This window comes from Sphaeramia orbicularis, chromosome 3, assembly GCF_902148855.1.
Source record: "Sphaeramia orbicularis chromosome 3, fSphaOr1.1, whole genome shotgun sequence".
NCBI classification, from domain to species: domain Eukaryota; kingdom Metazoa; phylum Chordata; class Actinopteri; order Kurtiformes; family Apogonidae; genus Sphaeramia; species Sphaeramia orbicularis.
This window is the reverse complement of record NC_043959.1, coordinates 26,324,359-26,396,447: the sequence shown is the minus strand read 5'-3', so window position 1 is coordinate 26,396,447 and position 72,089 is coordinate 26,324,359. Positions and strand designations below refer to the sequence as shown.

The 72,089-nt window shown below is 36.8% G+C and overlaps 3 protein-coding genes and 1 long non-coding RNA gene across 4 annotated transcripts; 1 reads left to right on the top strand and 3 right to left on the bottom strand.

Moving 5' to 3' along the window:
- Positions 1 to 588: 588 nt before the first annotated feature.
- On the bottom strand, positions 589 to 16,564 carry LOC115437074 (annexin A2-B-like). The gene is made up of 13 exons (XM_030160168.1): positions 16,350 to 16,564; positions 12,976 to 13,037; positions 9,747 to 9,840; positions 7,261 to 7,355; positions 6,049 to 6,162; positions 5,422 to 5,512; positions 5,080 to 5,159; positions 4,607 to 4,666; positions 4,339 to 4,432; positions 3,543 to 3,638; positions 3,401 to 3,459; positions 2,463 to 2,585; positions 589 to 829 (listed from the first exon to the last, which is right to left on the bottom strand). Exons 2-13 carry the CDS (start codon positions 13,024 to 13,026, stop codon positions 770 to 772), a joined length of 1,017 nt encoding a protein of 338 aa, XP_030016028.1. The 5' UTR covers positions 13,027 to 13,037; positions 16,350 to 16,564; the 3' UTR covers positions 589 to 769.
- A 5,628-nt stretch (positions 16,565 to 22,192) lies between these two features.
- On the bottom strand, positions 22,193 to 25,966 carry mthfs (5,10-methenyltetrahydrofolate synthetase (5-formyltetrahydrofolate cyclo-ligase)). The gene is made up of 3 exons (XM_030127511.1): positions 25,713 to 25,966; positions 23,752 to 24,016; positions 22,193 to 22,762 (listed from the first exon to the last, which is right to left on the bottom strand). The coding sequence occupies exons 1-3, from the start codon at positions 25,821 to 25,823 to the stop codon at positions 22,542 to 22,544; spliced, it is 597 nt and encodes a 198-aa protein (XP_029983371.1). The 5' UTR covers positions 25,824 to 25,966; the 3' UTR covers positions 22,193 to 22,541.
- A 4,203-nt stretch (positions 25,967 to 30,169) lies between these two features.
- fah (fumarylacetoacetate hydrolase (fumarylacetoacetase)) lies at positions 30,170 to 57,961 on the top strand. The gene is made up of 15 exons (XM_030127481.1): positions 30,170 to 30,229; positions 35,383 to 35,623; positions 36,869 to 36,979; positions 38,607 to 38,728; positions 39,590 to 39,639; positions 40,976 to 41,066; positions 43,828 to 43,925; positions 45,020 to 45,072; positions 45,157 to 45,256; positions 53,609 to 53,739; positions 53,856 to 53,931; positions 54,955 to 55,001; positions 55,709 to 55,810; positions 55,901 to 56,018; positions 57,484 to 57,961. The coding sequence occupies exons 2-15, from the start codon at positions 35,402 to 35,404 to the stop codon at positions 57,552 to 57,554; spliced, it is 1,392 nt and encodes a 463-aa protein (XP_029983341.1). The 5' UTR covers positions 30,170 to 30,229; positions 35,383 to 35,401; the 3' UTR covers positions 57,555 to 57,961.
- Positions 39,278 to 45,835, bottom strand: LOC115414249 (uncharacterized). The gene is made up of 3 exons (XR_003934590.1): positions 45,736 to 45,835; positions 43,312 to 43,317; positions 39,278 to 39,289 (listed from the first exon to the last, which is right to left on the bottom strand). It is a non-coding gene; the product is annotated as an uncharacterized LOC115414249 (long non-coding RNA).
- Positions 57,962 to 72,089: the final 14,128 nt, after the last annotated feature.

Below are 72,089 nucleotides of genomic sequence, written 5' to 3'. Positions count from 1 at the left end.
AGACTCATTGCCGTCCTGGTCCGCTGAACTCTGGTCCTTCTGATCGGAGTCTGCGCAGAAAGGTCTGTCACGGTGTTGGGGAGGGGGGGGGGGGTCCGGAGGTGGACGTGAACGGGCCGGGTTTCACCGGGGCGGAGTTGAACCGACCACAGTAAGAACCAGACCCACCTTGTTAGTGTCTGATCACAGCCGGACCCGGTTCTCCAGTCGTGTCCCGGTGGTTCTGTTGGTCCGGATCCAGCCCCCACCCCCCCCGTTTGCGGCTGTGAATGGACTCGTCCGCGGTCTGCCAGTTAACCCAATGTAATTTTAAAAACAACTAATAACTCTACAAATATTGGTCGTATCAATAAGCTGTTTTCACCAGTCTGATCCTTGACCCAAAATGCATGAGTATTCCAAGAGGCCAAAGCTAACTATCCAGTTATTCACTTATAAAGCAGACACACAGACTTGCACACACAGCGGCTTTTTACAGAGGTTTTTATAATATAGATTTATTTGTAATATCCTTTTCCCCTTTTCTAATTGTGAATAATAATAATATGGCGCCCTCTGGAGGTCACTCTAACAAACAGCATCACCAACATGTGGAAAGTGTTTTATTTGTTTGTTTTATTTATTTATTGCGCAGCTAACACAGAACAGGAAATGGTGCATTTGATTTAAAAAAAAAAAAAAAAAAAAATGAACAGACTTTAATACTGTAGAACTGAAGTGAGGTGAAGCTGATAGAGGAATGATGGGAAATGGAGTCCGGAGTGATGATTCAGTCATCTCCTCCACAGAGGCTGAGCAGAGCTTTCTGATAATCTCCTTTAGTGTGTTCCTGTAGAAGAGATGGGAAAGACTTAAGCCACTTTATTCACAGCAGGGTTGATGCATTCTGAGATATTTCACACATTTAGAACATCAAATGGTACTTGTGTTCATACATATTTATTTCTCAATCTCTTTTCTTCTCATTCAACGAGAAAATACAGAAAATATGTGCACAGCCTTAAAAGACGTAGGACAAATAATACATTATTTGTGATATTTACTTCCGCCAAGGAGGTTATGTTTTTGCCAGGGTTTGTTTGTTTGTTTGTCTGTCCGTTAGTGTGCAACATAACTCAAAAAGTTATGGACAGATTTGGATGAAATTTTCAGGGTTTGTTGGAAATGGGATAAGGAAGAAATGATTAAATTTTGGTGGTGATCGGGGGGGGGGGGGGGGGGGGCCCACGGGGGGGGGGGGGCACAGACCAGAAAATTTCATCAAAATCTGTCCATAACTTTTTGAGTTATGTTGCACACTAACGGACAGACAAACAAACAGACAGACAGACAGACAAACAAACCCTGGCAAAAACATAACCTCCTTGGCATGGGGGGGCCCACAGGGGGGACCACTGATCAGCCTTGGTGGAGGTCTGCGCTCTCCGAGTGCTTCTAGTTCAGTAATGTTTCTGTGAAATTTCTGTTATATTTCTGTGATACTTCCCTAATATTTCTGTGATATTTGTGTAATGTTTACAGAATATTTCCGTTATATTTGTGTAATATTTCTGGAAAAATTTTTATATTTATGTAATGTTTATGGAATATTTCTGTCATATTTCTGTGATACTTACCTAATATTTCTGTGATATTTGTGTAATGTTTGTGGAATATTTCTATCATATTTGTGTAATATTTCTGGAATATTTTTGTGATATTTATGTAATGTTTATGGAATATTTCTGTCATATTTCTGTGATACTTCCCTCATATTTCTGTGATATTTGTGTAATGTTTGTGGAATATTTCTATCATATTTGTGGAATATTTCTGGAATATTTTTGTGATATTTATGTAATGTTTATGGAATATTTCTGTCATATTTCTGTGATACTTCCTTCATATTTCTGTGATATTTGTGTAATATTTTTGGAATATTATTGTGATATTTCTGTAATATTTCTGCAATATCTTTGTGATATTTCATTAATATTTCTGTAATGCTTCCCTAAAATTTCTGTCATATTTGTGTAATGTTTATGGAATATCTCTGTAATATTTCTGTGAGACTTCCCTCATATTTCTGTGATATTTGTGTAATATTTCTGGAATATTATTGTGATATTTCTGTAATATTTCTGCAATATCTTTGTGACATTTCATTAATATTTCTGTAATACTTCCCTAAAATTTCTGTCATATTTGTGTAATGTTTATGGAATATCTCTGTAATATTTCTGTGATACTTCCCTAATATTTCTGTGATATCTGTGTAATATTTCTGGAATATTTCATTGATACTTCCATAATATTTCTAGAATATTTCTGTGATATTTCCCCAATATTTTTGTGATATCTGTGTAATGTTTATGGAATATTTGTGTAATATTTATGTCATGTTTTTTTTATATTTCCCTAATATTTCTGTGATATCTGTGTAATATTTCTGTAACATTTCTGTGATATTTCTGGTGACTTACAGCGATGGTCTGGTACAGTGACCTCTTGTGCTGCCTCTTGAATTCTGTTCTTATCCTCATTAGGTCGACTTCGCAGCGTGAAACCATGATCCGGGTCACAACCTTCTCCTTCGCACCTTTACTCTGAAAGGACACAGGAAGTGACATCACATGAAAAAAATTAACCAATTAACCCATGAATCTGAATCAGACTGGAAACATGATAGAAAACAGTTCATGTAAACAACAAACTGTCCTTATGTCACATCAGTCTGACTGAAAATACATAAGAAAAATGCGTTTGCAGATGAACTTTCTTATAGAATGAGTTAAAACAATGTCCAAATATATTTCACTTTAAACAGAAGAATAAAGATATGATTTTGTCAAGCTATGGGACCGAATCATTGGGGGTTTTTTTTCTGTTTATTTTTTGGATGAGAGGAAAAAATGTAATAATAGGAGTAATATTGTTGTGGTTATTTTATTTCATTCATTTATTTATAATTGTTTTGTTTTTTTTCTTCTTTGTTTCTCTTGATGATTAATCATGTTTGTATCATAAAATAATATCAGTAGGTTGAAATATAAAGGTGTTTGAGTCGCTCCTTTTCCATGTGTAAATAATATTCAAACTGTATTAAGTATTTCTTTTGTATAATGGGACGAATTTCCTTTCTTTTTTTGGTTATTTTCTGTTAATAATTTGCTTTTGTTGGTTTTATTGTGATTTTTTTATTGTCAGAAATAAAACATTAAGTCACTGATGTTAAATAAAACATGTTTCCTTTGACTTTCACGGTAAATCCATAAAACTCCTCCACCCTGAGTTTTAAGGACTCATTCCCATCCTCTACTGTTCCTGTGTATATTAACATTAAACTTCCATCGTCTGAACATTGAAGATGGTGTTGACGCTGCAGCTGCTTCTGGATGTGTTTTCTGATGGGTTTTTTTACCTTCATGGCTTCACTGAGTCTGTTGGCGAAGTACAGCTGCTTGTTCTCGAAGCATTCGACTGTAAAAACACAAACAGATGCTGAGTTGGTTCAGGTTTTGGTGAAAGCGTTTGTCGTCGTTTGGATCTGTCGGTGGACGTACCCAACGTCAGGAAGGACTTCTCCAGGTCGCCCTTCACCTCCTTCCTGATGCTCTCCTTCATGTCATAGGGGCTGTAGCTCTTATAGCGCTCGAACACTGCAGGTTAAAGACCCGACCAAAATACTTTAAAGACACATTAAACAAACGTTAAAGCAAAAACTGGAGAACAAACACCAAGAGATTTAAGGGAGCTGCTGATTGGATTCAATTCACATCACATCATCAGTCAGTCTGGTTGAGGTTGTGTTGTGTTGCAGGTGCATTGCGTTGTAGTTGTGTTGAGGTTGCGGTGCAGTTGCATTGTATTGTGGTTGTATTGTGCTGTGGTTGTGTTGTGTGGTGGTTGCAGTGCAGTTGTGTTGTGTTGCGGCTGTGTTGTGGTGTATTGTGGTTGTGTTGCATTGTCATTGAGGTTGTGTTAAGGTTGCAGTGTAGTTGCGTCGTGTTGCAGTTGTGTTGCAGTACAGTTATATTGTGTTGTGATTGTGCTGTGTTGCAGTTGCATTGTGGTTGCAGTGCAGTTGTGTTGTGTTGCCGTTGCATCTTGATGTGGTTTTGTTGAAGTTGGAGTGCAGTTGTGTTGTGTTTCATAGTAGTTGTGATTGCGTTGTGGTTGTGTTGGGGTTGCAGTTGTGGTGCAGTTGTGTTCTGTTGCGGTTGCATTGTGGTTGCAGTGCAGTTATTTTGTGGTTGTGTTGCTTTGTGTTATGGTTGTGTTGTAGTTGCATGGTGTTGTGGTTGTGTTGCAGTTGTGTTGCATCTGCATTGCGTTGCATTATGTTGCATTGCAGTTGACCTTTCTGCAGGTGTGGGACACTCCTCTGGGACATGATGCTGATCCATGTGGCCACGTCAGTTCCCTTCCTCTTCACTCCAGCTTCATACAAACACTGAAAAAAAAAAAACAAAAACACAAGACACACTGTAACAGAAGGAACAGGGGGAGGTGCATGGAGGACCTGGACCTGGACCTGGACCTGGACCTGGACCTGGACCTGGACCTGGACCTGGACCTGGACCTGGACCTGGACCTGGACTTGGTTCTGAGTTTTAGTTGAACTCACCCGAGCGTCTTCATCGATCTTCACATAGTCGATCACATTGGATGGTTCGTCTCTCCTCGTCTGTGAATCAGACAGACGAGAAGATATTAGACGCATGTTAATAAAAGTAGATGAAAATTTATTGACAGGAGGAACGTTTAACTGAAAAAAAGAAACAAAACAGCAGGAATAGAAAAGAAAAAAATATATAAGCAACTTAATGTCTCAAGGTAAAAGGAAATTTACCAATGGTGGGGGGGTGGAGGGGGTGGGACAGTGTCCACTGAAAGCTAAGCAGGGATGTGGACACTTGGACAGAACAGCCCACTGAGCTGGAAGATCAACCTCCTTTTAAAGACTAGAACTGACCAGTCACAGTCAGCCAGGTGAACCAGATAAAGATTAATGACCTGTAGACAAGATCCAACCAGGACGGAACACACCTGTAAGGATCTGGACCCAGAGCAGTCTAGACCCCCTGAACCTGGACTTACCTCCACTAGAGCCAGCAGCAGTTTGGCAAAGTTTCCAGACGTGTCTCCTGCAACGTCTTTTTCCAGCTCCTTTTTAAACACTAGAAGAAAAGACATGAGCATCAGAAAAGGATCCACCAGGGACCTGAAAGATCTACCATGGACTTGAAAGATCCACCATGAACCCAAAACATCCACTGAGGACCCAAAAAGTCCAACAGAGGACCCAAAGGATCCACCAGGCACCTGTAGGATCTACCAGGGCACTGAAGGATCCACCAGGGACCCAGAGGATTCACCAGGAACCTGAAGGATCCTCCAGCCTCAGACTAGTACTGGTTCTAGTCTTGGTCTGACACCTACTGTCTTTGTAGACCCTCTTGATCACCATCATCTCCTCATTGCTTCTGGAACAGACGATCTCGATGAGCGTCTCCTCGTCTGTTCCCAGACCCTGAACAAACACAAACACAGATGTACAGACCACAGTCTGAACTGAACCAGGGTCTGAAACCATGAATGAGTCAGTTTACATGCATGACCATATAAACCCAACAACTGTTAATAATTAGATGTGATGCGTTTCCATGCACTTCGGAAATACGATAATCCATAAACTTTGGTTTAGACGTTTCAGTCCATTATTAGATTTATTTCAGAGTTTGTTCGTACATAGTGATGGTAAAATCAAACTTCCTGTTACTGTCTTCAAAACACATTGTTTGGTTTTGTTAATTTTTTCATTATTTACTCAGTTTTTGTTTGGTTTTGTTTTGTTTGTCTTCAACGTCACTTCCATTTTCTACGATTTAAATAGTTTTTCCACATGTTCAGATGCAAATAAATAAATCAGATTAACAGGTATACATGCATGAAAACATCAGATTATTGGGGACAAATCCAAGTGTGTTAATCTGATTTCTCATATTCAGAATACTGTTGTCTGATAAAACAGATCAGATTCTACTGTTTCCATGGAAACCACCTGACCTTCATGGAGGCTTTGAGCTCAGAGGCGTCGTACTCAGCGGTGCTCTTCATCAGACCCAGCATCAGCGCCTCCAGAGAACCCGACAGCGCCCCCTTCAGGGCCACCACCAGGTCCTGGAAACAACATGTCAACATTTAGCACCAAAGCAGCGGACGAACACTTCACCAAGAGGTTCTACATGTTAAAGTTTCATCCAATCAGGTTGAAATCAGACAAACAATGATGTAAAATAAAAATACTGGATAATTCACCTCAGATGTATCAAAACTAAAGCCTGTAAGAACTAAAATGTATGTTGTATGTTCTCATATATGATCGAATCTCCTGTTTAAACCTTAAAGATCTAGAACCATCTTTGTGGTGACTTCTAAATTAATGTACACAATACATTTAACCTTTACTGAGCAACTGATCACAATTTATTATCATATTATCCTTTGTATTTTGCATTTTTCAGTTTAAATCCCTTATTTTTTATATTTAATTAACTGATTTTGTAAATGTTCATTAAAGCTCAGAGTAAATTAAAAGGTTATTATATCAAAAATAGAGAGAACTGAAGAAAAAGTGAGTTTTTCAGCTAAATACATCATTAATTAATTAATAAAACTGCCTTTTTATACTGATGATACTGTCATTTGTGTTACATTACATTAACACTTATTTGTGTCCATTACCTTTTGTATTACTCATATATTTAATGTATTCCTCATATTGTCTGACATTTTCCAAAAAGGTCTTAAGTTTTAATGGATTTCAGGTGAATTATCCATTATTTTCATTTAGCACAATTGTGTGTCTTCAAAACATCAAGACTGAATTAACCCTTAAAGACCTAAAACAATTTTGTGATGCCTTCAAAATGAATTTTTCTCCACATTTAATCTTTCCTCAATGATTTATCACCATTTACAATAATATTATCCTTTTGTATTTTGTGCTTCTCAGTGTGAACCATGTATTTTCCTATATTTAATTCACTGATTATGTAAATGTTCATTAAAGCTCAGAGTAAATTCTTTTACTGCTGAATAATTCACCTCAGATGTAATAAAACTAAAGCCTTTCATGAAAAGGTCATAAGAGGTCAAATATACAGATATTTGTCCTAAAATGGACAAATAAATCAGCACAAACTCTCAGGTAACATCCTTCTAATAAACCCGTAGCTTCATCCACTGATTGTCTGGCTGTATTTTCATTTTTCGTACCTTCTTGGCGTATCTCTCATACTCGAATGCGATCTCTTTGCGTTGTTCACAGCTGCGTCTCGTCAGGATGTCGATGATGGTTTGTTCATCGACTCCTAAAGGAAACACAAGGATTTCACATCTTTAACTCATCTTTACCTGCATCTGATGATCTCAGACGTTTTAACACTTTTCATTTGTCTCATTTCATATTTGGTACAGCAGTAAAATTATCATTTTCAATAAAGAAAGAGATGAAGTGATGAATTAACCCCTGAAGACTTTTTCTCTACATTTAACCTTTATTAAGTGATTTACCACCATTTATTATAATATTACCTTCTGTATTTTACATTTTTCAGTGTAAATCATGGACTTTCCAACATATAATTCACTGATCATGTAGATGTTCATTAACAAAACTGAAAAAAACAAAACAAAACATAACTTTTTCAGTAAAATATATCATTAAATGAACATAAACCAAGTGTCTATAACCTTATTTTGTTCATGGTATTTTGTAATTTTCTAAATTAATTTTGGCCATTTTTATTCATATTAATTTTATTTTATTTTATTTGTTTTAGTTCATTTTGTTGTTTATTTTGTTTTGTTTTTTGTACATTTTGCTGGTTTTTATTATTTTTTCTTCAATCTTGTTGAGTTTGTGGCTTCTTTTCTTAGTTTTTAATTATTTTGTTCATTTTTATTCATTTTACTTCATATCTCATTTGCCTTTGTTCATTTTATTAGTTTTCAACACTGTCTTTTTTTTTTTTTTTTTTTTTTACATTTTTGTTCATTTGTTTTGTTTTATTTATTGGTATATAATTCATTTTTGTTCATTTTATTGATCACTTTGGCTGGTTTTGTTTATTTTGTTGCTTATTTTATTTTGTTTTACTTCATTTAAGCAATTTTTTTTGCATAGTCTTTCATGGTATTTATTATTTAGTGAAATATTTTATTCGTGTTCCTTTTATTTATTATTTAACATGAACCAAGTGTGTCCATCCACTGTCATTTATCAAACTCAGTGGGCTTTGTTGAACGTCCAAATGGGTCATATCTGATGACCAAAAAAAGATTTTACACCAATTATTTACAAGTATTGACAGGATTAGTGGATCAACAGGTATTAAACAGTTTAATTCAGTTGATGTTCAGGTCTTAAAGGGTTAACTGAAGGACAAAAACTGTTCAAAGTCTCTCTAAATATTACAGGATACTGGATGTTTTTCATATAAACATCTACTGGTGAAGGTTGGTGCGTGAAAAAAACAGTAAATGTTCATATTATTGTCATGTTTTATTTTGTTGCACTAGTTTCAGAATGTTTGTGCTTCATCATTTGAGTCTGAAACCATCCTTTTCTGGTTTCAAGTTGTAAAATCCAGACTTTGTTTAACTGATGTTCACTCACAAGAAGTTGAGTCAGAGCTGGAAAATCCTGCAGCCTTGAACCCACCACAGACAGAGACGCCTTTGTTGTGGTTTTGGTCTACAGTAAATAACATCATGGGTAAATGATTGAGCTGGATTTTGGTTTGTTTTTCATCTTGTTGAATCTTTTACATCGTTTTCATCTTGTGTCTTTTCCTTAAACTAAAACCTACAGTTCTGTGTAAAAGTCCAACATTAGGTTTGATGGTTTATTAAAGTTCTAATGACCACACATATGCATTTAACAGTGTCTGTATTTAATCATTTTGTGTTATATTTAATCCAGTTTAACAAAATAAACAGCTTGTATAAATCACAGTGGTGGTATTTTAGTGTGACCTTTGACCTTAACATGACTTTAACCCTTTAATTCAGTCAATATGAGATTTATGGCATTAATTTACTGAGGTTTTATACCAGGAACAAATTAAACAAAAATAAGCAAAATGAAGCAAAAATTAACAAAATAAACAAAAAACACAAACAAAATAATCAATAAAAAACCCCAAAATGAACAAAAAGGATGAAAAAAATCAACTAAAATGATTACAATAATCAACAAAATGAATGAAATAATCAACAAAATTAACCCAAAAAAATACAAGATGAACAAAATTATCAACAAGATGAACAAAAAAATCTACCAAAATAATCCTGTTTAATTTAACTCATGTCAGATGTTTCTATGGTAATTGTTTGTGCTGCTTCTTGTCATGGGGTCAGAGGTCACACTAAATGACCTTAACCTTTACAACACATTTAGCTCAGTTTTATTTTTTGTCTTTTAAGGCTGTGCATATATTTCCTGTATTTTTTTTGTTTTATGTGAAGAAAAGAGAATGAGAAATAAATATGTATGATCACTTTAACTCTGGAAAACAACACAGATAAAGATGGAATCCGACTTTAACGCCGGACTGTATCTTATTAACTATCATAGAAAACAAATAAAAGCAGAAACCTTTAGATTTGAGGCATCGTATCAACACAGAACTCAGATTTAATGACTAATACTTGCTGATTTCTTCTTCTTTTCTGTCTGATTAGGAGGCGGAACCTCTGACCTTTGGTTTTGATGGCAGTGTCGATCCTGGCAGCGTCTCGGGCTGGGTCGAAGTCTCGCGCCGGCACCACAGTCGGGAATTTAGGCTCCGCCTCCTACAGACAACAGAGACACATCACATCATCAGTTAAATATTTAGTAGTCACACAGTAGAGCGCTAATCCTGGCTGACATGTTCCTGCATTTGTCGACTTTTGGCTGATTTTAAATTCAACGTACCACAAATGCACAGGGTGTCCATAAAATTTTGTCGACTACTGTATGTTCATGTTCTCATTCGCCTGCATTTGTTCCAGTTCATTCTTCTTCAATGTAATTTTAGAATCAGACTAATTCATCTTGTCGTCATCTTCTACATGGTTCTGTCTGACGTCAACATGTTAAATCACTTCATTTTTAATTTATTGGTTTTTAACAACATGCAATGTCAACTATAACTTTGCTTCTAATATCACTTTCTAAGAAATCCACAAACTAAAACCGTGTTTGTCTGACCTCTAGGGGGCAGAAGACAAAGCTTTAGATGCCACATTAACCCTTAGAGACCTGGACCATCTTCTGGGACTGACTTTTCAATCATTAGTTCCACTCATATCATAGTCAGGAAAAGTGGAGTTTTTCAGCTTTCTAGGTATACCGCAGGGGTCTGACTTGGGCCCACTGAGGTTCTATAGTGAACGTGTTTAAACATTAGCATTGACTCGTTACAGTGTCTTCATTAGAGGTGATGAATGGCTGTTGGACATGTAAAACATCTACACTGAACTTTATACATATAAAAAAACAAACTTTCTAACGGTTCGGTCTGAGTCACAGCAAAAACACGACTTTTTTCACAGCATTTTTTTAATCAGTTCTGATAAATTCACTAAATCTCAGACATAGAAAATGAAAATGCTAAATTACGTCTCCAAATGAACCAGAATAAGAAGCTGAAGATTATATTTCAGCTGTATTTCAAATCTGCTTACTTTTATTAAAAGCTGCAGCTACACTTTAAAAGACAGTGGCATTTCTTTACATCACTTTTTGTATCAAATCAGCTCGACAAGTCCTTCGTCAACATGGAACTAAAACTAACATCTGACATTAACTGATTTCATATGATAGAAACAGAAAAACAGTCGATGGAAAATCAGTTTCAGATGTTGGACTTTGTTTCCTCGAAGCAATATGAAATAATTAATCACAGTTAAATGAACCAGACGTTAATATTTTATCACTTTCAATACATTTCATCTGACTTGAATGAATGATTGATGTGTGACCGATGTTGAATGTCTTTGTTTTTCTGGGTGTGAACAAACCACACCTTCGCAGTATCGACTTTACAACCGGAGTAAAACATTATGAATCTGTGTTTCAGGTCATAAAACCACGTATATGTTCTTTTACGTCATGTGACACAGGGATGGGAGGGGCTGACGCTGTAAAAGAATGTAAATACACCTGGATTATCATAAGGTTTAACACTGGAAATCTGAAATACAGTTTTTAATTCACAATTTAATTCAGGTTTGGCTTCATGTCAACAGTGAAAGTCTATAAATAATATGATGAAGGAAATGAGAAGGAACTATATGTAAATAAATAAATAAATAAACGAGTAAAATGAAGATGGGGTGGGATTGAAAAGGTGTTTAATTAATCATGTTCATTTTGACGTGAACATTTTTTTGTCCCATGTTTTATTTTACTGTTTGTTTTCTTTTTGTTTTTAAGTGTTTGTATAAAATAAATCTATCAACCAGGGAAAAGCGTCTTTAGTCGACATTATCCTCCTTCACAGCTGTCAATTAAATCTAATTTCCTCCTATTCTGACCACAGGGGGCGGAGCCAGCATTGGTTAAACTGATCAAAATGATTGATCAGAGTCTGCATGTCAATCACAAACTGAAACAAACTCCAGAATGTGAAGATCCAGCCTGTCAGCATTCAGACCTGTTCACATTTTAATTATCAATCAAAATAATGACAAAATAAACAAAAACAAACAAAATAATCAACAAGATGAACAAAAATTTGGAAAAATAATCAACAAAATGAATAAATTAATCGGCAAAATGAAAAAAATTGTGCAAAAAGAAAAAATGACTTGAACAAGATAATCAACAAATGGGGCAAAATAACAAACAAATTGAATAAAGGTAAACAAAATAATTACCAAAATGAAGAAAAGTGAGGAAAATAATAAACAAAATGAATAAATTAATCAAAAAATGACCAAAAATTAGCAAAATAACAAAACTTGAACAAAATCATCAACAAAATCAACAAACATGATTAAAAAGATGAACAAAAATCAGGAAAATATCAACAAAATGAGTAAATTAACCATAAAATAAACAAAATTGAGCAAAAAAACAAACAACTTAAATGAAATAATCAACAAGTGGAACAAAATAATAAACAAATTGAATGAAAATGGACAAAATAATCAACAGGATAAATAAAACTGACAAAAATACTTACAAAATGAATAAATTAATCCCAAACTTAACAAAAATTAGCGAAATAACAAATGAACAAAATGACAAAAAAAATTAACAAAAAGGTGAACAAAACTGATGAAAATACTTAACAAAATGAATAAATTAATCCCAAAATGAACAAAAATTTGCAAAATAACAAACGCCTTGAGCAAAATGATCAACAGAAATGATCAAAAATATGAAAAAAAATGAGGAAACATCAACAAAAATAATAAATTAACTCTAAAATAAACAAAATTGAGCAAAATAACAAACGACGTAAACAAAATAATCAACAAATGGAACAAAATAACAAACAAATTGAGCAAAAATGAACAAAACAATCAACAGGATGAATAAAACTGATGAAAATACTTAACAAAATGAATAAATCAACAAAATCAACAAAAATATGCAAAATAACAAACGACGAACTAAATGATTTAAAAAATGAACAAAAATGAGGAAAATAATCAACAAAATAAAAATAAAAAAATCAACAAATTGAATAAATTAATCACAAATTCAGCAAAAACAATCCCGTTTCATTGAACTCAAGTCAGATGTTTTTGATCGTTTCTGCTGTTTGTGGTCATGGGGTCAGAGGTCAAACTAAACAGTGACCTTTAACCTTTATAACCCTTTTCCAGCTCTACCTGTCGTCTGTTCCTTCCTGTATTTCTGTGCAGATTTAAATGATCATCCTCCTTCATCTGGTCATTATTCATGTGTTCACGTCGGCGTTTTGTCAGACTCACCCCTCCATACGACAGCGTCAGCTGACCCAGGAACTCAGACACCAGCGCCATGATGAGCCCACCTGCACAGACAGAACACGTCCAGGGGTTAAAGGTCACCGGGTTCGTCCAGTTCAACAAAAACACAACGACAGACTGTAATAAAGGCAAAGTCCAAAAAAAAAAAAAAAAGACTAAGTCCAGACTCTGATGTTCTGTCTTATGTTGAATCAGAATCAGTGTTGAACATTCGGTTCATTTGATGGAATGTTTCAACACAAACTGATATAATTTCAGACTAGTTTTATTTTATTGCATCTTTTCTGTCCTTTTAATCTCATATCCTTAAAATGTTGTCTCATGCACACTTTTTTTTATCATGTTGTGTCATCCATGTTACATTTTTTCCATCTCATGCATATTTACATTATTTTCTTTCTATTTTCTGTATTTTCATGTGTTTTTTTTTTTTTAATTGTGTTGCTTCTTTTAAATTTTTCATGTTGTTGCATCTTAAATATATTTTTTTGTTTATTGTTTTTAACTTGGTATCTTTTACTTTTAATTTTTTTTTTTTTTTAATTACATTGTTTCTTTTATATTATTTCATGTTGTGGCACCTTTCCTCCTATTTTTCCATCTCACTTTTTTTTTGCATCATTTTCATTTTATTACTGTTTAATATTTAGTTTTTTTTTTCTTATTGTATCTTTTAGGTTTTAATATCTTCTTGCATCATTAACTTTTTTTTAATCTTTTCCTTTTCATGTTTTGCTTTTCAGTTTTTTTAATTTATCTTGTTCCATCGTTTTGTTGTTTTCCAATCTGTATCTTTTACGTTGTTTTTCATCTCATGCATGTTTTATATCATTTTCTTTCTAATTTCCATCATTTCATGTGTTTTTTAATTGCATTGCTTCTTTTTATGTTTTTCATGTTGTTGCCTCCTTCCTATTTTTTCCCCATCTCATTTTTTTTTACATAATTTTTATCTTGTTGCATCTTTGTTTTGTTTTTTTGTTTCGTTGCATCATTTAGGTTTCAGTATCTTGTATCTTTTATGGTTATTTTTTTGGTTTTTTGGGTTGTTTTTTTTTAACATCTTTTCATCTTCATTTTCATGTTTTTGCATGTTTTCAGTTTTCTTTCCTTATCTTAGTCTCTGGTTTCGACCGACTCAATATGTAAAGTGTCGTGAGATAACTTTTGTTATGATTTGGGGCTATATAAATAAAATTTGATTGATAAATTTGATTGACTGATCTTGTTACATTTTTTGTGTTGTTTTCATCCTGTATCTTTTACATTGTTTTTCATTTCATGCATATTTCACATTTTTTTCTTTCTGTTTTATCATGTACATCATTTCCATTTTGCTCTATTTGTTATATGTGACATTATGTTTGTGGTATCGTTTCATCCATCTGTGTTGAAATCATTCCTGATCTTGTGGAGACACAGATGCCAAACGGACTTTCACATCCGTCCTCTGAGTCCCGGATACAGACTGTTGTCGCCTTATCAGAGTTTGTTGTTGTACATGTGAATTAACTCTGTTCCATTGAGAGGAAAACCTGGGCTTCCTTAATGGACCTGTGAGAACCGGACGAGTGTTTCCACCATGGAGCTGTGGACGGTGGAGCTGTGGACAGTGGAGCTGTGGACGGTGGAGCTGTGGATGGTCCAGACATGGACACAGAGTTGGACGGACAGAGCAGGACGTGCCAGAGGGCGTGTCCACTGATAAGGACAATGGAGCCTGGTACGAACCACAGCCTCGCCTCTTGCTCAACATGAACAGGAAGTGGAGAGGGTCATCGATGTTTCATCACCATAGCAACAGGCAGTACAAACAGTCCTGCAGCTCAGAGACACTCGGGGTAGGGTCAGAGGACGACGCACTGTTTATCAGCCTTTACATATAGTCAAATTAGATATGAACATTCACCGTTAACCCTCCAATGTCCCGCCCAGAGACGTCCTTCATAACCAGTGAAAGTGTGTAATTTGCACTTAATGCACTCATGTCATAATATTTTTTAATACAGTTTTTTTTTGTTTTTTTTTTTTACTTTTTTTGTATTTTATCAACTCAATCCATAAACAAAAATATCAAATACTTAATAACTGTCTCATTTTTAACCCTTTAAATGCTATGTTTGTAATGTAAACAAACCATATTTTTTGATGCAAAAACACAAAAAATTTGTTTTTTTTTCTGTAGTCTACATAAAAATTAGATTACTTTGTTTTCTTTTTTTTGCAGCCTGTCATATGTCAATGATTAACAACAACATTGGTTAATATGCAGTATTATTTTTTTGTGCTAGGTCAAACGTTAAATGCTAAAATGTGTCAATGTGCATTTTTTACTAACTTTGGAGAAGGGTATTAGTGTAGTAATTTTCCTTTTTTTTTATACAAAATGCTGATTTTAGTGGCTGGGTCAGAATTTTAAAAATAATGCAAAAGTTAACAACCTTTGAATTCTGAACTAATACAAATTGTTAAAAATAATATAACCTTTTATAAGATGAAGTGCAAAGTTATTTGTTCTTATTAATTTTGTTACTTTTTTTAATTTTCTGAATTTTGTTGTTCTTTATTTTATTATTTTTTCTTACATTTTGCTCAGTTTGTGGCTTATTTTATTCATGTTACTTATTATTTTGTTGGTGTATTGTTCATTTTTGTTCATTTCATCAATCACTTTGGCTGTTTTTGCTCATTTTATTGCTTATGTTATTGGTTTTTACTTCATTTCAGTAATTTTTTTTTACATATTTTTTCACTGTATCATTTTGTAAATATCTTACTAGTTATTGTCTATTTTATTTATTATGTAATATATGTAAACCAAGTGTCTCCATCCACTGTCATTGATCCAATTCCATGGGTTTTACTAGTGAATCAATGTTGCAGAAGATGACAGGTTTTTTCTATATCCAGTACGTAGCCTCTGAACGTCCAAATAGGTCATATCTGATGACCATGAAAAAATGAAAAACTGCATTTTACACCAATTATTCACATGTACTGATAGGATTAGTGGATAAAAGCATTAAACAGCTCAGATCAGTGGATGGTTTTGGTCTTTGACAGTTAAAGAACATTATATCACAGTCAAAACCAGTTCATCTGTTTCTTTTATTTAGATTTAACTTCAGTTCTTTTTCAGATCAGATGCATTAGAGTAAACATCCTGCTAACGTGGACAAAGTTAACTCCTCTTGTTTTCATCTGGATCATATCTGAAACTAAAAGTAGCTCTGACTCAGACTCCAGAGTCCCGTTTCAGTCCAGATGTTTCCCTCTGTTCCAGTCATGTCCCTCTGTTCCCTTCATGTCAGATCTGCCCGTTAACGCAGCGTCAGTCGGTCGGTGGGTTTTCTTACCTTCAGAGAAGCAGCAGCAGCAGCTCAGTTGTGGACCGGACCAGGACAGGGTGTGGTGTTTATAGCCCAGCCGACTCACACCACCTCCATGACTCACTGCTCCACACTTTTACACATCACGCCAAAACTCATGGGCTCACATTCCTCACCCAGGTTCAGGGAGGCTCGCCTGCTGCGCTCTGATTGGCCGACACAAGACTACAGACTGTACTGCAGCAGAGTCTCCACTATCTGTGGGTTAAGAAATATCTGTACTCCCTGATCCTCACATTTCACATGCTTTAGTTTTGATGTGTTTCAGCTTCAGTTTTACTTTGCATCAGATCAAAACTCATTTTAATTCTTCTTCCATGTTCAGACCAATATGATCTAAAGTGGATCAGACCAGTAAAATAATAACAATATCAAATATTTCTCTTTGTTTAAGTGTAAAAAAAAAAAATTTAAATACATTACAAAAATATGAATAACCTGAACAACCAACCCCCCCCCCCCCCCCAAAAAAAGTGCAATTTCAGCAATATTATTTCTGAGCTTATTATTAACACAACTAAAAGATCACAGTGGATGTAAAAATATACAAAACACTTAATAACAGGCAGAATATCGGTGAAATTAAACTTACTTCTATTCAGACATTTCACGTTGTTCATATTTGTTCAAGTTATTCACATTCTTTGTGAAAAGGATGGATTTAAACGTCAACATTTTAGTGTAATTTTACTTTTTTCACATCAAACGAAAAGAAAATTTGTAGTTGTCAGTATTGTGTATTTTAAAAGGGAAGTGTAAGTGTGTGTGTGTGTGTGTGTGTGTGTGTGTGTGTGTGTGTGTGTGTGTGTGTGTCTCGGGCATCACACAAAATCCGGAAAGAGCTGACCGCTGCAGTTTGGCATACTTATGTGTTTTAGGTCAAGGAGGAAACTAGCAAAAACGGCAAGTTGATAGGACCAATATTTTGGGAGATATTACGAATTTGAACAATTTTTATGTCAGTACTTATAAATACTAGAGCACCCCCTGGTGTCAGAAGATGGTAGTGGATGGTCTGTGACAGGCCTTGTGTGATACAGGAGAAAGAGAACAGGAACAGAATAATGTTAAAATAAACTAACATCTTAGAAGGTTCTGGGTTTGAGTCCAACACCAGTCGATGGGGGTGGGACCTTTAAGTGTTGAGTTTGCATGTTCTCCCCCGTGTCTGCGTGGGTTCTCTCTGGGTACTCCGGCTTCCTCCCACCATCCAAACACATGCACTGATAGGCTAATGGGTTCATCTAAATTCCCCATAGGTGTGAATGTGAAAGTGATCGTTTGTCTCTATGTCAGCCCTGTGATGAACTGGTGACATGTCCAGGGTGTACCCCGCCTTTACCCATAGGTAGCTGGGATAGGCTCCAGTGACCCCCGTGACCCTAGTGAGGATAAAGCAGGTCCAGAAAATAATGAATGAATGAATGGGCTCACATTTTTTTCCCCAAAAGTCAGCTCTCCCCAGCATAAAAACTACCACATCTCAGGAGGTAGAGTGGGTCGTCCAATAACCAAAGGCTTGGTGGTTTGAATCCCGCTCTGTCCTAGTCATGTGCTGTTGTATCCTTGGGTAAGACACTTCACCCTCCTTGCCTCCAGTGCTGCCACTCACACTGGTGTATGAATGCAGATGAATGTTCAGTGGTGGTTGGAGGGGTTGTAGGTGCGAACTGGCAGCCACGCTTCCATCAGTCTGCCCCAGGACAGCTGTGGATACAAATGTAGTTTAACACCACCAGAGTGTGAATGTGAGAGTGAATGAATTATGGCTCCACTGTACTTGCTTTGAGTATGCATTCATAGAAAAATCATAGATCTGTTCCTACATCTATTATATTTCTGTTGAAAATATATTTTGGGTTTTATATTACACTAAATTGCCAAAAGTATTGGCTCACCCATCCAAATAATCAGAATCAGGTGTTCCAATCACTTCCATGGCCACAGGTGTATAAAATCAAGCACCTAGGCATGCAGACTGCTTTTACAAACATTTGTGAAAGAATGGGTCGCTCTCAGGAGCTCAGTGAATTCCAGCGTGGAACTGTGATAGGATGCCACCTGCACAACAAATCCAGTCGTGAAATTTCTTTGCTGCTAAATATTCCACAGTCAACTGTCAGCTGTATTATAAGAAAGTGGAAGTGTTTGGGAACGACAGCAACTCAGCCACAAAGTGGTAGGCCACGTAAACTGACGGAGCGGGGTCAGCGGATGCTGAGGCGCATAGTGCGAAGAGGTCGCCAACTTTCTGCAGAGTCGATGGCTACAGACCTCCAAACTTCATGTGGCCTTCAGATTAGCTCCAGAACAGTGTGCAGAGAGCTTCATGGAATGGGTTTCCATGGCCGAGCAGCTGCATCCAAGCCATACATCACCAAGTGCAATGCAAAGCGCCGGATGCAGTGGTGTAAAGCACGCCGCCACTGGACTCTAGAGCAGTGGAGGCGCCTTCTCTGGAGTGACCAATCGCGCTTCTCCATCTGGCAATCTGATGGACGGGTCTGGGTTTGGCGGTCGCCAGGAGAACGATACTTGTCGGACCACATTGTGCCAAGTGTAAAGTTTGGTGGAGGGGGGATTATGGTGTGGGGTTGTTTTTCAGGAGCTGGGCTCGGCCCCTTAGTTCCAGTGAAAGGAACTGGGAATGCTTCAGCATACCAAGACATTTTGGACAATTCCATGCTCCCAACTTTGTGGGAACAGTTTGGAGCTGGCCCCTTCCTCTTCCAACATGACTGTGCACCAGTGCACAAAGCAAGGTCCATAAAGACATGGATGACAGAGTCTGGTGTGGATGAACTGGACTGGCCTGCACAGAGTCCTGACCTCAACCCCATAGAACACCTTTGGGATGAATCAGAGCGGAGACAGAGCCAGGCCTTCTGTCCAACATCAGTGTGTGACCTCACAAATGCGCTTCTGGAAGAATGGTCAAAAATTCCCATGAACACACTCCTAAACCTTGTGGACAGCCTTCCCAGAAGAGTTGAAGCTGCTAGAGCTGCAAAGGGTGGACCCACGTCATATTGAACCCTATAGACTAGGAATGGGATGTCACTGAAATTCATATGTGAGTCAAGGCAGGTGAGCAAATACTTTTGGCAATATAGTGTATCTGACTACAACGGACGAAAGAAAGAAAGAAAGACAGAAAGAAAGAAAGAAAGAAAGAAAGAAAGAACTAATTTCACTACTTTTATATATTACGAGTTTTAATTATCTAAAAACACCCATTTCAGTAATTCTAATAACCTGAAAATACTCTTTTTATTTTACTAGTTTTAATTTGTAAAATACTCACTTAACTATTTTTTTTATTATTCTGGATTCCCATTTTATTAGTTTTAATAATCTTGAATTATTCACATCAGTAATTTTAATAGTCTTAAATTACTCATTTTACTAAGGGTTGGCAGTCCAAATCCCGCTCTGTCCTAGTCATGTGCTGTTGTATCCTTGAGCAAGACACTTCACCCTCCTTGCCTCCAGTGCTGCTACCCACACTGGTGTATGAATGCAGATGAATGTTCAGTGGTGGTTGGAGGGGTTGTAGGCACGAACTGGCAGCCACGCTTCCATCAGTCTGTCCCAGGACAGCTGTGGATACAAATGTAGTTTAACACCACCAGAGTGTGAATGTGAGAGTGAATGAATAATGGATCCACTGTACGCGCTTTGAGTATGCATTCACAGAAAAGCGCTATATAAATCTAATCCATTATTATTATTATTATTATTATTATTATTATTACTACTACTACTACATCTAGAACCCATACTTCCCCACGGATCAACGCGCTAGTTTATAGGTTATTATGATAGTAGTTTACTGGTCTGATCCACTTTAGTTCATATTGGTCTGAATACAGAACCTGAACTAAAAAGATTTTGTCACCATTGATTGTTAATATCTTCAGTATAATGTTTCCATTCCGTAGGCTGGATTGGACCCTCAGGTGCCCAGTTTTGGCCCACGAACCGTATGTTTGACACCTCTGCTATAAAAGTTTAGCCAGATGAACCAGACCAGTAGATGGAGACTGGATCTGCAGAGAAACAGCATCATAACATCTTGGTTTTGGTTTATTTGATCAGATTTGAGGTTTAAATGGTTTAATAATCTTCTGGTCAGATTAATGCAACACAAGGTTCAGTTATTTTCTACTTCTGACAACATTTCAGAGCTGGATTTGTCACTTCTTCTGCAGTTAAGTGTCAGTTCTTCTACTTTTTCCTCAGTGTCTGGACCTGAAACAGCTTTAACCATGATCAGCGTAGTGACTTCATGCATCAGTCCTGTTGCTATGGTTACCCCAGGTTAAGATCATTGACCTGTTCAATTTCTAATGAATGAATGACTGAATCAGTCGACGTTGCCTTCTCTTGTGGGTGTGGAGTGTTTAACTACCATACTCCATAAATGCCCACCAGAGCCACCACGCCCCCGTTATCGGCGCCCGTCTGGATAAACATTAGCGATGAAAGCCCTGCCCCTCCCACTGATTAACCATGACGACGACACGCTGATATTCATCCTAAACTCATTCACCTGGAACAGAAACACTTCCTCACACAGAGCAGAGGGAAGGTGTTTCTGAATGTTTGTCAAATAGCGCCACCTGGTGTCTCAGGTGTGTAGGTTCATTACATTTACTGTGGGGGTCAACAGTACTTTAACCAAGAAACAAAAAGAAAACTTACAAAATAATAAATACTGTGAAAAAATATGCAAAAATGGACTAAAGTGAGGTAAAAAAAAAAAAAAAGAAAAGAAAAAAAGAAGCAACAAAATGAACTAAAACAGCCAAAGTGATCAATAAAATGAACAAAAATGAATAAATCAACAAAAAAAGTAGCATGACCAAAATATATGCCAGGAACTGAACAAAATTCAAGAAACACAACAAAAATGTAGAAAAATAAATGAAATAACATAACAAGCAAAACCAAATAAGTAAAATGAATAAAATTTAACATTGTTTTTATGTTCAGTTAATGATATATTTTACTGAAAAGTCATGGTTTCTTCAGTTTTCTCTGTTTTGATATAATAACCTTTGAATTTACTCTGAGCTTCAATGAACATCTACATGATCAGTGAATTAAATATAGGAAAATAATTATTTACACTGAAAAATGCAGTCAATAAATTCTAATAACTATCGATAAATCACTTTAGAAATGTTAAATGTAAACTTCACCACAAATATAGTTCTTGGTCTTTAATGGTTAAAACTTTAGATTTGTCAAGTGTCTGTGATTGAACTCTTCATTAATCCTTATTTTTCTGTATTTAATGATAGTAAATTCAGGACGATTCTTACTTCTATTCATCACTTTACACATTCTTATTAGGATTTCATCTAATCTCTGGTTTCCTTTCTCACCATTTCTATTTTTGTATGCTTTCATTTTCTTCTGGATGTTGCATTTATTTGTCTTTGTGGATGAATTTCTTTAAATAATTCAAATAAACCTGTCATGTCCTGTCATACAAGATCATCTGATGATTAGATTTAATGGATTTGACACTGGTGAAACATTTAAGGATTTATTCTTATTCAAAGAGGATTTATTTATGTCTGTCAGCAGCATTTGAGACTCCCGCAGAGGATTGTGGGTAATTAAACAGCGCAGAGGATCTGCAAATGCATCCTTAAAAATTTCTCTACAGGATGGATTGGTCGTCTTCATGATCCTGGATGTCGGACTTGTCCTCCTAATGATGGTTTACGTCTACAAATGGTTGCATGACAGGGACTTGACCAATCAGAGGAGGCGACACAGTGACGGGACCAATCAGAGAGCAGAGGCGGGTCAATTTTTATCAATATTACAAAAAACCCTGAAGTTTATTACTTAATCTTAAGTTGTCTGGAAACTGGAAGACAATGCAACTAAATGTATGCATTTTAGTACACAATAAAGTTCAATTAGCGTCATTGATTAATATATTAGTTTGGACAAAACCTGAGGAACTCACATCGAGTTAAGATCCATTCACATTAGAAAGTAAACATGATTAATACTGTCAGTTTTTTAACACATTGCACCTTTAATTCTCCTCTTCGAGCTCCAACTGGTCACTAAATGACCACAAAGGCCACGTGGGGTGGGTTGGCTGTCCTAGACTTGGTCCTAGTCTTTGTCCTGGTCCTAGTCCTCGTACAGGACTTCATCGATGAGCACGTCGTTGGCATCCACTGGGATCTGCTCACACAGCTGCTCTTTGAAGGCCAGGGCGATGGTGTAGGGCTTCCCCCCGCCCAGTCGCATGCAGCGCTCCAGGTACGAGTCGTAGAAACCCTTCCCTCGACCCAGACGGCGCCCAGCCTGGTCAAAGCCTAGGCCCGGCATCAGGATCAGGTCCAGACCTCCTGCAAAAACAGACCCGGATCAGGGTTCAGGAAATGGCAGTGAAATGGATGAAGAAAAACCAGCTCAGCTCAGTTTGTCTCTGTTAACTTGAATTCATTCTGGTTTTGTCATTCATCTATTTCAGCTTCTATTCATCAAGACTTTCTTTATAAAACCTGAAAAACTAAAGAAAATCTCAATTTAAACTATTGAATAAAAACTCAAATGAATACCTCTACAGACTCATGAAACTGACCTAAACTGAACTGAGAGAAAATGCCAATAAAACTAATAAAATATCCATCTACAGGGTTCGCACACATTATTCAAGGTCAAAGTCAAGCACTTTTCAAGCACTTAAAGTAAAATACGTATCTACAGGACTACATAGACTTATGATTATTTTTTTCACTTTTTATCACAATGATGTACGTTGTATTATGCTACAAACATCTAAATTTATGTTTCATATTAGCAAAAAGTTTAGAAATTAAAGAACACAAGGCTTTATCCAAAAAAAGGGAGGCCACTTGCTGTTCATCAGACACACTCACACCGCAACGAAGATTAAGATAAAAATGTAGCTGGAGTCAACCTGAGAACACCCACTAATTTTCTTTTTTGACATAAAGTTTTATTTTTCTATATGTATCAGCTCTCTGTGAGTAGCTTAGGCTTGCCATCTAACCTGGCAGAATTAATATTAAAAATAAATAAATAAATCACATCATAGAGTTAAAATTGCAAGAACTTTCAAGCACTTTTCAGACCTTGAAAACACAAGCACCTGTACAAACCCTGTAAAGAAAATCTCAACTAAAACCACTGAATAAAAAGTCAAACGAATACTTCTACAAACTCATGAAACAAACCTGAACTGAACTGAGAGAAAATAAAACAGATTCAATCAAATGTCCATCCATAACAGACGTCTGTGGGGTCTAATGTCATGACTGAACCCCTGACCTGACAGACCCTGGACCTGGTCTTGGTACGTTTGGTGTGTTACCTCCGGACAGCGCCTCCTCTCGGCTGTGGTCGTCGTCCGCCGGTTGTCGGATGTTCCAGGACGTCAAAGGCAGTGTGTGGATGTCATCGATGCTGTGGAGCTTCAACATGTCCATGTGGCTGCTGTGGCGCTCGTACCGGGGGATGAAGCAGCTTTTACCGCGCCTGAACGCATCAGCGATGATGTCATCAGTCCGCACCTCGTCATCCATACTGAGGAACAGAGCGATCCGCCTGCACGCCAGGTACCGGGGGTGGGTCACGACCTGGAGGACCAGAGACCAGACACAGGGGTCAGGGACGGGGACCGGGACCAGAGACCGGGTTCAGGGACTGGGACCAGAGACCAGACACAGGGGTCAGGGACCAAGGTCTCACACCTGGATCAAGGACCAAAGTCAGAGCCCAGAAACCAGAGACCAGGACCAGAGACCGGGTCAGGGACCAGGGTCAGAGACAGGGATCAGGGACCAGAGAGCAGGACCAGAGATAAGGGTCAAGGACCAAGACCAGAAACCAGTGACCAAGACCAGACACCAGAGACCATGGTCAGGGACCTACGTCAGAGACCAGAGACTGGGGTCACAGAGCAGGATCAGGGACCAGGGACCGGGATCAGGACGCAAAACCTGGACTAGATCCAGGACTTCTTGGTCCCCTAGGTCCAGGTCCTTCCTACATCTATGTGGATAGGATAAATTTGAATTGTCGTCATCACAATGTACGTTTAATTTATCAGTAAAAACTCTAAATTTTTCATTGTTTTCATGATAAAGAACAAAATCAGTTTAAGTATTATTTTAGTTTAGTAATTTTTTTTCTAAACTGCTTCCTCATGTTGAACCATCTGAAGTGTTTCTACAGTCGTACAATTCTCAGATTAAAGTGATTTTAATGAAACCCTTTCCCTTGAAATTAGGAAATAAAGAAGAAATAACACAATTGATCAGGTACATATTAATATAATCCAGAAAAAAAGGTGAAATTATCCACACAACGTCCAAATGGTGACTTTTATTCCAAAATCCCCCGGACGACTCCCAGACATCTGTGAGGACGCCCTCTGGTGGACGATTCAGGTCAAAACCCAGACAAATACACAAACACAGCCTCTTTACACAAGGGCACACTACTGTAAACAAACACAACAGAACAAACAACACAACCACATTATGTTTCTGTCAATTTATTCATCATGGTCTCGACTGGAAAATGCACTTCTATTATTATCTCATTTATTCTGTTGTTTTAACTAAAGTTTCGAAAAATTTGATTTTTTTAATTTTCTGTGGCAGCCGTCTATTTTTCAGTAAAATGGCAATAAAGTCTTTCTGTTCTGTTCTATTCTACTACAGTTGGAATAATAATAATAATAATAATAATAATAATAATAATAATTAGAAGAAGAAGAAGAAAAGTTGATGACCAATAACAGAATAAAACACTGAGGAGGAATGTCATAACTCATTTCTGACTAAATTCAACCTTTAACCTCTAAACAATGTGGAAATATTTACTTATTTACTGTTTTTTATCTGAATTCTACAAACACAGAGACAGTGGGCACATTCACATCATAAATATGAATAAATCATGTACATTATGTTTTTATGTGAGTGTATTTTTACTGTAAAGGCTGAAACAGATGCTTCATTAAAGTCAGTTTATTTGTTTTTTAAATATACTTTCCTTTTTTCTGTTGTTTATTTAGATGAAGCAGTTTGTGAACATGAACCACCTGTTAAACCCTGTGTGTTCGTTAATACCTGATATATTTACACATGTCTGATAAAATGTCCAAACAGACTCTGATCCCGGACTTTGAACTTAGACTACATTACCCATCAGCCCCGGGTCAGGCTCAGAAAACAGACCAAGATATTCATGTTACCGGGCTCTACAGAGACCCGGACCCGAACCCGGATTCAGACCCAGACCCAGATCGGTCCAGTGTCCTCCTACCTTGTGTGAGACCACCGCCGACTGCCGGTCCTTCTCCGGTCCACCCAGGGCCGCGACCCGCCGCTTTATCTCCTTCCTCAGGGTCTGTTTGGCTGCGCGTAAAGCCGACATTCCGGATCTGGAACCGGGTCTTCAGAACCCGCCTGAACCTGGACAGTCCTCCGTCTGGACTGAACCTGGACGACCTGGTTCAGGTTCTGGTTAAACGTTAACGGGTCCTGTCATCACATGGCAGCAGGACCGGAACCAACAACACAGCGACCGCCTCGACAGGGACACAGCGCCCCCTGGAGGGCCGGAAGTGGACCCGGACCACAGACCGGAGCTGGACACGGACAGGGATTCGATCTGGACTCAGACTACGGAAAACCCGGACCTGGACCCGGACTGGTTTTGTGTTATTAATGTGAATGTTATGAATGGGTGTTTTATGTTTGTATTTTGTTTTTTTATATGCATTTTATGTGTTTTTATATGTGTTTTGTATGTTTTTATATGTGATTTATGTGTTTTGTATGTTTTTATATGTGTTTTATATGTTTTTATATGTGTTTTATGTGTTTTGTATGTTTTTATATGTGTTTTATGTGTTTTTATATGTGTTTTATGTGTTTTTAATATGTGTTTTATATGTTTTTATGTGTTTTATGTGTTTTTATATGTGTTGTATGTGTTTTTATATGTGTTTTATGTGTTTTTATATGTGTTTTATATGTTTTTATATGTGTTTTATGTGTTTTTATATGTTTTATGTGTTTTTAATATGTGTTTTATATGTTTTTATATGTGTTTTATATGTTTTTATATGTGTTTTACGTGTTTTATATGTGTTTTATGTGTTTTTAATATCTGTTTTATATGTTTTTATATGTGTTTTATGTGTTTTTATATGTTTTATATGTTTTTATATGTGTTTTAGGTGTTTTTATATGTGTTTTATGTGTTTTTAATATCTGTTTTATATGTTTTTATGTGTTTTATGTGTTTTTATAAGTGTTTTATATGTTTTTATATGTGTTTTATGTGTTTTTATATATTTTTATGTGTTTTATGTGTTTTTATATGTTTTATGTGTTTTCATATGTGTTTTATGTGTTTTTATATGTGCTATATGTGACTCCAGTTCATTACATTAAAAAAAAAAAGTTTTGTGTTAGAAGAAGTTGATGTGAGTCACTGATGATAAGATGAAGAAAATCCTGAGGAAGGATGTGGTTCATGTCCTGATAAAAGAAGACACACAGAGACAAGGGACCAGACCTGCTGGACCTGGTGGACTTTCTAAGACCTGGTGAACCCTCTATACCTGCTGGACCCAGTGGTGGACCTGGTTGGACCTGCGGGACCTGGTGACCATAGATCATACAGTCCTGGTCCTGGTCCTGGTCATCTTCTTCTACGGCTCAGGTACTAATGACATTTCTTCCAAACTAACCAGAACCATTGAAACTACAGACGAGCATGTAATTACGCAGATTCTAAAATATCATTTATTGGGGGGAGGGGAGGTTATTTGTTTACTTAATTTTATTCTGGAAATTTCATATTCATAAACACAAATATATATATATATATATATATATATATATATATATATATATATATATATATATATATATCTGTACTTAATTCAACCTGATCAGAAAGTTGAACAGAAAACATCCTCCTGTCAGTTAATTTAACTGTTGATTTTGTGTCAATGATTGAAGAACACTTTAAGTAAATACAGTAAAATTTCATAGAAAGTGTCCAGATCCATTGATTAAATCGAATATTCTGTGTTAGTTATTATAAAGACATTGGAATATGATGTAAAATGACAGATTATTAATCAGTTGCTGGAGTTCTAGTTTTAAATATATTTTTAATTATTGTTCAATTACTTTCTTGTTTTCTGTATTACTGTAATTAGTCTAATTTAATGTGAATTAATATCAAACGTAGATGTATTTATTTAACATTTTTACCTGTAATCATTGTTTTTTGGTTGGTTTGTTTGTTTTATCTGGTTGAAGCAACATCTTTTCTGTCTTTAAGGTTTTTATTTTTATCATGAGGCACAAAGTAAATAAACCAAATGGTGATCGTTAACACCACCTTCACTTCCTGTTTGTCCATTCCAGCTCTCTGATTGGCTTGATGGCGTTACCTCAGAATCTGACTGTAATTTGAAGTCTTCCACAGATAAAGATACATTTTATCTCCTTTTGTGACCAGCATGTTTTTATCTTGTCATCTATTTAACTTCTGTTTTTCCACAGCAGAAAACCAGGCTAAAAACAACAACACTTCAACAGGTAACAAGCACATACATAGCACAGGGTCAAACTCCAGCGTTTTTTTTTTTTTTTTTAGAAAAGGATAGATAAGGGAACAGAACAGAGTGGCCCTAAACAGACTCAAATAAATCGAGACTAGATCCATAATTATTAGGTCAATATATATATAATATTTGTCTCAATGAATAGTTAAGATCTCAAAAAACGAAAGAAATATAATCCTTGTGTATCATTAGTCCCTTTTCCATTGGACATCTGTGCAAAACTTTACAGATATTTACTAAATGTCGAAAAAACAGAAGTGCATAATGTCGGTTTATCCATTAAATCACAAATGCGATGATTTGTTTATTTATTATTGCGAGATGACACCAGAAGCCATTCCATAAACATGGCGATGAACATAAATATCATGTTGATTTACAGATACATATATATTTTTTTATTCACATGACTAGTTGCGGAAAGAGGTCTTTCCATTGCAGTTTTACAGGATATACTAATTTCGCTACACCCGAATCAAAAACTTTTCATCAAAAAATGAGAATGTTGGTGCAGTTGTCATTTTTCCATTAATTTCCATTTATTTTACCAATATTCTGCCTGTCACTAAATGTTTTGTGTATTTGTAGAGCCATTGTGATTTATAAGTTATAATACACAGGTGTAAATGATAAACTAATAATATTAATAAAATTGCCCTTTTTTGTCTTAATAAATTTCAGGTTGGTTATGTTATTAACATGTTTTAAATGATAGTTTGTAAATAGTTTCATCATGTAATTTTACTTTTTTCACTCCAAAACATAAACAAAAGTTTATGGTTGTCTTTATCATTCATTCATTTTCTGAACCCGCTTTATCCTCACTAGGGTCACGGGGGTCGCTTGGAGCCTATCTCAGTAACATAGGGGTGAAGGCGGGGTACACCCTGGACATGTCACCAGTTCATCACAAGGCTGAACATATAGAGACAAACAATCACTGTCACATTCGCACCTATGAGCAATTTAGATGAACCCATTAACCTATCAGTGCTTGTGTTTGGATGGTGGGAGGAAACACAAACACGGGGAGAACGTGCAAACTCCACACAGAAAGGCCCCACCCCCATCGACTGGTGTTGGAATTGAACCCAGGACCTTCTTGCTGTGAGGCACGAGTGCTATCCACTGCACCACCGTGTTGGTTGTCTTTATTTATAGGTTATTATGTTAGTATTTTACTGGTACTACTTAAAACAAATCAGCACTACAGCCAAAAGCCTCTCCAAGTATTGAAATAAAAGATGAATTCACCCAAAAAATATAATTATAAAAAGAATCTTGGACTTCTTTATTGGGCAAGTGAATATTTTTGGTAATTTCTGCATTACAAGACAGTGACAGCAACAGTTCCAGTGAGGACAGTGAGGCAACCATCTCAGGTTCAATGTGGTCTACAGGGTCTGTAAGGTCCACCTCTGTATGAACAGTGAGTGTACCAGCTTTGTTAGGTACCATGAAGTAATGGTACTAATGTAAGGAATGATGTTCAAAGGGAGAATGTGGATGTGGACAGGGGTCTGGATCAGCACTGATGTTGGTCTAATGTTCTAAAAGTGATGTTCTAAAATACATGCTCCTTTCACATTACATGTGTTCGTTTATTTTTTATATATATGTATATACATTTCTTGGATATATTTTTTGCCACTTGTGGGCAAGGAACCAAATATGGTAACTTCATTGACCTTGATTTTCTACATGACAGTAAAATTTTTTTAAATTTTTTACAAAAGTAACAAGTGGAGCCAGGCACAACAAACCCTGCTCATATTTCACCCATTATAAGTAAATTGGAAGATTTTTTTTTTAAATAATTTTTTTAAAAAAGTGAACTTTAACCTACCTTTTCCAAAATGTAATGACATCTATTCTGGGTCACTGGTAATCTATAAACCAAATTTGGTATGAATTCAACCAGTAGTTTTGCTGCTAGAGTGTTAACAAACAAAGAAACACTGGGGTCAATACAGGGGTCCTGCAATAACACCAAGGGTTAAAGTTTGAATTTCAGAATATTTCTATGAGTGCCTTATAAAGGGTTAAATCCTTAGCTCCGCCCTCGCGCAGTGCATTGTCTGTTAAATGATCGAGCCTCCTGCGCAGCCGCAACACACACCATGTGCCTTTGGAAGCTCTGCAGCCGTCTGCAGCCCAGCAGAGTGGAGCGACTGAGGGGCCCAGCTTTCACCAGGTGAAGTCAGTTTCCATAACACACTAAGTTAAAGTCAGGTTAAATATGGTATAAAGGGAATCTACACTAAAGGTTTAGGAAGTTCATTCATCATTAGCATCATTTGTTGGAGTATTTTCCCTTTGGTTAGTCAGCTGATTGTAGAAAACAGTCTATGAAGCATTTAGATATAAAAGACTGGCATGTTTAAATTCAGAGGGTCACTGTTGAGGGGCTTCAGTGTCAGTGACAGTGTGGTCAACCCTGTTCAGTTAAAGCAGGTTACATCTATACTGTCAAAATGGGAAAATCACAAATACAGAAAGAAAAAGACAAGGTTTGTGACAGAGGGACAGAAGAAATGAGGATGAGGAGGCGAGGAGTCACAGGATCCACCTTTATTTCAGCTGGACCACACACACCGTATGGTTTTATTTCCCATATAGATTCCAGTGCAGTGACAGAACATGATGTTACTCAATAGAATAAGTTGTTTTCACTAAAAAATCTTTGTTATAAGGTTACATATATGTAAAGCTTTACATGTATCTTATTTTATCAATAATTATGACAAAACTCAAACAAATATCAAGACTGTACACCGAGTTACAAAACATTAGGGCTGAAAGTACGGTTTATATCAAAGAAAAGTGGGAAAAGGAGGGCAATTTTGAATTGACTGTGGACGAATGGACTAAAATACAAGAAAATATATGGAAAAGTACATCTTCACTTAGTTGGAGAGAATTTGCATGGAAAAGTGTGATTTGCTTTTTTTTTTAGAACATCTGCACAAAAAGGTTCAAATGTAGATCCATCATGCTGGAGACAGTGTGGGATGAAAAAAAGCTCATCACCATCATATTTTTTGGAGCTATCCCAAATTATCTTCCTTTTGGGAAAAAAATCAGGAATAGTATTGACAAATTCATGAAAATAAAAATGCCTTTAAATTTTTAGAATATATTCTTAGGTAAAGGACCAGGTTGTATAAAAGGATTTTGTAAAACAGATCTGTGGAATATCATGTTGATTGCCAGCAAAAAAGTGATTACTAGGAAATGGTTGACAGATAAAACACCCTCACTGGACGAATGGAAGGACCTTGTTAAAGAAATCGCTCAAATGGAAGAACTCACCTTTACACTAAGACTCGACCATGACAAATTCAAGGAATGCTGGAGACCGTGGACAGACTTTATAAATACTTAAAAAGAACATACTTGACGCCCATTGTTCAGTTGCTACTCAGTTGTTTTCTTTGTTTGTTTTTTGTCTTGTTTTATAAAAAACAAAACTATCAATGTATAAAATATGTAAATCTTGCATTGTAAACCAAATAAAAACTTGAATTAAAAAAAAAAAAAAAGATAAAACTAAACATGAAGCAAATTTCTACGTGCATAACAATTCAATAAAAAGTGTAAAGGTGTTTTTGACTCCATTTGTACATACAGTGCCTATCATAAGTATCCACCCCCTTGGATGTTTTACCCTTTTATTGCTTTCATAAATCAATCATGGTCAATAAAATTTGGCCTTTATCACACAAAAATTTATCGGGGAAAAAACTCTTTAATATCAAAGTGAAAACAGATTTCTACAAACTAATGCCAAGAAAAGAAAAATATATAAAGAAAAATAATTGTTACCCCCCCCTTTTAAATGTAATGGTCTAATTGAATAGAGGTCCATCTAGTTCAGGGGTGTCCAGTCCTGGTCCTTGAGGGCCGGTATCCTGCATGTTTTAGATGTTCCCCTCTTCCAACACACCTGATTCAAATGATAAGCCCATCTTCAAACTCTGCAGAAGCTTGATAACGGCCGTCAGGTGTGTTGGAAGAGGGATCCATCTAAAACATGCAGGATACCGGCCCTCGAGGACCAAGATTGGACACCCCTGATCTAGTGGGCGCCAGTAAACTCCTAATTAGTGAAATGAGGATCACCTGAATGGTATGGGTGTGTCTCAAATGACTGAGGTATAAAACACCTGTGTCTGGAGGGTCCAGGGTCTGGTTGATCAGTATTCCTGGCTACCATCACATCATGAAGACAGAGCAACACTCCAAGCAACTCAGAGAAAGAGTTATTTAAAAGTACAAGTCAGGGGTGGATACAAAAATAACACTGGGTTGCAAAAAAAGGTTTTTTGCAAGTTGTCTAGGTTTTTTCAACTGAATTAGGACCATTTTGCACCGCTAAATCCAAAAATGACATCTGTTTTTCTCAATCAGGTCAGGTTTTTTTGCTAATTTGATTTTGAAAAATTTGATCTTCTCACAAAATATAATAATTAATACCAAAATAAGATTGGTAAGCACACTTTCTGAAACTTGTGACTTGATTCCTGTTAGGTACAATGGTGTATTCACTGCAGATATAGCAGAATACGTCAGGCTTATTTTTGCAAGATCTTCTAGTCAAAGCCATTTCATTCACCTGTAATATTAAAAAAAAAACATTAATCATAAATTGGCAAAAGTAAAATCTTCAGAACTCGTTTATTGCAAGAAATATGAAAGAATTTTGTATCATATGATGTGAAAATGCCCATAAATGTAAGCAAAAATGTTAAAAAGCCAATATGTAGCATAGTTCAAAAAGTTGACCTGATTGAGCAAAATTAATGTGATTTTTGGATTCAGCACACCAAAATTATCCTGAATCAGCTCAAAAAACTTAAACCATAAATTTGTTGTTGACCAGTGTAATGTCCAAGGCATTGAACATGCCCTGGAGTTCAGTGACATCAATCAAGAAATGGAAGGAATATGGTACATGTGTGAATCTGCCTAGATCAGGCTGTCCTCGTAAACTGAGTAGGAGACTAGTGAGAGAAGCCACCGAGACCCCTATGACTACTCTGAAGGAGGTATGAGCTTCAGCTGCTGAGATGGAACAGACTGTGCATAAAGCGACTGCTGTCCGGGTTCTTCACCGCTCAAAGCTTCATGGGAAAAAACTCAATTTTGGTCTCATCAGACCAAAGAACCTTCTTCCAAATGACCATGGAGTCTTCCACATGCCTTTTGACAAACTCTAGTTGAGATCTTATATGAATTTTCTTCAACAGTGGCTTTCTCATTGCCACTATCCCATAGTGCCCGACTCTGGTCCTCGAGAGCTCCTATCCTGCATGTAGGGATGATCACGGTTATTGTGACCAAAATTATCACGGTTATCATTATTATCATGGTATTGTTGAAACTGTGCTCAAAATGTTCAAAGAGTACTAATACACACACTGAAATAATTTAACCAAGTTGTATTTTGGAAAAAAAAAAAACAAGACAAAAAAACCCCAAATAAAATAATAATAATAATAGGCACAATGTACCCTCTGTTAGCAGATACATTCAAATATTAACCCTTAGTGGTCTGAGCCTATTTTGGCTGTTTTTCAGTACTTTTGATTTTGCTTTTATATACTATATAAAGAAATGTTTACTATACCCATGTTTGGTATCTGTTTTTTTTCAGCACAACTTCATCTATCTCATCTGTCTATTATTTTTTTCACTTTAACCTACTATAAAAACACAAAAGGCCAGAAAACACACACACACACACACACACAAAAATCTGATTTGAAAAATGTATATAATATATTGCATAAATAACACAAAGATGCTTAACAAACCTTTTCAAAGACTTTAAAAGTTAATATTGGTTCCAAATATTAGGTATATACAATTAAAATTGTAATAAATTAAAACTATACTCAAATATTTGACATAAAAGCAGATCTTTACATAGGCGTTTTTTCCGGAAAAGTGCGATAATCAAACACAGTTATCATGATAATTAGAATTTAAACAATAATACTAATCGCTGGCAATTTTACCGCAGTTTATCATTATACCGGTAATCGTTACATCCCTGCCTGCATATTTTAGAAAATTTACATGTATCCTTCTTCCAACACACCTGATTCAAATGATAAGCCTATCATCAAGCTCTGCAGAAGCCTGATAATGACCGTCAGGTGTGCTGGAAGAGGGAAGCATCTAAAACATGCAGGATAGTGGCTCTCAAGGACCAGGGTTGGGCACCCCGCCATAAACACCACTCAGGTGATCCTCGTTTCACTAATTATGAGACTGTTGGCACCAAATGGACGGATCTCTATTCAGTTAGACCATTACATTTAAAAGGGGTGAATAATTATGCAAATTGTTTTTTTTTATATGTTTTTGTTCCCTGACATTACTTTGTAGAAATCTGTTTTTAGTTAAAGAGTTTTTTCCAATAAATTTTTGTGTGAAAGGCCAAATGTTATTGACCATGATTGGTTTATGAAAGCAATAAAAGGGTAAAACATCCAAGGGGGTGAATACTTATGATAGGCACTGTATATGAAGATTCCACATATAGCACTGAGGACGTTCCCATGCCAACCTGCCAACACCTCCTGCCACCCCATGGAAAAGTTTCTAGATCTGCCGCTGTGGTCTTACCTGTTTCAGATCATATTGGTCTGAATGTGGAATCTAAACTAATGACACTGACTGGACTGTTGGATGCCATCCAGACTGTCCTTGGTGATTCAGATGAACCTGAGTCTGGATCTAGAGCTCCTCATCCTGAAGACCCTCCACTTGGCATCAGGATCATTTTTATCTGTTTTTATCCTTCACTTCTTAACATCAGGTTTGACTCTGATGTTGTTCCATTTAATAGACTCATTACATTTGTTTTCTATTATAGAAGTTACGTTTATTCATCCTTTGTTTTCTTTGCTGCTGGTTGTGTTTATATATAAATGTGTATTTTATCATATGTGTGAACGTCTTTTTTCAATATGTGCTGTTCATATCATTACGATTATTTGATTTGTTGTTAACTTGTAAGTTTTTTCCCCTTTTGTTTACTTTTATTTACACTTTGATTTTATTTGGTTCATGTTTTGAATCGTGTTTTCATTATAAATCACTTTTCAGTCGTTTCAATGTCAGCTTTTTTTTAATTGTATTTCTGATCTTATCTAAAACTAAAAGTAGAGCCACCGTGAAAACACTTTAAAGGGTTTCTTGTTTAACCTGTAAATGTAAACCCATGTTCACATTATTCCAGGTTCTGGTAGGGACCGGGTGCTGGAGTTGGTTTGATGTTTTTGACCATGTTCCTGGGTCCAACTGTTTTTTTTTCTCTGTTTGTGCTGAGTCATTCAGGGCCTGGTTTGCATTACTTATGGTTTGGGGTGGAAACCAGAGGGTGACGTGTGATTGGCTGAGCAGCAGGGAGGCGGGGCCAACCAAAGGCTGCAGCTCCACATCTGGAAGTTGTTCCCTTAGTTCAGTCCCAGTTTGTAGAACCACAGCTGAAGAGAAGATGTCCTTCATCAACGTAGACGCCGGGTCTGACTTCTCCTTCCACAACCTCCCGTATGGAGTCTTTTCCACCGACGCCAACGTGAGTCACCCATGAACCATACAATCTGCATGAACATCAGTCTGACTGTGGACAATTCAGACACAAGATAAAGGTTTAATGATCACATTCACAGCAACTAGTCAAGATGAACCCAGGAGACTCACATTTATCCACTAGAACTACATACAAGTCAGGCCTGTGTCTTTATGTACACTATGTGGACAAAAGTATTGGGACACGTTGAATATAATTTTCTGTTGTGAAAAATATCATTACATTAGTTAGTTTTGTATTACTTGTATGCATTTTGTATCTCAAATCAGCATGAGGACATTTTAGGAGCTGTAGCCATGATGTGTCCCAAGATTTTTGTTCATATAGTTTATAAACATCAATATTTCCTTAAAATTTAATGGAAGATGTGAAGAAAGTAGATGGTTAGTTGTGGTAGAAAATTATTTACCGTCAGAGCATGACAAATATTTTAGAAATTTAGCGATAGAACATTTCAAATCACAGTCATGAATAGAAAAAAATACTAAATCATTGTTGAGAAATTGCATAAAAACCATCTCTGAGGACATACTGTTGCAAATATTGTAAATAAATCAAAGTAGTGTTAGGACAATAAAGTTATGCAGATATCACAATGTGGCCAAAAAATATGACTTTGAAGTAATTATGCTTTGAGGCTAATGATAGTATAATTAACCTAAATTAATTAGATTAATGTAACTATGTGTTTTTTCTGTCTATGTGCTTTGTAAATGTATTCATTGTAATGTTTTTATATTGAGAAGTAATCATGTTGTTTTTAAAACAAATCTTAAGAAATCTGTAATCTATAGTGAAATAATGTAAATTAATGTAACTATGTCTTTTTTTCTGTCCATGTGCTTTGTAAATGTAAAAATGTTAATACTTTAATATTGGGAATGGACCCCAGGAAGAAAAGACTCTACTTTGTTAGAGACTAATGGGGATCCTTAAATAAAGAATAAACCTGAAAGACAACATCTACTGGTGAAGAATTCCTTCCATGTTTTTAAGTACTCTGAAACTAAAGATGATTCTTATTCTGATGATGTAAATTCTTCTCCTTTTTGCATCTCTTCCATCACTCCCTGCATGTTTCATCTTCCTTGAGTCATTTTGTCTCAGTGAATATTGAATGAATGGATGTTTGAGGAGCTTTGAACTTCTTTCTGAACCTGATTCTGTCTTTAAACTCAGATCAGTGACATGTAAGAGGCTGATGTTTCTGGTGTTCTTTTCTCCTTTCAGCCCAGACATCGCCTTGGCGTTGCCATTGGAGACCAGATCCTGGACCTCAGCATCATCAAGTCTCTGTTTCGAGGCCCGGTGATGAGCAAACATCAGGACGTCTTCGACCAGGTACGATTCCAATAAATGATTCACATGAAACACTGACAAGTAAAACAGTACAGATTATTATCCTGTCATATGATGATCTACATCCATCAGTGTCTATGATTGTCACATGAAACTCTTTTTGTCTAATTTTACATATTCTGATACTGAAGGGAACATTTTATCGTTATAATAGTATTGAATGTTCTGACTATTAAGACACTTTAAAACCACATCATTTTCACCATTTTGTGTCTTTTTTTTTTTCTTGTGTTCAACCTCTTAAAGTCAGCATACACTGAACAGAACCAGCTGGAAATAATAAATCAGAGTACAGGTGTGTTTGTAGGATGGTTTTGTCCAATGCTTCCTAAAATGTTGTAAATTGATCCATTCAAATGCATTCAAAGTCATTTTAAATGAATGGAAAAGGATAAATCTGAGTGAGTGAATTGGGTTCTGCTTTGAAATGCTTTTAAAGAACATATTAGATTAGATTAGATTAGATTAGATTAGATTAGATTAGATTAGACAGAACTTTATTAATTGGGAATTTAAGGTTCCAGTAGCAGCAAAAAACTGAATGTATGCTTAAAAGAAATATTACAAGAAAATAGTAATAACAATAAGTATAAAAATAGTGGTGAAAAACAGGCAATTGCACATTAGAAAGTAATAAGAGAAATGAATGATAAAATAGTATTAGTAGTAATAATAATAATAATAATAATAATAATAATAATAATAATAATAATAATAATAATAATAATAATAATAATAATGATAATAATAATAATAATGATAATAATAATAATAATAATAATACATGAGCAATTATACCTGCTTATTTACTATAATAAATTTATAATCTAATCTGTACAATATGTGCATATATCATATAGGTACTGTTGGTAGATCCTGGTTAAATAAAGGATAATAATAATAAATAGTTTTATTTCATCATATACTTTCCTCACAGTTGTGAAGTTTGACACGTTTTATTCCTGATTCTCCTCCAGTTACGTCTTAGAAATGACTAAGTGTTTGGAAGAATTTGAAGCAGGTTTCATGATGAAGTTAAAGGAACTAGATGACGTTTAGTGACAGGAAAAGACAAATGTATGACCTGATGAAACTAAAATCATGAATAAAACAGTGAACAGACCAGGTCACGGTGCTTCTGGTTTGTCTCTGCCTCAGACTTTATCGACTGGACGTTTCATCATCAGAGTCAATGATCCTCGACACAAATGCAGACGAAGGCAACAGTCACCTGATCGGACTCTGACCAAAAAGTAAAGAGCATCAGACATGACGTTTTATTTGACTTCACATAAATCTGACCCATTTATTCTCAACATCTAAACTTTAAGCACCAGCTGTCACATCTATGAAAGGACGGTGCAGTTTGTGAGGATTTTTTTTCTCTGTAAAACTGGTGCAAAAGAGACTAAAATCCAACATGTAAATTAAGGAAATCAGTCGTTCTAGTGTTATTTCCATGTATGTAAATGAAGTATTAATCATATATTCATGTATAACCATCCAGGTTTTATGTGGACGAGGTTCTGTCTGGACGTGGCGCTGATGGTGTTCAGGAGGTTTGATAGATCTTCATGGTCTGGTTGTAATCTTGGTTTTATCTCCACAGCCGACACTGAACGCCTTCATGGGTCTGGGTCATGAGGCCTGGACGGAGACCAGGAGGACTCTGCAGACCCTACTGTCAGCTCAGGAGGCCACGCTGAGGGATGACATGGGCCTTCGAACCAGGTCAGTGTGGACCGGGGTCAACCTGGACCCAGGTCTGGATGGGGGGCAATGCAGAAGGGGGTCTGGACCTGGGTCTGGACCAGGGTCAGTCTGGGCCTGGGTCTGGACCAGGATCAGACTGGACCGGGGTTAGTCTGGACCAAGGTCAGACTGGACCTGTGGATCTACAAATACACAAAACATTTAGTAACAGGCCAAATACTGGTAAAATTATACTTATTTTTCTTAAGACATTTCAGGTTCATATTTGTTCAGGTTATTCACATTTTTTATTGAAGTATAGTTTGTAAATGTAAATATTTTCATGTAATTTTCCTTTTTTTCACTAAAAGACACACGTTTGTAGTTGTCATTATTTATAGGTTATTATATTGTTATTTTACTGGTCTGATCCACTTTAGCTCATATTGGTCTGAATGTGGAATATCCTTGATTATTTAAGTCTTCAGTGTAATGTTTACATTTCACTAACTGGTTCTGTTTGTTGGACACCCCTGGTTGACACTGTCTCATTGAACTAATATCCACACATTAGTAGAGGATGGAAATGCACAAATCCACCTTTTCTTTTTTGGATCTTACGAACATTTGGCCAAAATTTGAAAGACATTTTGGGTAAATTCGACTTCAATTGAGAATTTGTTCCAATAAATGAACCAATGATACCTCAAACCTTCTTTTCTCATCAATGACTATTTAATGCAGCTCCAGTTTCATGGTTCAGACACAGATTTAACCTGAGTTTATCAGTGTTTTTAGACCTAATAGTCATTTGGAGGATGCTGGCTCTTAGTCCAAATGAATCTGATTTATGATCCGTATCTGTTTTTTTTTCTGAGATCTGCTTCTTTGTCATTGCAGAGCGTTTGTCCATCAGAATTCAGCCACCATGCATCTCCCTGCACACATCGGTGAGTCTCAGGACACGATCCTCTGATTATTTAATAGCAGATAATTTCACCCAAAACCAGTGGTATTTACCTAAATAAGGTCCAACCATAAAGTCTAATGAAAGAGTGGATGTTATAATGATGAGCTGGAGTGAAATTAGCTAAAAGGTTCTCATTTGCCCAGGTCATCGCTCATGCTTGATAGTTTAAATTACCACACTAGCAGCCTTCTCCGAAGTGAGTAAAAAATCCACACTGACACATTTTAGCATTTAACATTTGCACTAGCATAAATAATAAATTAACCAGTGTTGCTTTTAATCACTGACATATGCCAGGCTCCAAAAATAAAGATAAGTAATCCAATTTTTATGTAGTACATTACAAACATTAAAACATGGCATTTAAAGGGTTAAAAATATGGCAGTTATTAAGTATTTGGTATTTTTGTCAGTAGCTCAAGTTGATGAAACACAAAAAACAAGTGGTGCCAATTACAACAAACCCCGCCCCTCACACGTATTGTAGCTTATTTTGGCATCGATCCAGCTGATGTCATCATGTCTATGCGTGTGCTGATGTCAGCATATTAATTGCCTCTATATATGTGCCAAGTTTGAAATAAATTGAAACAAAATTGATGTTTTTATAGACATGTGAAATCTCGTTCATTATAAGTATATGGGGAAAAAAAAGATTTAAAAATTCATAAAAAATTTGAACTTTGACCTACTTTTCCCAAAATGTAATCAGATCTATTCTGGGTCACTGGCAATCTATAAACCCAATTTGGTATGAATTCAACCATTAGTTTTGCTTATACAGACATGTGAAATTTTGCCCATTATAAGTAAATTGGGGGGGGTGGTGGGTAAAAAAAATTCATAAATAATTTGAACTTTGACCTACTTTTCCCAAAATGTTATGAGATCTATTCTGGGTCACTGGCAATCTATAAACCCAATTTGGTATGAATTCAACCAATAGTTTTGCTGCTAGAGTGTAAACAAACAAACAAAGATGCAAACTAGCCAAACCAAAAACAATACAATAGTAAATTAAAAAAGGAAAAAAATTATATGAAAAAAAATTGTGATGTCACTACAGCACTGTGCAGATTATGTGCTTTCAATGACTAGGAAGGACCTCTTTAGGTGGGACACTGGAGTGTTAAAAGTGATTCTTAATGTAATATATCTCCAATCCAGGGGGGGTCCAACAACTTTTTTCCACCACAGTCCATGTAGATGTAGTTCATGTCTGTGAGCATCAGGGGGCAGTATTACATCTCCATGTTCTCAATGTTTCAGGCAGTAAATGTTCATGTTTCTTGTGAACTCTACTCTGTGTTTTCTAGGCGATTACACTGACTTCTACTCCTCCAGGGATCACGCCACCAACGTGGGCATCATGTTCCGGGGGAAGGAGAATGCCCTGATGCCAAACTGGTACGTTATCAATCAAAACAGCAGCAAACCAACCGACAGCCAAAGGCTCGATGCCGGACGTGAACGCTGACGTGTGGACGTTCACGACAAGGTTCCTCTAATTGATTTGGGCTCAGAGCGTCGGTCTGCATCTGAACGCTGCAGCAGCCGTTTCCTCTGCACAGACAGCCTTCAGTTCTGCTCAGGCCTCGTGGGGGGAATGTTAAGGCGTCAGGGCGGAGTCTGGTGCCGTGGTTAAACACATGATTGACAGGCGGTTCCTCCTGACTGAGCCTCAACTCCAAAAAGAATCAGGGTGAAGGAGGTTTTACAGAAACAATGCTGTCATGATGGATCACCTCTCAGATCTGTGCATTCGACATCAGCAGAATTAGACGGCCAATCTACCCACTGTTCTCTGACGGAGGATGGATTTGGGTCACTTTCAGCTTTACTTGGTTTAGTCTGATGTTCAAGTTGGGTTTGATTAAAAGGTGTCTCGTATCATCAACCACAGCATTAACCATCTGTAATAAACATAATGAACATATTGTAGTAGAAGATGTGAACAGACTGAGCTGAGGAGACAACACCAAGGAGATCACATTTAGTAGAAGAGGAAGATGAACATGATGAGTCTGGTACTAGAAAGTTCATGACGACCAGAGAAGATGAAAAGAAAATTAAAACTGCATCAATATGGAAACAAAAAGAGGTGAAACCAAAAAATGGAGACAAGGAAAACAAATGAAGAGGGAAAAGTCACAACAAACTGATTGCATTTCATTTATTTATATGGATATTTATTAATTGGCTTTCCTCTTAATCAAAAAGTATATCGACTAAAAAGTTAAAAGGATTATTTTGAAGCCACTTTTTTCCTTTTGGTAGTATTTCCATCTTTACAAACATATATACAATTGTGTCGTCTGCATATATTAGACATTTAGTTCCTTTGCAGCTGTCAGGTAAATCATTAATATATAAACGAAAAAGTAAGAGGCCCAGTATTGAGATGCTCAGTAGACATTCAGTAGAAGAGGAAGATGAACATGAGTCTGTAACTAGAAAGGTCATGATGATCAGAGAAGATGCAAAGAAAATTAAAATAGCATCAATATAGCAACAAAGAGGTGAAACCAAAAAGCAGAGACATGAAAAACATGTGAAACAGGGAAAAGTTGCAACAAACTGATTGTTCATTGGCTTTCCTCTTAATCAAAAAGTACATTGATTAAAAAGTGAAATGATTACTTTGAAGCCACTTCTTTTTCTTTTGATTATATTTCCATCTGAGGAGTTTTTAAAACACACATACAATTGTGTCGTCTGCATATATATGAAATTGAGCTACTTTGCAGCTGTCGGGTAAATCATTAATATACTGTGTAAAAGTAGAGTCCCAGTGTTGAACCCTATGGAATTCACATTTGGTAACTGAACCGCCGACAGAGTAGAATTAGATTCAATACAATGCTCAAGCCTAGATTGGAACAACAACAATATTGTATTTATTATTATAATAATATTATTATTATTTTAAAAGTGCTTTAACAACAAAGAGGACATTCAGAACAGTAAGTATGTTACCAGTTAACCAAACAGTAGTAAACAAAGCTTACAAAGAAACATTTAATAATCAAAAATAGAAATACTTACCTTACTTAAACCAAAATAACTAAAATCAGTGGGATCATTACCTGATCCCAGTAAAAGTCCAATAAAAAAAAAAGACACAACAATGACACATTTTAGCTCAAATGGTCTGCAAAACCCAACTGGTTTCAGCTCAATAGCCTTACAATCATGTTGCAATACTTGGAACGCTTCAGCGGTGACTGCTGGACTAATGCGGTACAGCATGCACGAATACACAACAGCATAAAAACGCACTAGTGGACTCTTATCCTGACATCTCAACCAACCAATAGATGTACAGGCCTTCTAACCTTGGACACATCTAAAACCATCAGATTTTACCTCTGAGATGTAGTGGATTCTAAAGTAAAAGTACATTCCACCATTAACCTCAGTGGGTTTTTATCTGGTTGAACAAAGGTTAAAGTTAAAGCTAATTGTGTGCTGAACAAACAGAGAACAACATCTCCAACGGTAACAGAAAAGTTCATCAGTCTATGACATTTTCTCTCAATCCTTGTGTTTTCCTCTGGTGAAACCTGCCAATAATTTCTTGGTCTGTGATCATTGATTCTCCAGAGGTGTCGGATTTGAAGGGCTTTAAACCAAGCACGTTTTCAGAAATGACAGAAGCCTCTTGTCCTGCATCTTAAGTAACAACAAAGAAATGGATTTACCAAAGTGTTGGATTGTTGTTGGACTGTAATGGAGGATTAAATGAACTGTGTGCTTGACTCTGAATACTCCTCCAATAATCACAGTGGAAATAGGTCAGTGTTGTATTAATCTGACCACAGCAAACTACTTAAAGCTGCAGGAAGTTGAAGTTTTCCTGTAACTTTTGGTTTGTACAGCTTCTCAGTGCCTCAGTTTTCTGGGACACCTACAGTATATGGAGCAGATTTATGTTCAGTTATTATCACCAGTGTTTTTCCTGCTGAGACGAGACCAGATGCCTGCTAGGATAAAGGTCTGTTGAGTGTATTGTAAAGTATTTCAAGTGTTTGGGCAGAGTTAGTGAGTGAGAAGGTGCGATTTATGAAATGACAGTAAAAATTATTCCTTTCAAGAGCTACACCAGCAACATCAACACCAAGTACTTCAAAGGTTGTTTCCATGATTCACATGTTTGTTTTTTTTACAGGTTGAGACTTCCGGTTGGATACCACGGCAGGGCGTCGTCTGTGGTGGTTTCTGGGACCCCCCTTCGTCGACCTTCAGGACAGATGAGACCGGATCAGAGTAAGATCCTGACCAATACTAGGGCTGGTCTCAGATAATGGACTGCAGAGTTTGTCTCATTAGAACACAGACTCTTCAATTTGCAACCGATAAACATTTTCCCACCGTATCTTTAGAGCATGAAACGTTACATCCAGAAATATTATCACCTGTCTGCGTAAGCAATTTCTTTAAACATGTTCATTGTTGTCTTTGTCGCCATCATGTTCCTTGTCTTTGTCGTCTTTGTTAGCAATTTCTTCAAGCTTCTTCTCCAGCAAAACTATTGGTCAGATTAATTTCAAATTTTATATGTAGTTTCATTGGGACAAAGTCTACAAAGTTTTTTTCCATAGTTTTGACCAATTTAGATTTTGGGATTTCTGACAATTTCTGCTATATTTTGATGGCTTATAACATGGAACTGATCAGAGATATCAGTATAGTTACTACTGAGCACTGATAGGACGTCATCTATGGACAGTCATTTAATTTGTTGAGTTATCCTTCAATGGGAGGTTGATCTCCTGTATCAAGACCACAGGACTGTAACGTAGCAAACCTGGCAACCTCGCAAATTCAACTTGTTATTGATTCTTGATGAACATGCTATTGAGATACAGGGACATTGGTACTATTTTCGTATAGTATCTTGATCCTGGTGAAAAGCTGGGACAGTGACATAAATGCTGTTTTGGCCAGTTCAGCTGTATTTTCCCTTTATTTTGGGGGCAAATTGAAGAAAAGTTTTATTTGCAAATAAATTATGTTTAGGCAATGAATCAGTCTGTGTCACTGACAAAACTTTTGGCCCCAAATGTAGACCATTCTGCCACCGACATCAAGTCCACTACAAAACCACAGTGGTCCTAAAGATGTTCCCTGTGGTACTCCATATCCTGAACTCATGGCATTTTCCATTAAGTTCAAAGAAAATTGGATATTTTTGTGCCTAGTCACCAAGACTTCAACTCCATCCATATATCACACATGATGCTGACAAGTTAAAGTGGGCTAACAGATGAAGGACATACTCCAACCTGCCCATAAACCCCATAGTATGGTCCTCTCAGCTGAACCTCTAACCGATAACCCTGTGTATGTTTGTTTTTCAGCCAAACCTCCGGTGTTTGGGCCATCGAAGCAGCTGGACATCGAGCTGGAAATGGTGAAGACGGTGTTGACTTTAATCACTCGTTTGTCTGTGATGTTTGAGTGGATGATGAAGTTGATTCTTCTGTTGTCTCATCAGGCTTTCTTCGTCGGAGGAGGGAATCAACTCGGGGAACCGATTCCTATCGACAAAGCCCACGAACACATCTTCGGGATGGTCCTCATGAACGACTGGAGCGGTAAGGATGTCTGCACAACACATCACGAAAAGACTAGAGGTGGAACAGAATGGATTTGTCTTTCACATCATTTTTGTCTTGTTTTGCCCATTTGATTCTTTAATGTCAAACTAATTTTAGTTCAGGTTCCACATTCAGTCCAATATGATCTAAAACAGGTCAGACCAGCAAAATGCTTTGATAATAACCTATAAATAATGTCAACTTCAAACTGTTCTGTTTTAGAGTGAAAAAAAATGTAATTACATTATGAAAATGTTTACATCTACAAACTATCCTTTAGAAATGTGAATAACATGAACAACCTGAAATTTCTTAAGAAAAATAAGTGCAATTTTAACAATATTGTCCTTAAGTTTATCATTTAAACATGTACATTACAACTTACAGATTACAGTAGATCTACAAATACAAAATAGAATATTAGGAAAATTACATTTATTTTTCTTAAGACATTTCAGGTTGAATATTATGGACACTGAGAACAGCCGTGGTTTTACATATTATTTTATGGTCGTTATCTTGTGATAACAAATTAATTAATTCATTATCTTGAGATAACAAAGATCATTTTCTTGTAGTTACTGTAACTTACCGATAAGTTGTTGCATGTCTGTTCTGCCCTGTAGCACATGTCAGCGGCAGCTGTTGAAGGCTGCGATGTGGAGGATGTGGTACCTGTTCACATCTGAGTTCTGTTTATGGTTCTCTATTATGAAGTAACGAAATAAATTTGTTATCATGAGAAACCAACCAAAAATAAGATGTAAATTCACGGCCGTTCTCAGCTTCTGTAGAACATTGTTGTTAATGTTATTGCACTTTTGTGAAAGGATAGTTTGTAAATGTAAACATTTTTATGTAATTTTCCTTTTTTTTTTTTTTGACACTAATCGTCTGAGGCAGCTGGTTTTGGCCCACAGGCTGTACTTTTTTTTTTTTTTTTTTTTTTCGGGGCTGTATGTTTGACACCCCTGCTTTAATCAGTTGTCGTTTCTTTGTATTATTGTCTTGTTATAAAGACACACAATGAAGTAAAATAATGGATAATTCACCTCAAATGCATTAAAACTAAAGCCTGTGAAGAGTTGAAAGAACATATATCTGTGTTCAAATTTTGGGAGGGAAAGTGGATTAAATGCTTAGATGCTGAAGTCCTTTGTTGATCAATAGATGGTTGAGGGATGTGAGATTATCTCCCTGATGTGGAACAGTTTCCTTATCTTCACAAACTGATCTAAAGGCTCCACAGACGTTAGTCCTGATCAGTTTGTTCAGTTCTGATTCTGCAGTGAAGAACTCGGCACTGACTCTAAAAAGATCAATAGTGTTTTGTAGCAGCAGGTCTTTGTTTTGTGTCCAGAGAAGCTGAACTGGCTAAAAACTAGAGAAACTAATATGTGAAGCTGAAATCCCATTTGACTGTTCACTTGAATGCATCATCCTGATCTGTGTTAGTGTCAGTTAAGTCTCAGTGATGGAGCTTCATGTCCTTTGTGGGTTCATACCAAATGTGTGTCGTTTCCATCAGTAAAGTGTGTGATGAATGAAAGTGACAGTTTGCTGCTGAATCCACTGATGAGCAGTGACAGGTCACTTAATGCTCACTTGTTCTTTAATTTAGATGTACATTATAGATGTTGATGCAGTCACTTGATGTTTCATCAGATGGAAATGGTTTCACATTAAGTGGAAAAGTCAGTGTGAATATGTATTATTGATTGATCTGGTGTCAAACCTCTGCAGGGTGTGGAGGATCCTGGAAGGATGAGGGATGGGGTGTGGATGTTTTTCACAGTCAAATTATGTTAATGTGGTTTAGTCGATGCTCAAAATGCTTTGTATGCTGCAGATAAAACTTGTGACGATAAGAATGATGAATGATCGTCACACCATCGTCTTTTCAATCAAGTGTTGAGGATGATACAGCTATTTCATCGTCATCATTGAGTCATGATCATATAAACCCAGTAATTGTAATGATCAGATAATTGTAATAATCAGATGTGGTGCGTTTACATGCACTTCAGAAATACTATAATCCATAATCCCAGGTTTAGAAGTTTCAGTCCATTATTGGATTTATTTCAGAGTTCGTACGTATGTAGTGATGGTAGAATCAAACTTCCTGTTATTGTCTTCAGCTCATGTTAATTTTATCATTACTTTATTCAATTTATGTTTAGTTTTTCCTCATTTTATTCATCATTCCATTTTTGTTCATGTCTTCATTATTTTAGTTAAGTTTTATTTAGTTTTTCTCATTTTATTCATTATTTTGTTAAATTTTTGTTTAGTTTTATCCATGTCTTCGCTATTTGACAAATTTTTTGTTTAGTTTTGTTCATTTTATTCATTATTATATTCAATTTTTATTCAGTTTTGTTCATTTTTCTTTGGTTTCGTTTTACATCCAGTGATAGTAGTCAAACTTCTTGTTATTGTGTTCTACATCACTTCCGTTTTCTACGATTTCATTGCATTTACACATGCTCTGATGTTAAAGCAGCATATGACTTTCAACACAAATTTTTCTTCAAATTTGTAAAACCCCAGTGATAGCCTCCTTATCACTAATCCATTAGTCTTTCCGTGCTTACGTGCCTAAATCACTTCCCTCACGGTGAACAACTTTGAAGTTGACTCCATCACAAGCACTCCGTTTGTTTACATACCAAACCGAAATGTCACTCGGGCCTTTTCAGAAACTTTGTCGCCAAGTGCATTGCGGGAATGGGAATTCCATGCAGCCGCAGTAGCAACAAACATAGAGACAACAAGCAATGAAACCAAGTCCGCTACCGGGTCAGAAGAAATGGAAGGAATCACTTTAAGTCAGTTGTCATCTTATAATACAAGGTGTGTGATCGTGAAAAACAATACTTGGACATTAGTTTCATGGCATTTTTGGAATATGTCTTTGTGTCGGCTTATCATACACGTACTGTAAGGAGTGAGTGAGTGGTGAGGGCCTGGCCATAACCTGTATGCTTGCGAGACATGTATTTGAGTTTACAATGGGTCATATTTTGATGCTTATAAGATGGAAAAGGTTCCAGATATGACTATAGTTACTACTGAGCATTGATAGGAAGTCATATATGGACTTTCATTTGTGTCTATGACCTTTGACCTTGAATGACCTCAAAGGTTCCAACTCAAGTTGACCAATGTCTACATTTCAACAATGTTGTTCTCTGAAACTACTGGTCAGATTCATTTTAAATTTTATTTGTAGCTTCTTTGGGAAAATGTCTACAAAATTTGTCCACAGTCTTGAGTATTTATTTATTTATTTAGTTAATTAATTATTTTTGAGGATTTTTTTTGAAATATTAAAAATTTGCCGTGATGGAACTTGCCAGTGAGCTACATGGCCATTGGTCCAATTTTTATACTGAAACTCATCTGTTTCTGAGTGATGAGGCTGAGTCTTCTGAAATCATCGCCGGTTCTGATCCATTCCTTAATCATCCTGGTTGTTCCTTCTGATCCTGATCTTCCCAGAGCTGTAACAGCCTCGACTGGCTGTGTTTAGGATGTCATTAAGTGCACAGAGCAGGCAGCGTTTCAACACAACAGCCCGTGATATTTCAGGTTTTATTATTCTTTTGTCAGAGAGCTCAGTGGTGCTGTTATAGACGGCAGCTGTTACTGCTTTATGGCCTTCAACAGAATGATGTGTGGATGAAAACAACGGTGGAACAGAAAGTACAGTAACAGGGAGCCAATACTACTACTACAGCTGCAGACTGAAACAAACACCTGCAGTTCCTCAAATGGCCACTAGAGACTCCAACAGTCAGTCAGTCCCTGTAGAGTTAATTAAAACATCCAGATTTACAGCAGAAATAAACATGGAATAAGCAGTTTTTGGTCCCTGTAGTCCATGATAAATGCAAATGGGTGCTTCTATGAAACTGGTCCCTAAAAGCAGGACGGAGGGGCTAAACATTCAAACAAGATGTAGACTAAGGTTATGAAGCAAGTTTGGAAGCAATAAACAATAATAATACATAAGTACATTTTATTTACTGTACATCCTACTATATAATGTGCATTTTGGCCCCACCCCGCCCCATCCCATCAATGTCCGTCCCATTGATGTTGCAGCACAGGAGAGCGTTTGTACGGGTTTTCCTCAGCCTTCACAGGCCTGATCACCGCCAAACTCACCAAATGAATAGAAGCATTACCTGACTATCAACCAGGCACAATTTTATGTCTATATTCAAATGTTGTGAGGTATGCTGGGCGATTTTAACAGGGTCCCCCTCACCACAGACCAGGTCCCCGCTAACCTCAGACTGTCTCCCAGCTAACCTCAGACCGGCTCCAAGCTCACCTTGGACCGGCTGCTGGGCCATTTTAACAGGGTCCCAGCTCACCACAGACCAGCTCCCAGCTCGCCTCGGACCAGAAGGCTGCAGTTCACTACCGCTGTATAAATTTAATCATGCTTGACAGGCCAAACAAATACATGCTCTTCCCTTCATGCCTCGCATGTTGGCTCAAATTATTACCTGCACAATGCATGATTAAATGGTAGTTTACAAATGGATAGTGGTGGCAGACCACTTCTACTTATCATACTATTGTACAGTGGCACCACGGGTAAAATTTCGCTAGTAAGTACAATACATAATACAACAAAAAATAAGCAATCTTATCTGATTTCCATTTGATTAACCATAACTACAGACATGCTGCTTGTCAGGAAAATTAGTTTTATTCAATATAAACAGACTCAGGAGACGTGTAATCATCAACAGATATCCACTTCTTCAGTGCAGAATGTTAGAAAGTCCAGAGGTTGACATGTGAGCATCAGTAAACTTTTTCATTTTCATTTTTCATTCTTTTACTTGATTTTGCCCACCTGCCGGCTGTATTCTAACCAACACCGGCCCTGTGAGCTCCCTACATTCCATTCTTCAGAGGAAGCCGAGTATTTCAGACGCCCTGAACAGCTCTGAACAGTGCTAGAGATTCTTCAGTCGGTGACATTTCTGCTGAAGGTGCATCTTCAAAGTGAACTGACATTGCTTTCATTTTGTACTTGACTGCTGAAGCCTCCGGAGATCTGAGTTCACCGCAGGACTATTTGCCATCCACTATTTGCAGTTGTGGGGGGTAGAGGCGGGGGTTTATGTTAAGTTGAATGCTTCCTTCTCCCTGGCGTCTCAGCAGTTTTAATTGAAGAGTCATTTCATAAGGGGTAGCGGTGGGAGGGAGGACTGGACCAATGAGCCGTGAGGACAGACGCCGCTTGCAGCAGATTATCTGACTGAGGCGTCATTAGCTTCATAGCAGAGCAAACCGATGGGAACAGTGTCAGCTTTGTACATTACATCCCATTATGTCAGTATGATCTGATATCGACACGAGGCCACGTTTTCACCCTGATCCAGATCCACATTAGACCTGAACCTCAGCACCCCCTTATAGAACTAATGTTAGAACTTAGACCAGGGGTGTTCAACTCATTCTAAATCAGTTTCTATTGTATTAAAGGAGTGATATTTTGCTTTTTTTTAAATGGAATTATGCATTTTAAAACATTTCCTAGTGGTCTACATAAACTGTAAATGCTAAATCTTGTTAAATGTTAAATTTACAAAGGAAAAAAAACCTTCAAATTTACTAGTAAATTATGTGACGACATGGCAGTTGACGAGTTTAGCTGAACTTACGCAATTTTGTTTTGCTTTTCAGTTTGTTTTGGTTTTAGCATCAGATAAACATGGTTAGATTTAGGAAAAACATTATAGCCTCTTGAGAATGAACATGAGAAACCTTCAACTGAAAACTGTGAATACATGACACCATAGTATAGTTACTACTGAGCACTCATATGAAGTCATATATGGACTTTGATCTAATTAGCGGAGTTCTCCTTCAGTGAAAGTACCACCCACTTCTATTGGGAGATCGATCTCCTGCGTCCAGACCACAGGACTCGAACATAGAGACAGAACCTGACAACCTCACAAATAGTTACTGGGCGACGTCAAGGGCGTCACAGTTGGACAGCCCACTACTTTTTGACTGATAACCTTTGAACCAGACAAGTTTAAGACAAACACTGCACATAATTGGAAAGGTTCTAAATGCCATCTTAAACATATTCAAAGGGCAAAATTTAGTTTCAAATATTTTTAAATTAAAAATATCAAAGACTACTGCATCACAGATGGACAAAAAATTAACATCTATGTTTTGCAAGAATTACAAAATTCTCAAAAGTGAAGTTCCTCTGACATTTTCATCCTAAAATGTATTCAGTGTATACCTTCAACCCTCTATTTTACAACCTAATAATTGATTAGAGGAAAAAAAATATTTGATCATACCTGAATAACAAGAGTTTTGACAAATGACAGGATCACAGATGGACAACAAAAGCAAATATCAAATTGAACATTTTTTATTTCACTTATCAATATCCATCCATCCATTATCTGCCGCTTATCCGGGGCCGGGTCGCGGGGGCAACCGTCTAAGCAGGGATACCCAGACTTCCCCCTCCCCAGACACCTCCTCCAGCTCTTCTGGGGGGATCCTGAGGCATTCCCAGGCCAGCTGATATTATCAATATCATATACATGTTTTACAATATTTACAACATACAAATAATATTAACATTATATTCAAATGTATAATGCATAGATATATGCATTTATTAATTTTATATACTGTATGTTTACAATATGACATAATATAATTGTCAAATATCAATGTATTTGGAATAAATTTAATTTATTTTTGAGAGTTTATAAAAATGAACCCAGAATGACGGCAGAAAACTTTGTCACTTTCCAAACATTCCAAACACACTCATAAAACTTCTCAAAACATTTTTTCTCATTTCAAAATATAAGTAATTAGCTACCCAGAAATATAAGGTTGGTGTAGATTATTGTAATTAAATTTTTTTGACCAGATGTTAACCTTCCCTTGACTTTGCCCTATTGTTTCTTGATCGAACATGCCAGTGAGATACAGGGACACTGGTTGTATTTTTAGGTTGAGTTGTATTTTGTTTGTGATCACAGTGAATAAAAACATCACCATATGTGTTTCTTGGAATCAGTGTCAGCCAGTTCGCTGCTGAACATACGCCGCTTTCATGTCTCATTACACTGAAGAACTCCGTCTCATTCTGTTCATTCTGTTCAATCTTTTGATCGGCTGCAGTTTTTAGAGTTGAAGGCGGTACCTCTGAACAGTAAATACAGCAGCTTCAACTAAAATAAACACAGTCATGAAGTACCTGTATGTTGGTGTTGAACGATATGAGACGCCCTCCCTGAGGTGTCAAACATACGGTCTGTGGCCCAAAACCGGCCACCAAAGGGTCCAATCCGGCCCATGGGATGAAACTATTACCTTGAATATATTAAAAATCAATGATGCTAAAATGATTTTAGTTCAGATTCCACATTCAGAGCAATATGATCTAAAGTGGATCAGACCAGTAAATTACAGTCATAATAACTGATAAATAATGACAAGTCCAAGTGTTTCTCTTTGTTTTAGTGTTAAAAAGTCAAATTACACAAAAATTACTTGAACGTGACATATCCTACACTGCCTGTATATATCCTTATGTGTTGTATATATTTTATTTTGTCTGTAGTATAGAATTAGCTTTATGTCTATTTCAGTATTTTTTTTTTAGCTTTTATATATTGTCAATATTTTTCAGTATAATTTTGTTTGCTGCAAACTGATTCTATTCTATTCTATTCTATTCTATTCTATTCTACTCTACTTTTTCCACAAAAATGTGAATAACCTGAATAAATATGAGCAACCTGAAATGCCTGAACAGAAGTAAGTGAAATGTTACTGATATTCTGCCAACATAATATTTTTGAAATTGCAAGAAATCTCAGGTTATTTAAGTTTGTATGGATGTTATTTTTATTTCTTTTCACACTAAAACAAAGAAAAAATTTTTACTTGCCCGGCTGATTTTAAATCATATTGGTCTGAATGTGGAACCTGAACATATTCTGTATATGTTATGTTTGTTTGTCCTGGTCTCTGTTTTACATATTTTTCATCTTTTTATTTCATCCATGGCATTTCTGATTGTTTCCATTTGTCTCTATTTCTGTCTGTCTCCATATCTGTCCTTTTGTGTCCATGTCTGTCCTTCTGTCGCCATGTCTGTCCATTTGTGTCCATTTGTCTCTGTTTCTGTCCTATTGTCTCCTTGTCTGTCCATTTGTGTCCATTTGTCTCTGTTTCTGTCCTTTTGTCTCCTTGTCTGTCCATTTGTCGTTCCTGTGGTGGAATCCTGTCATATTTTCATGCAGTTTTACTAACGGTGCATCTCGTCCTCAGCTCGGGACATCCAGGCCTGGGAGTACGTCCCTCTGGGTCCATTCCTGGGGAAGAACTTTGGGACGACCATCTCGCCGTGGGTCGTCCCCATGGAGGCGCTGATGCCCTTCGCAGAACCCAACCCGGTCCAGGTCAGAACCGGGTCACGAGCCCAGTGTCCTTCATATCTACCACAGGTTGATGTCTGTGTAATGTCTGTACGATCCGGTCCACACTGATCTGGACTCGTGTCCTCTGTTGTCTCCAGGACCCAGAACCACTTCCCTACCTTCAGCACCAAGACCCGTTCACCTTCAACATAAATCTGTTTGTGTCACTGAAAGGTAACGGACCTGATGGTTCTGCTTTTATTTACCCACGTCCACAGTCGACCCAGACCCATAAAACCTGAACTAACTCATGTTGATGAGGACATTGGACTTTTTATGGTCTGTGTGTCTGTGGTCCTTCATATTTCACCACCTGTAACTCCAACACTGACCCCGTTTACACGACCATATAAAACCAATAACTGTAATAATCAGATAATTGGAATAATCAGATCTGATGCGTTTACATGCACTTCAGAAATACAATCATCCATGAACCCTGGTTTTTGATGTTTTAGTCTATTATTGGATTTGTTTCAGAGTTTGTACGTACATAAGTGATGGTAAAAACAAACTTCCTGTTATTGTCTTCAACTCATGTTGTTTGGTTTTGTTCATTACCTCCGCCAAGGAGGTTATGTTTTTGCCAGGGTTTGTTTGTTTGTTTGTCTGTCCATTAGTGTGCAACATAACTCAAAAAGTTATGGGCAGATTTGGATGAAATTTTCAGGGTTTGTTGGAAATGGGATAAGGAAGAATTGATTAAATTTTGGTGGTGATCGGGGTGGGGGGGCCCACAGGGGGGGCCACTGATCAGCCTTGGCGGAGGTCTGCGCTCTCCGAGTGCTTCTAGTTTTTTTAATGATTTCATTCAATTTTTGTTTGGTTTTGTTCCTTTTTTTTTTTTTTTTTTTTTTTTTTATAATTTTACTAAATTTTTGTTTGGTTTTGTTAAATCTTTTACATTATTTTACAGGTTTTTTTCTTCAGTTTTGTAAATTTTTGTCATTAATTTACAAAATTTTTGTTCTGTTTTATTCATTTGTTCAGTATTTTATTCAATTTTTATTTTGTTTGAAGTCTAATGACAATAGAATCAAACTTCCTGTTACTGTCTTGAACATCACCTACATTTTCTACGATTTTAATAGTTTTTACACATGCACAGATGTAAAAGAACAAAATAAATCAGACACACATGAATATAAACCATATAAATGTCCACTATCTCTAATGTGTTTTCACTAAACTCTTCAGGTCAGAACATGACGGAGGCAGCCACCATCTGTCGATCAAACTTTAAGGTGAGTCTCATCACGTCAAGAAATAACGAAACAACTTTTACAAGTCTCTTCCTGGTTAATAATTCACAGCAATATCAGTATTAATGAGAACCTTTTTCTGGTTTACCCATGAAGACCCAGTGCTATTTTTGTGGCAGTTCCCAAATTAGTTTTCCTCTGTATTAAACCTTTATTAAGTAACTCATCATGATTTATTATAATTGTATCCTTTTGTGTTTTACATTTTTCAGTGTAAGTCATGTATTTTCCTATATTTAATTCACTGATCATGTAGATGTTCATTAAAGCTCAGAGTAAATTCAAAGGCTATTATATCAAAAGACAAAAAAAAACTGAAGAAAAAGGGACTTTTCCAGAAAATACATCATTAACTGAACATAAACCAAGTGTGGATGTAGATGGTTTTGTTTGATGGTGGATGTTTGGGTCTTTACGGGGTAAGGTCAGTGTCCAGAGTCTCTAAAGTCCAGTTCCGACCAAGGATTCACACTGATGGGATCTGAAAACTCACATCTACTTGCAAAGCTCTGTTCTGAAAATATACCTTATTCAGACCAATTTATCAAGATGAGATGAGTTTGATCTGAAGTGGATCAGACCAGTAAAAAAAAAAAAAAAAAAATTGTAATAATAATTATAATAATAGCATTATAGCCTTGTCTCTGTGTGTAGTTCATGTACTGGACGTTGTGTCTCTTTGTGTGTAGTTCATGTACTGGACCATGAAGCAGCAGCTGACCCATCACACAGTCAACGGCTGTAACCTCAGACCTGGAGACCTGCTGGCCTCTGGAACCATCAGCGGACCCGTGAGTTCACAGACCAAACACTCCTCATATGCTGAGTTCAGATAATGGCCGGTGTGATGGTCTGGTTCTGGTTCTGTGTCCGAATTCTAGGATCCGGACAGTTTCGGCTCCATGTTGGAGCTGTCATGGAGGGGATCAAAGAGCATCGATCTGGGAGGAGGAGAGAGTCGAACCTTCCTGAAGGACGGAGATGAAGTGGTTATTACAGGTCAGACTGAAGCAAAGCACAAAACAACCACTGAGTCTCTAATGAGAAACAAAACAGTCAGTTTATGTCTGTGGATGATTTTATTTGTACCCAAACGTAGAATATGCATCCACTTAAATACATGTTTTACACATTAAAGAACAATTACAGACAGTAAACATTTTATATTAATAAAGTACCTTCTGATAAACAGTGGTCCATTAATGCTCCACTAGTGAAACTACGCACTTTATGTTGGACAATGTTGTTTATTGTATCCAGTGTGTAATCTTTGTTTGTTGTTGTTGTTAATTTAGTTTTCTTAATGGTTATTATTATTATTATTTAATTTTTTTTTATTATTACATACTTCTATTATTTATTACTTAAAATATTGTTGTTACGATTACTAGTACTATTATCAGTTTATTTTACTTCATTGTTTTTATTTTTGCTTTTTTTTTTTTACTATTATCTTGTGATTATATATACATATAGTAGTAAAAGGCTGTTATCATGGAGAGCTGAGACACTTTAAAAATGGAGTTAACATCAATTAAAGATCAGTTCACAGCACGAGACAGACTCCAACCATATTCCACCTTTAAAGAGAAGGGAGGTGACTCTAAAACAGACTGAATGTCTGATATATAGTTTAATAATCAAAGGTTAATAATAAGAATAATAAATAAATAGTAAAAAAAAAAAAGATAAAAATAAATATATAATATAATAATAATAATAATAATAATATATAATGACTTATTTATTGTTATTTATTATTACTATTTTGTTATTTATTTCTTCTAGTACTTTCTAATTTGCAGTTGTCTGTTTTCCACTTCTGTTTTCATAGTTATTGTTATTATTTTCTTGTAATATTTCTTATATGTGTGCCTTCGGTGTTCTGATGCTGGAACCTTAATTTCCAGATACCTCTGTCCAAGGATCCATTAAATTGTAATCTAATCTAATCTAATCTAATCCTTTAATACTAAAAATGACAAAATCCCTTAAAAAGTAGAATAAATAAATGAGTAGCCACTATCTGTGCGATATTACAATGATGTTTTAATGTCAGCTAAATTATTTTTGTACCCTTTTATTTTACAAACCTCCATTCAGAAGAAGAAAAGACTGGCAGCGGTCTTTTGTTATTATCATCCAGTGTTGGATAAAATAAAGCAATAAAAATGACAGTTTCAGCTTTAGACGAGGCACTAAAGAAATCTGGCCTGAGCCACCTACATTTGAGTCAGGAAAAGGCTGTTATAGAGAACGGAGACAGTATAGAAATGGAGTTAACATCAATTAAAGATCAGTTCACAGCATGAGACAGACTCCGACTCAGAGAATTGTTCATATTCCACCTTTAAAACAGAAGGGAAGTGACTCTAAAACAGACTGAATGACTCAGATTTGAGCAGATTCATGGTTTTAGTTCATGGATAATTACCCATGATGATGCATCCTGTTTCCTCTGCAGGTCACTGTCAAGCAGACGGATACAGGGTCGGCTTTGGACCCTGCGCTGGGATCATCCTACCTGCCCTGTAGCACTGAACGCACCCTGAATGCACCCTGAATGCACCATGAACGCACCATGAAGGCACCCTGGTCACAGTGAACCCACTGGTCTTCCGTCCAACCTACGACTGCGTTCTGACCTTCACTATGGATGTGGAATTGGACCAAACTCTGCCCGTACTCTCACATACTGTTATTCATGTTATCAGCTGCAGTGAATAATTGATGAAGACTCTCAGGTTTATTGGACTCCATCTCAGCTCCATGTGCAGCTACACTGACCTTGTTACTGAAATCCTCTGCAATATTAACCCCGTCCAGACTGAGATTCTTCTCTATGGTTCAGCGGTGTTACTGCTGATCCAGGATCAGTGTTACTAATGTTTATGATGTATATCGGATCCTTTTTTTTTTTATTATAAAGGAAACGTCCATTTGTAATCTGGTTGCATCTGTGTTTTTTGTCTTTGTGTTTTTTTCTCTGAATCCATTAGTCTGTCATTTTTGTAATCTCAGCTGAATGTTCATTAATTAATTTATAGAGAAACAATGTGTTAGTTACTAGTTCTTAGATTAATTAATAAGGCAGGTTATTTGTTCTATTTGGCAATTTACATTGTAAAATTTTCATTAGATTTAATATATAATGCCTCTAGTCTGCACTGTATAAGAGTTAGTACCAGGATGATTTTTAATATTTACTTAACAGCAGTGGATGGAAATGACAGGAAATTTAAATTTTTATAGATTTTATAGATTTTCATAAAATTGCACTATAGATTTCAGGTAATTTTGGATGAAAACCAGACAGGCGAGGCAAGGCAGATTTATTTGTATAGCACAATTCATACACAGGGCAATTCAGTGCTTTACAAAAATGGAAAAGAGACAGACTAAAAACATGCAATTACAATTAAAATATAATCAATAAAACATAAATAATAAGCAAAACAAAGTAAAAAAGAAGAGTGCAGATAGAACCTTTTCAGTTGTAATATACACAGTTGAACAGAGCCGTTTTCAGCCTGGACTTAAACATTGTCACAGTACAGGCCTGTCTCACATCATTAGGAAGACTGTTCCAGAGTTTAGCTGCATAGAAGAAAAGGACAGTGTAGAATCACCAATCAACCCATTTTCTTGACAACTGTGGACTGTGGAAGGACAACCATGGGGACACAGGAGAACATGTGAAATCTGTTTTTAATACTGAAAACAAACCAGACTGTTCGTACCTTTGTTGGTATGAACAGCCTCTACAGCCTCTACAGCCTAGAGGGAAAAGGGAAGGAAAAGTTTATGATGAATATTTGCTGTCATTTACTGTCATTTAGGATTAAAAAAATGAAATAAAAGTTTCTGTCATCATAAGGTTAACACATTCTTGGTACAGATCTTTCAGTGAGATTTACGAACATTAAAAAAAAAAAAAAAAAAAAAAAAAGAGTTAAATCCATCACCATAACTACAGCGGCATATTGCATCCACATGGAAAAATAAAAATCGACTCTGAATTATCAGAAAAACAAATCTGATTTTTATGTTTTCATGTGAATGCAATAGCAACGCTTCCGTAGATGTAGGTTTGAGACGTTGGGAGATACTCACATCTTTAAGTAGTGTTGATGGCATTGTTATTAGTTTGTCGACTTTGTGCAGGCACCTCAGTACAGAAGCGTATTACGTTCACATAAAAAAATTGAAATCGGCTCTATTTTTCTGAATTTACAAGATAGTTATCTTGTAATTATGAGAAACGGTGTTATGTAAAAAAAAAAAAAAACAAAACAGACTTTTTCTGAATTTGTTTTAAGAGAAACAATTATCTCATAATTACAAGATAATTATCTCATTAATTCAGAAAAACAGCCGATTTTTATTTTTTCATGTAAATGCAATATGCTTCCGTACATTATAGTCTTATGTATAAATCTGAAGTTTTTCTGGGTCAAAAATCTGAAGTTGATTTGGTCTGTTAGGTGGTGTGGTTTATGTTGTTTTTCATGAAATGAGTTTGAATCCAATTCTTTGTTCGGCTTTCGAGAAGCAAAATCCTGGAATTTGCTACATCGGACATTGACATAAATGCATCATGACTACTTCCGGGAAGGCCAGTTAACCCCGCCCCCCGTCACCTGCTCGAGCTTGAACTTTTGGCGGGATTTGAGTATTTGGGAAACAAATGGCAAATCTATTGAAAACGGCCTTTTACACGGACAAAAACACTTAAAGGAGATGAAGACCAATATCCAGTATGGACTTCATTTACAGACATAAATGTTTTGTGAGGTTCTTTTAGTTTGAGCGGCTAACAGCTAGCTTAGCACAGACCAGAGCTAATGTTATAACAGATATAGTATATTAACACTGATGGAAACACTGGTGTAGCTGTAGTTTTAGCTGGAACGGCTCACTGGGTATCACACAGGTAGCTAATATCAGCTGAGGGAAATTGTCCGACCTAAAAGTAATGAAAACATCCAAAAGGACATGCTGACCGTGGCTTCATCTGAAACAGGAGGACAAAGAGCTTCACCAGAAAAGACACATGATTTAACGAACAAGTGACAGGTCAGTGACACTTTTCACTCTGTTAGGAGTTGGCTGTTTTATATATGACATATGAGGCCGTGTAATATTCATGGATCTTGTGTTTTATATGATGACTGTTTTTACTGCTGGATGTGAATATGAGAATAGTATCTGAAGGTGATGCTACATTATTAGGAGCCCCTTCTGGTTACTGCGTTCAGACCAGCCCCTAGTGTTTTTCATGTGCACTATTTATCTGATAATTACAGTAAAGTAAGTTGGCTACAATGGTTTTAAGGCTAACATGAAGTAAAATCTTTTTCCTCCATAAGTATTTCACGAATCGGGTATTTTTGTTTTTATTACTTCATATATTATTAGCACAAACACTATGAACTACTTTTACTCTGTACTTTTGGAATAATCATACTCCAGAATCCCTTCCAGGCTACATAAGTGTTTTCGTCTGAAATAGTATAAAAGACTAAATTCAATGATGAGTAAAATACATTTTTTCAATAAGTACCTCATGAATCTAGTTTATGTGTTACTAGTACTTCATATATTATTAGCACAACACTATTAACTACTTGTACTTTGTACTTTTGGAGTAATCATACTCCAAAATCCCTTAAAGCCTATTTCAAACGAAAACACTTTTGTAGCCTGGAAGGCATTTTGGAGTATGATTGTTCCAAAAGTACATAGTAAAAGTAGTTTGTATTGTTTGTGCTAATATTATATGAAATAATAATACCAAATATACCTGATTCATATGGTACTTATTGGAAAAATTATTTTTATTCATCATTTAATTTAGTCTTTTACACTATTTTAGACGAAACAGTGAAATTTCCTTACAAATCATTTCAAGAGGTCAGTCAGTGACCACAGGTTTTGTTTATTTTCAGTCATATTTTCAGTTTCTTTGTAAAGACTGACAGATTAAAAGAGTCTCTATTGTTTATAGGGAGTGAGCTCCACTTGTCATTTGCTCCGACAGAGAAGGCAGATCAAAAGACCTCAGAGATGTTCTTTTGAATAACATCTTCATCATTTCCACATATGATGTTTGTCAGTTTGTTGTAAAACTGTTGAAGTATCGGACTGTGAAAATCCATAAATATAAAGACTACACACTTGAAAGTCATGGAGGTGACATCATTGTAACTGTCTCTGTCCATGATAAGTCTGAAGATGGAACCATTAAACCTCTAATACCTTTTCACCAAACTCCCAAAGAGTGAGGTACAATATATCGAGGTAACGACCATTATGGTATTGTTGACATGTATCATAACCACAAATTCAGTCATTCAGCTGTTTAACACTAAGCTACATCTTACTTTACTATTATTAACCCCAACTGTAACTTTATTGACTTGGAAAATAACCTTTTAAATTTATAGTAAAGGATGTCATAGTAAGTTTTTGTTTTTTGGCTATGTGAAATATTTCATATATTTTATTCATTCATTTATTTGCTGTAAAGGCCTGTTTCATTACATCAGTGATGTCATGTCAAGTTTGTTTACCTTTACTTACATGCATTTCACCAGAATGAAATCACATTTATTTGGGGGGGTCCAGTTGACGAACTTCCATTGTACTGACAAAGTAATTCCTTAATATAATTGTAGGAGAAACACTGTAACATGAAGCACAGAGGGGAGTTTTGTGTGAGTGAAATGCTCTGAGGGACTCAGTTCACTCACAGCTACATGTTTAAGGCTTTTTTTCTGAAAGCTTAGAACAGAAGTAATAGATTTATGCTGAATGGGAGTTTGCTGTTGTTTTGGTTGAGACATGCCTTGTGGAAAATACATACTGTAGACATGTGCAGTATAGAAATCACTGATCTCTGCTCACAGACTGATGCAATATGAAAGGTGATGAATAAATCAATAGTGTGAGTCGACATCATCTACATTGCCAGTCAGAACAGATGAAGAACAGAATGAATAGATGAAGCTGTTCTCCAGTCATGTACATCAGTGTTACATATAAGCTTATGTAGCTACAAAAAAGATTTCAATATTTCCATCTCTAGTTGGTGTCTTCTCACGGTCACCTCCACATTCTCCTCTAGTCTGGATTCTGTTGGCTTTTTGCCCCCACTGTAGCAGATCAGTAACTTAGACTGAGCAGATTTTATTGTTGCACTTTCTGCCCAGATTAAACATCACACTTCAAACCTCAGGTGTCGATCATTTTTATTAGATTCACATCATACAGTGTGGATGCAATACTGTGGTAAGATGAAATATCACAGTCTGTGGAGCCTTTAGAAGGAATTCACCCACATATGTCAGCTCTAAATGTATCTAGAGACACTCTATGGGTATTGTGTATTGAGTTAAATTATGGAGACATAAATGTGTTTCCACAGTCACTCATAATGTCAGTGATGTTAGCTCTTTATTGTTAAGTCTCAAGGAAATTAATGCAAGTCATAGAAGTGTTTCTGAAAGTAACGGAAACACAAATTTGTGCCACACATCTTTGTTCTGCAGAAGTACAATTGACTCTAATTATATGAGTAGCATTCGATTTTCTTTTGTTATAGTGAAAACAGAGTAGGGGCTTATTTAATTAACATTGGTCTGTCTGTTTAATCTCGACATAAAGAACACCAGGAACATTGTTCCCAAACAGAATACACTGGCTAAGACTGATTAGTTGCTGTGCAGGCTGGTTTTTGGTTCAGATGTCAATTACTGGCGGGTTTTTGGTTCAGATGGCATGTATTCATTGGGTTTTGGTTCAGATGTGGTGTATTGGCTGGTTTTTGGTTCAGATGCTGTTTAGCTACTGGCTGTTTTTTTTGGCTCAGATGTCATGCACTGGTTGGTTTTTGGTTCAGATGTCATGTATTGGTTGGGTTTTGGTTCAGAAGAGTGCAACTGCTTTTCCCATGCTGGATTTATTGTATGCTGTCTTGGCCAGGTCTCCCTCGAAAAGGAGATTTTAATCTCTAGGGATTTTGCAGGTTAAATAAAGGTTAAATAAATAAAGATGTGGTGTACTGGCTGTTTTTTTGGCTCAAATGTCATGCACTAGCTGGTTTTTGGATCAGATGTGGTGTACTGGCCGGTTTTCGGATCAGATGTGGGGTACTGGCTGGGTTTTGGTTCAGATGTTGTGTATTGGCTGGTTTTTGGTTCAATTGTGTTGTATTGGCTTAGTTCTTGGTTCAGATGTGGTGTACTGGCTGGTTTTTGGTTCAGATGTGTTGTATTGGCTTAGTTTTTGGTTCAGATGCTGTGTACTGGCTGGTTTTTGGTTCAGATGTGGTGTACTGGCTGGTTTTTGGTTCAGATGTGGTGTACTGGCTAGTTTTTGGTTCAGATGCTGTGTACTGGCTGGTTTTTGGTTCAGATGTGGTGTACTGGCTAGTTTTTGGTTCAGATGCTGTGTACTGGCTGGTTTTTGGTTCAGATGCGGTGTACTGGCTGGTTTTTGGTTCAGATGTGGTGTATTGGCTTAGTTTTTTGGTTCAGATGCTGTGTACTGGCTTAGTTTTTGGTTCAGATGTGGTGTACTGGCTTAGTTTTTTGGTTCAGATGCTGTGTACTGGCTTAGTTTTTGGTTCAGATGTGGTGTACTGGCTTAGTTTTTGGTTCAGATGTGGTGTATTGGCTTAGTTTTTGGTTCAGATGCTGTGTACTGGCTGGTTTTTGGTTCAGATGCTGTGTACTGGGTGGTTTTTGGTTCAGATGTGGTGTACTGGGTGGTTTTTGGTTCAGATGTGGTGTACTGGCTAGTTTTTGGTTCAGATGTTGTGTATTGGCTGGTTTTTGGTTCAGTTGTGGTGTACTGGCTTAGTTTTTGGTTCAGATGTGGTGTACTGGATTTTTTGCAGTGTGTGTTAATGGATGAGTAGGTGGATTTCCCACTGTGATGCTCTCAGCAGGCAGAGAAGGTCGAGCAGATTCAGGACAGTTTGGAGCAGAGAAAACTATTAAACAGAAATAAAACTCAGAGAACTGGTGAAATGTCAGCACACTGAGTGATTAGATCAGTAAACTCTGATTGGCTACTCTGCCTGCTGGAATTTACATCATCCTGGGTGTAGATGATCTCATGATGTTAGAATGCAATTGATATTCACTTTTCACATGATCTGCTTCCTTTTAATATCCCATTTTTGTTGCACAATTAGTTAGCATTAGTGTTTGTAGCACAGGTCACCAATCTAGTCAGTTTATTTCAGTCCGTTTATAGTGATAAATTAGCATCTGTCTGCATATAAAATGGGACTAATTAGTCTGACACAGCCTGGTTAATTAGTGGAAATGCTGCAGCTGTATGTACAGGATACTGTCAACTAGTGTTTACTTGATCTAGATGTTGTCAGCACTGTAAAAACAACACACAGCATCTCATGCAGACCGAACATCCAGAAACCAGATAAGCCTAAACCAGGGTGCGACTCAAATACATTTTACAGCTGTGCTATAGTTTCATCTGAAATCAGTCCAGATGTTGGGAAGATGCACAGTGACGCAAAGTAATGATGGACAGTTCACCTCCTTGTGTTCATCATCATCATCTTCAACATTTTTTAAAAACTGTATTTAATTTTTTAAATTAAATGAAACTGAAAAGATTCACTTAGATGAGAGATTGGAGCATGTTGTTTGACTTTAACTGGTATTATTCTAGATTCAAGTATTGAGGTACGCTATTGATGATTTGGCCCAGATACAGAGCATCCCTGTGTGATTAAAGATGAAGTGGTGTAAGAACTGACAAGTCTGATTTACATGAACAGTAAGAATCTCAGCAGAATCAGAGTACACAAAGACCAGATTCAGGTGAGTGACAGGTGTGTAATGGCAACGGTGATGCTTGTGTGTTTGTCATACATAATAAAAAATATTACTTTAATAGTCATTGCTGTTCATTGTAACATCAACAATTTATACCAATACATGGTTAACAGTGGTTCAGCGTTTTAACAATGAGCCTTATGACATGACCATAAAAATCCGGTAAATGGGAATAATCAGATAATTGTAATAATCAGATCTGACACGTTTACACGCACTTAAGAAATACAATAATCACAAACCCTAGTTTGGATTTTTCAGTCCATTATCGGATTTCTTTCAGAGTTCATACGCACATAGTGGTAGTAGAATCAAACTTCCTGTTATTATTTACATTTGACTACGTAACTTCCGATTTCTACGACTGTAATTGCGTTTACACATGTTCAGATGTAAAAGAATGAAATAAATCAGATTAACAGGTATACATGCATGAAGACATCGGAGTATTGTGGAGAAATCCATGTGTGTTAATCGGATTTCTCATGATCGGATTACTTCTGTTATCTGACAAAACAGATTAGTTTATAGTGTTTACACGATCAGTAATAACTAGAAAAGCAGTCGAAGAGCGCAGACCTCTGCCAAGGCAGATCAGTCCCCCCCTCGATCAACACCAAAATTTAATCATTTGTTCCTTGTGCCAGTATCAGCATTTCCTGAAAATTTCATCAAAATTTGTCCATAACTTTTTGAGTTATCTTGCTAAGAGACAAACAAACAAACAGACAAACTCAGATGAAAACACAATCTCCTTGGTGGAGGTAATAATCTGATAACTCCAGAAATCGGATAATAATCAGAGTATTAATGTCCATGTAAACAGGCTCACTGACCAGGACAGATCAGTATGGACAGGATTATCACAGTCTGATTAATGGGAAACACTGTGTTTGTGTGTTCGGTTCTTCTTCACCTTGATTTGTTTAGTGCATTTATGGATTTGTCTCTGGAGAGGAAAATGCTATTTAAAGCATATGTTTTTATTCTTATTATTCTTGTAATCAATTCTTATTATGCAACCAGTGGACAACAACTGTGGTTTGAAGATGAAGCCATTATTTTAGACGTTATGTTGTAATACCACTGATGACCACTAGATGCTGCTTCACAAACCCTGACTCCCATAGAGTTATATTGAACTTGTTAAAAATGCTGCAACGGTGTTCCACCCAGAATTCATTCTGGTCTCATTGGTTTTCTTCTGGACCCTCTGATAAGTGTACTCGATTCCAGTCTGGATTCTTTGACCATGGGGCATTTTTTAACCGTCTGAACACACTGATGAGTGAGCTCTACCTCCGGGTTCGGTCCTGTCAGTCGTCTGCTCTGTGAGTGACACCACAGTGTCTCAGGAACCTGGCCGTTATCTCAGATATGTGTCACATGTCTGAGTCTCAGGTGTGAAACCTGTCCTCTAAATCCTCAACAGTGAAACTCTGGGTTTGTGGATGGAAAGAGCTGGTGGGTTGAAGTGTAAAATCCCAGTGGGTGGTGGAGTGTGGAAAGTGCCTGACTAATTACAGCCGCTGTTAGCTTTAGAGGCGGCAGAACGTGACTCCAGGCCGGACCACGGTAGTGGAGGTGGAGGAGGTGTAAGCAATGGGGGATGTGGTTGGAGGGATTTCAGTTTTGAGTGGAAAGAGGACAAAAATATCACTGGAGTGAGTATGTGCTACCAGACTGAAAGGCTGAACGGGTGAAACTGTGCTCAAACAAACGCTGTGACATTTAGAAACACTGAGTCTGAGGAGGTGAATCAGCTTCTCAGATACTGTACAACATGTTTAGGTGAACGGGAAGTGTTTTGGTTCCATATGATTGGTTTATTTTTGTACTCTAGATGGAGGCACATTTTACTCCTGTGTCAGGACTGTTCAAAGTAGAAAACACATCACATTACACACCTCTCATTACCTATATGTATCTGGTAAATTCATATAAAATAAAGCAGTATGTGTTCTGATAATACCACTGGTAAACAACAAGGTAAATACACAGAAACTATCACTGAAATACTATGAAGAAAACCCCATTACTACACATTATATCCACTAAATACCAGTAACAGTCTAATTCTGTACTGCCTAGATCTATCTGCCTCGACTTTTTCAGTAGTATTTGTTACCTCCGCCAGGAAGTATTGTGATCACTTTGCTTTGTGTGTTTGCGTGCGTGCGTGTTTGTTAGTTTGTTAGCAAGATAACTCAAGAAGTTATGGATGGATTTTCAGGAAATTTTCAGGAAATGTTGATACTGGCACAAGGAAGAAATGATTAAATTTTGGTGGTGATCGGGGTTGAGGGGGCGGGGGGGCACCCACTGATCTGCCTTGGCCGAGGTCTGCGCTCTCTGAGTGCTTTTCTTGTTCTGTATGTTATGAATGATTCAGCTTAATATGTAGATTTGTCACCACAAAACACACAAAAGATAGAAATGCACCATAGTCTAGTGATTCCAACACACATTTGGATTATCAGAAGCTTCATTGATATAAAAAAAAGTTAGACGAATTATCTTGTAGTGTTGGATCTGCTTAGTGTTAGCTTAACACTGCAGAGTTTGTCTCATTGGTCTGTAATTTTATTAAATTATTCATGACATACGCTGGTCTCAGACTGTTAGCTTGGTTTACAGATATAACAATTTATTAAGTGCTTGTGTTCTGTTTTCCGACAGTTTTGTTTTGTTTTGGGGTTTTTTAGCTTTTAGCTGATATTCTTCTGGTTATATGGATGTATAGAATGTGTGTGTTGGTACAAGTGTCTAGTAGTATTACCATGGCAACACAGATGGAACAGTAGAGGCAAAAAGTGCAATTCCCACAGTCTCAGTTAGTTTACAAAGAAGTAGTTCAAATCTAATTCTGTTTTACAGTTTTTTCTTTGTTCATGCAGTTCTACATAAAGTACCTTTTATTGTCTTTGAGTCCAGTGATGAAAAAAATAAACCCTAATGTCTTGAGATGGACAGAAACATCTTCACATTACAAAACAACGATCCAGCTCCAGGATAACAGAGGGAGTATGAAGAGTTTATGTGAGGATTAGCAGCCTCACTGCACACAAACAGATCTACAAGCTGAAACTATTGCCAATATTATCCACGAAGGTTAGTATTTTCAGAGTAAACCTTCATTTTGACACCACGGCGACACAGGAAATGCTGCTCATTGTGTTAAATCCACGACAAACAGTCCAGCCACATGAGTGTTTAGAGACCTGCTCCCACTCAGTGATGCTGTTTTCGAGGGAGGGGTTCGTTTCCATTCACAGAGCCTCAATTCATCACATCAGTGCATTTCCTCTGTCACTCATTCCATCTGTCAGCTCCTGGACTCACCGCACACCACATGTTCCTCTGGTCAAACTACTGCAACGCTTCAGTCACTTTGGAAAATTAATTCATACAGTGACATTTTTAAAGAGCTAGTTCTGTTCTCCTTATTCCAGGAGAGTCAAACATGCAGCCCATGGGCCAGAACCAGCCCACCAAAGGGTCCGATCTGGCCCATGGCATGAGTATTTCGAGATGTAAAATTAAACTGAAAGTATTAACAATCAAGGGTGTGTTAGTAAACTCATTTAGCATCAACAGTTTTTCTTTTTTCTCATGATGAAAATGTTTACATCTACAAACTATCCTTTCACCAAAAATCTGAATAATCTAAAGAACCGTGAACAACCATAAATTTCGGAAGAAAAATAAGTGGAAATTTTGACAATATTCTGCCTGTTATTCAATGTTTTGTGCCTTTGTAGATCCCCTGTGATCTATAAGGAGTAATGCAGAGAGATATGTAAATGAGATTATTTGCTGGTGCAGCCTGTTTGAGATCAAAGTGGGCTGTATGTAGCCCCTGAACTAAAAGGAGTTTGACACCCCTGCCTTATTCCCTCCAATAAAAATATGATGCATAATGACAGAAACCAGAATGACCAGTGTGGAGGCCTTCCTGACTCTTCTAATTCTCCTTAATGAATTGGGTTTTTGAGAAGCTTAACTAGTTTAGTAAATTTATACATTTTCATATATATATATATTTTTTTTTACACTAAAACAATGACAAAAAAATTGTAATTGTCATTATTTATAGGTTATTATAATAGTATTTTGCTGATCTGATCCACTTTAGATCATATTGTTCTGAATATGGAACCTGAACTAAAATGATTTTCATGTCACTGACTCTTAATGTCTTCAGTGTAATTTTTGTATTTCACTAATTCATCCCATGACCTGGATTGGACCCTTTGACGGGCTGGATTTGGCCCACGGGCCAGATGTTTGACACCCCAGGTTAGGGGTGTGAAAAATGACAATATTAGATCATGGAGGATTAGAACGAATCGATGATCCGACAAAGCAGAGAGATCGTATGTTCCACATTGATCCTTTTTTGGAGTGCCTGGATTATTTTTCTTCTCATTTTGGACTTCTTCCTCCATCCAAGACCACCTAATACACTGATTAGCTACCAGTTGAAAAACCAGAGCTACAGCCACCTGTTCTGTATGCCTGGAGGATTTTTTTGAAACGGGCATTTCTTCATTGATATTTTGTTCTGTATTTTTTTTTTTTTTTTTTTACTTTTCACATTTACCTCAAAAACCAAGTGCAGTTTAGTTTTTATGTTGCAAGAGTGCACTTAATTAGAGTGTTGTTTACATTTTAGTATGTTTATGTTCTTGGCACATGTTGCAAAATTGCACAAACTATTTAAATTAAAAATGTTCTGGAAGGTTCTTTGGGCCAGATTGTCTGTTTTATTGTTTTGTTTTAGAGCTAGGTTTTACATAGGGAAATTGTTTGGTTGCACTGTTCAGAAACTTACAAATTAGTCTCAAAGATCAATGTAAAGAATCCTGATAAAATTGAAATCATGATTATTATTTTTTTTTTACAAAATATATATTTTTGCCATATTGCCCACCCCTACCCCAGGTCTATGTATTTCTTCCTATTATACATGTATTTTCTTGTATCCTGGAGGTATCAGCGAAGAGGCCTAATGAAATCCTTCTTGTCTCAGATCACGTTGGTCTGGACGTCACAGTTCACCACCTCTGCTGTTGTATTAATGCAGATCAATACTATATAATTAGTTGGCATTTTTAAGTTGCCACTGTGTCAGCAGTTCCACCCTCTGAGTCCGCCTCAGTCCTCATCTGTTCACCCACAAAAACACTCTGATTAGATCTTGGACCTGGGTGTCGATGCGTTTACAGACTGCTCACCTTCACCTCACTGTTCCCTCTGCTTCAGCTCTTTCAGACCAAATCTGCAACTTCCAAGAGGAGGAGAAAGGGGATTTTTTTGTTGAATGTCATCTCTCAAAGTTAATCCACAGGGCACTTGGGTAAATCCATTTGAGCAGAACATTTTTACTGCAAAGACCTGGGACACAGCAGTCGGTGAACTAAAGAAACAGCTGCAGTGAAGGAAGATGTGAATAATATGGAAAAAATGTATTCAAAACTGCTGATGTAATGAAAAAATCCTCATATAAAACATCTGAACATGTTATTTACAGTAAAACAAGTAGAGTAGATATGAATATAGGCTTAAAATATATGTAGTCCTGTCTGGTCCTTCCTCAGACGTGTGTTATATACTACAATAAAACAAGTTGTAGGAAAATGCAGATAAAGACCTCAAACCTGTAAAATAAACAAAATCCAGTTTTCCACATTGGTCACGTTCTTTAAATCTGATCGTTCTCTGTGAGGACCAGAGAACAATGTGATTATGTGACATTAATGTGATTTCCTTGAATTGTTGCTCGGCTTGCTGTCTGTGATTGCATATTTTCGTGCTGTCTAAGTACATTATTGACGGTACGTTAGCCTAGTTAATGATCTGCTCTGATGTCGCTGATTAGATACAGTCATGTGTGTCCGAGGCATTTACTGACCTTATTTCTGCTCTGAATACACATTTTAATGCATTTATGTTCACTCTCTTATTTCTTCATCTTTCATAGTTTTTTTTCCGGAATGTTTTAAATAGTGATTTATGAAACTGTCTGAAAACATTGATATCTGAAAGTGCATCAAGCACATTCACCATTTACTAGAACTGACTGTATTCAGTGGAAACATTTCATCCTCATTTCCACTCCTATCTCATATATATCTCAGCTTCTTGTTTCCTCTTTCCTTGTCTCTTCATCTTCTCTTCTCATCTCCTCATTTCCTCTTCCCTCGTCTCCTTATCTCCTCTCTCTTTGTTGCCTCATCCTCATTGCCTCTTTTTCAATCTCCTCAGCTCCTTGACTCCTTATATCTTTTTTTTGTCATTTCCCATCTCCTCTCTCCAGATCTCCTCCTCTCCTTGTTTCCCCTCTTCTCATTTCATTTTCTCCTTCCTTGTCTCTTCCTCTTCTTATCTCCTCTCTCCTCATGTCCTTGTTTCCTCTCTCCTCATCTCATTTCCTCTTTCCTTGTCTTTTCATCTCCTTGTTTCCTCTCTCATCTTCTGATCTAATTTCCTTTATCCTTGTTTTCTCATCTTCTCTTCTCTCTCCTCATCTCCTTGTTTCCTCTCTCCTCTCCTTATCTCATTTCCTTTTTCCTTGTCTCTCATCTTCTCTCCTCTCTCCTCATCTCCTTGTTTCCTCTCTCCTCTTCTGATCGCATTTCCTCTTTCCTTGTCTCTTCATCTCCTCTTTCCTTGTCTCTTCATCTCCTCTCTCCTTATCTCCTTGTTTCCTATCTCCTTATCTCATTTCCTCTTTCCTTGTCTCTTCATCTCCTCATCTCCTTGTTTCCTCTCTCCTCATCTCATTTCCTCTTTCCATGTCTCTTCATCTTTTCTTCTCTTCTCTCCTCATCCTTGTTTTCTCTCTTCATTTCATTTCCTCTTTATTTGTCTCTTCATCTCCTCTCCCCTCATCTCCTTGTTTCCTCTCTCCTCTTCTGATTGCATTTCCTCTTTCCTTGTCTCTTCATCTCCTCTCTCATCTTCTTGTTTCCTATCTCCTTATCTCATTTCCTCTTTCCTTGTCTCTTCATCTTCTCTTCTCTCCTCATCCTTGTTTCCTCTCTCCTCATTTCATTTCCTCTTTCCTTGTCTCTTCATCTTCTCTTCTCTCTCCTCATTTCCTTGTTTCCTTTCTTCTCATCTTCTCATTTCCTATTTCCTTGTCTCCTTATCTCCTCTGTCTTTCTTGCCTCTCTCCTCATCCTCTCATCGTCTTGTC

Coding starts and splice junctions, on each gene's coding strand:
- LOC115437074 (XM_030160168.1), bottom strand. CDS start 13,026: ATGGCGCTGGTGTCTGAGTTCCTGGGTCAGCTGACGCTGTCGTATGGA. Junction 9,841..12,975: donor TGACGCTGTCGTATGGAGGG/GTGAGTCTGACA, acceptor TGTTGTCTGTAG/GAGGCGGAGCCTAAATTCCC. Junction 3,639..4,338: donor TGTCCCACACCTGCAGAAAG/GTCAACTGCAAT, acceptor TTTAACCTGCAG/TGTTCGAGCGCTATAAGAGC.
- mthfs (XM_030127511.1), bottom strand. CDS start 25,823: ATGTCGGCTTTACGCGCAGCCAAACAGACCCTGAGGAAGGAGATAAAG. Junction 24,017..25,712: donor CGGCGGTGGTCTCACACAAG/GTAGGAGGACAC, acceptor CTGGTCCTCCAG/GTCGTGACCCACCCCCGGTA. Junction 22,763..23,751: donor AGAGGAGGCGCTGTCCGGAG/GTAACACACCAA, acceptor CTGTTTTTGCAG/GAGGTCTGGACCTGATCCTG.
- fah (XM_030127481.1), top strand. CDS start 35,402: ATGGTTTGGGGTGGAAACCAGAGGGTGACGTGTGATTGGCTGAGCAGC. Junction 39,640..40,975: donor GCATCTCCCTGCACACATCG/GTGAGTCTCAGG, acceptor TGTGTTTTCTAG/GCGATTACACTGACTTCTAC. Junction 56,019..57,483: donor AGATGAAGTGGTTATTACAG/GTCAGACTGAAG, acceptor TTTCCTCTGCAG/GTCACTGTCAAGCAGACGGA.